General features: G+C 50.2%; 1 protein-coding gene across 1 annotated transcript; it reads right to left on the bottom strand.

Annotated features, from left to right (window-relative positions):
- Positions 1-8,933: 8,933 nt before the first annotated feature.
- On the bottom strand, positions 8,934-34,599 carry LOC134433869 (olfactory receptor 14J1-like; the record flags this gene model as incomplete). The annotated part of the gene is made up of 2 exons (XM_063182569.1): positions 8,934-8,945; positions 34,138-34,599. Coding segments are annotated over 2 exons (474 nt in total), but the record flags the coding sequence as incomplete, so codon positions are not given.
- Between the last annotated feature and the right edge of the window lie 37,115 nt (positions 34,600-71,714).

The following is a 71,714-nucleotide window of genomic DNA, read 5'->3' on the forward strand; positions in this document are numbered from 1 at the left end:
AGATTTGCTGATGCTGGACTCAGTCCCCTCATGCAGATCATCAGTGCAGATACTGAAATCCACGCTGGCTGTCTCTGATCCCTCAGCCATCCTGTGGGTGCCCTGTGATGGCACTCAGGGTGATCTGCTCCATAACCTTGCCGGGCACCCAGGTCAGGCTGACAGGCCTGGAGTTCCCCAGATCCCCCTTCCAGCCCTTCTTGGGGATGGGCTCACACTGGCACCTCCAGTCCTCTGGGACCTCCCTGCTGAGCCAGCACTGATGGTAAATGATGGAGAGCAGCTTGGGGAGCTCATCCATCAGCTCCCCCACCCACTTGGGATGGATCCCATCTGTTCCCAGAGACACCTGTGAGCATCTGAGTGGCTCAGCCAGTCCCCAGCTGCTTCCTCCTGGATTACAGGGGGCTGTTCTGCTCCCTGTGCCCATCCACATGCTCAGGAGAACTCTTGTTCTGAGGACAACCTGTCTGATTTTTCAAAATTAAGACAAGGAAGCGGTTAGGTACCTCAGCCTTTCCCTCATATTTGGAAACCGTATCTCCCCCAATAATGAATGGATATTGGCCTTGTACCTCCTTTTGCTATTAATGTACTTATAGAAACATTTTTATTATCCTTCACAGATATGGCCTGGTTAAGCCTTAAGCTTTCACCTCTCTAACTTTCTTTCTGCATGACCTAACAACATCCTTACACATTTCCTGAGTTACCTGCCTCTCTGTCCAAAGGTGATGCACGTTCTGTTTTGTCCCAAGTTCCTACAAACGGCCCATCACATACAGAATGTCACCTGTTGGGTAAAGCACGCCTCAGAGGAGGAAAATACAAGAGTCTATGAATTAAAAGAGGGAAAGCAAGCTAGGAAAGTAAAAGAAGAAGGAGAGGCTGGGAAGGCTGACAAAAACTGGGACCTCCTTGACCACTTACTTCCTCCTACCCTTGCAGTACCTCAAATCCTTCCTCCAATTCCTCTTGCTGTGGACACAGTTCCTTCTCCTCTCCCAGCTGTCATTCCTTTACCACCTCCTAACCCAGTTATACCTCCAACACCTTCCCCTCTACCCTCTCCTTACTCTCTTTACCCTTCACTACTGTTCCCTTACCTCAACCATCTCATGCACCCCTAATTCACCAGCAGGTTCCTGCTCTGCCTCCCCCAGCACAAATGAGAAGCCAAACAACATCTCAGAATCTCATGCCCAAGAGTGAAGTTAACCAGTCAGCCTCCACAGCTGATGTTGTAACACCCGGTCCAAAGTGGGTAAAGTGGAAAAATTGTTCCCCCTCAGAGAAGTTCCCATGTGCAGGGTGGCCAGTGAGATTGGCCAGTAGGAATAGCAAATCAAATTAATCCAGTTTTAGCCCCCAATATTTATACATGGGGAGAATTGAACTCCATCTTTAACATCCTATTTTCCCCAGAAGAGACTCGAATAATAAGAACTGCAGGAATGAAAATTTGGGAGCAAGAAAACCAACCCAGGCCCCCAGGTGACAAAAAAAAATGCCTTTAGTGGAGCCTGACTGGGACCCTAATCAAGAAGAGGGGAGAAGGAACATGAGAGATCACAGGTCCCTGATGACCAGAGGGATAAAGAATCAGTCCCTAGAGGGAGTAATACCAGGTTAGCATTTGACGGCACCCAGGAACAAGATGAGACCCCAGCACCATGGCTTAATAGGCTAAAGCAAAACTTCCAGATTTACTCTGATGTTGACCCAGACAGCCCAGAAGGCCAATCTTGGGTTCCCTGCAGTCGGGGATGACCCCAAGAATCCTTTTTTCTCAGCCTGATGTTTCCAAGAAGGAGTCTGAATTCTTCGGCTCTGGTTTCCAAGGTTCTTTATTGTTTCTTATCTATAACATTTTTTCTCTGGCCTGCCGAGATGTTTTTAGCAGGTCAGACAGAGGCACACTCCCCATCCCAGGGCTGGTGTCTACATTTTATACTATGAACTACGTGTACTTTATTTATCATTATTTCCCAATACCTATCACCTATGTTAGACAGTCTACTTCTACTCTAAACCAATCCTAAAATGCCACCATCACCAAGAACATGGAGACTAAGAAGAAGAAGGAAGAAGAATAGGACAACACCCAAGTCCCTCCATCTTGCCTCCTAGACCTCTATATAAAAATCCCCAAAATACCGTTTTATACCCTCTGACAGATTCATTATCATTCTACTTAAATTTTGTGACTTGTAATTCTTCATACAAGGGTGGTAATTTGCTCCATGGGTTAAGATCAAAATCCCAGGCATCTTTGGCTTCCTGCCAGGGCTCCCCAGCCCGCTGCCAGGGATCCCCAGCCCCCTGCCAGGGGCACATGTCCTCCAGGGCACCCAGAGGTGTGTCCTGGGTTCCGACAGGCCAAGTCCTTCTCAAGGTACAATTTGTCACTACATCAAGATATCAGATGAAAGTTAGAAAGAATAGAGGACTGGCAGGAAAAAAATATTAATGAACTGCTGTGAGAAGCCATAAGAGTATATATAGGAAGAGAAGAAGAAAAGACAAAAAATAAAAATTAAAATTATGGCAGCCATAGCCAGAGAAAGTGTGGGAGCCAGTAGAAATACACGCCAGTAGAACCACTTAGAAGAGACAAAGGTTTTATTGGACCAAAAGGGGCGAGGGCTCTACTCAGTGACAAATATTGTTATTACTGTGGAGAGAAAGGACACCTAAAGAGAAATTGTAAGAAACTCCAATTAGATGAAACCATAGCCTGGGAGCAAGAAACTCTAGAGAAAAACTTAAGAAGAGATGAGAGGTATGCGGAATAAGTTCTATGCCCTGGAGAATTTAATGAATCATCTAGAAGAGCCCTTTGTAAATTCCGAGATTGGTCCCCAGAATGATGAATTTGAATTTTTAGTTGATACCAGAGCAGACAAGTCATGTGTGACTAAAATACCAACAGGAATCACAGTCGGTATGAAGGTCTGCAAAGTACAATGGGCCAAAGGAGAACCATTTGAGGCCCAGATTATAGAAGATGTAGAAATTAGATGAAATTCAAGAGTGTCGAGCTAAGTTCATTTACATCCCCAAGTTAGGTTGTAATTTATTAGGACATGATTTACAAATCAAATTGAGAACTGGAGTAATGCCAAAAGAAGGAAAAATGGTAGTACAAATAATGGTCTTAACAAAGGGAGACATAGATGAAATCAACCCAAATGTGTGAGCAGAGGAGGGAAAATTGGTTGTTTGAATAGTTCACCAGTAGAAGTAGAGCTCCAGAAAGAAATCTCCGCCATTTGGGTAAGGCAGTATCCAATTTCCCCAGAGGGAAAGCAAGGACCAGCCCCAGTAATTGACCAGCTATTAAAGGAAGGATTTTAGCACCATGCATGTCTCCACATAATACTCCCATACTAGCGTTGAGAAAAGCTGATGGAAGGTATCAATTACTACAAGATTCAAGAGAAGTTAATAAAAGAACGGTTGCGAGGCACCCGGTAGTACAAAACCCGTATACATCGTTTGAAGCCAAGTACCTGAGGAGCATGCATGGGTCTCTGTCATGGATTTAAAGGATGTCTTCTGGGCATGTCCCCTGGCTGAAGAGTGCCAGAACTGATTTGCCTTTGAATGGGAGAACATTTAAAAGAAAAGAAAACAGCAACGAAGGTGGACACATCTTCCCTAGGGGTTTAAAGAACCCCCAACCTTTTTGGCAAGCTTTAGAAGAAGTCCTAGAACACTTTAAACCTGAGAATGGGGTGCCTATTTTACAATATATTGATGATTTACTTGTATCTGGGTGAGAACAAGACAAAGTTAGAAGTTCTAACATACTAGCATCTAAATTTCTTAGGGGGAAAAAAGGCCTAAAAGTATCACAAAAGAAACTGCAATTTGTGGAACAAGAAGTAACATATCCAGGACATATAATGGGCCAAGGGTATAAAAGGTCAAGCCCCAAGAGAATTTTGGGAATTCCGTCCATCCCTGCCCCAAAGACCAAAAGAGACGTTAGAAAATTACTAGGTTTATTTGGGTATTGCAGATTATGGCTTGATCAGTATACTAAAAAGTGTTAAATTTCCATATGACAAATTGATAGACTCAGGGCCTGCAACCTGGACCTCAAATGACGAGGAACAGCTTCGGAATCTGAAAACTAAATTGTCCCCTGCCCCTGTACTGAGCCTACCAGACCTTATAAAGAACTTTGACCTATTGGTAAACGTGGAAGAGGGGACAGCTTGCGGAGTCCTTACACGGGATTGGGGAGGATTCAGGAAGCGGTCGCATCTCTCTCCAAGTTACCAGATCCAGTAGCCAGAGGGTGGCCAGCCTGTGTGCAAGTGATAGCGGCAACAGCCACCCCAACAGAAGACACACAGAAACTAACCTGAAAGGGGAAGATCCAGGTTCATACCCCACACAATGTGAAAGATGTTTTAAGTCACAAGGCCCCTCAGTGGCTAACCGACGCCCAAATACTAAACCATGAAGTCATCCTAATAAGTACCACGGGCCTCGAATTAGTCACTTCAAAATGTTTAAATCCAGCCCAGTTCCTCATGGGAGAGCTGTAAACAGACCTGGATCGTGATTGTTTAGAAATTATTGAAATGCAGACTAAAGTGAGAGAAGATTTAGAAGATGACTCCTTCCCATATGTGAGAATTTTATTTACAGGTGGATCATCACAAATGGTAGCCAGTAAACAGGTCTCAGGGTCTTCAATCATAAATGGGCAGAACATGCAAGTTCAGGAAATGGGAAAGCTACCCTCAAATTGATCTGCCCAGTGCTGTGAAATCTATGCCCTGAAGAGACAGCTAGATTTACTAGAAAAAGATAAAGGAACAATCTATACTGACTCCCAGTACGCATTCGGAATTGTCCATACATTTGGAAAAATATGGGAAGAATGGGGGTACATAAATTCTAAAGGCAAAAATTTAATACATTAAGAGATAAGAAAATTAGTACTAGAGTTCCTAAGGAAACCAATAGAGATAGCCAAAGGTCACATAGAAGGTCATCAAAAAGGAGACACCCTTGAAATAAAGGGAAATCATTTAGCTGATCAAGTAGCAAAAGAAGTAGCCTTGGACCAAGGTAGACCAATTAAAATTCTTAAGATAGAGGGAACACCTAGTAGAGAAAGAAAAGAGGAAAGACCCATCTTTGACGAGAACGAATTAAGAGAGTTAGAAAAGATGAGAGGACAGCAAAAAGAAAATGGAGAATGGTGGACCCCTGATGGATGGCAAATTTTAAATAAAGCTCTAGCCCGAAAGGTGATGACAGAGTTATATGAGTTGACCCATTGGGGAATATAAGGCTTATGTGACCACTTTCCAAGGGATCAAATGTGCATGGGAGTACCTAACATAGCAAAGGCAGTTACCAAGGGATGTTTAACTTGCCAAAAAATCAATCAGAAATTAATGAGAAGAGTACTGTCTGATCTGGGGGAAGAGAGTTGGCCTTGCGGCCGTTCCAAAGCGTGCAGGTAGACATCACAGAAATGTCCCCTGTCCAGGGACACAGACACTTATTAGTGACCGTGGATCACCTCACCCATTGGGTAGAGGCGTTCCTGACCAAAACAGAGACAGCCCAAGCAGCCACAAAAGCAATCCTAGAAAACATCATTCCCCAATATGGGTTGATAAATAATATTGGTTCTGATCAATCTCCACATTTTGCTGCCAAAGTCTTACAACAAGTTGTTGAAGCCCTGGGAATGAAATGGAGGTTGCGCAACCCATTGGCATCCCCGGAGCTCCAGAGGAGCAGAAAGAATTAATAAAACCATCAAAAACACGTTAACTAAATTAGTTACAGAAATCCAGATGAATTGGCTTAAATGTCTACCCTTAGCACTGTTACAAATAAGAACAAGGCCTCAAACAGGTATAAGAGTCTCACCTTATGAAATGATGTTTGGACTCCCCTTCTTGAGAACCCCGTATAGCACGGGAATTTATCCAGAAGGAGAGACAGCCACCCAAAAATAGGTAAAGGCCATAGGAAGGAGATTCAAAGATCTTAGGAAAAAGGTCCTTCAAACCTCTCCCTTAGACACTAAGGGACATAACATCAATCCAGGAGACTGGGTGTTAGTTAAATCATGGAACTCTGCACCTTTAACCTCTAAGTTTGAAGGCCATTTTCAGGTCCTACTCACCACCAATACAGCCATACAACCCAAGAGAAGGGGTGGACACATATAACCCAGACTAAAGGACCTGCACCACCTCCCACTGAAGAGTCAAATCCAACCACATCCCCTACTAAGCTTTCTAATGAATGGATTGTGACTAATCACTCAGACAATCTAAAGCTAACCCTCCAGAGGAGACCTAAAGACTTGGAGACTGTCTATAGTCAAAAACTTGTTAAGAACTGTTTAAATAATCAAAACTTGTTAAGAACTGTTAAAAATTGCAGTTAATGTTATTTATATTTTACTTTTGAGTTTGAAAAGCAGATACTTTCCTGTTGCATTTATTATTAGTTAGTGTTTATTAATGAATGTACAGTTTTTAGTTTGTGTTGGAGCCTTTGCTTGTTTTGGTGTCTATTGTGATTTTGTAGGATTAGGCGTAAGAGTAAATACCTCGTTATTTGTTTGGAGTATTTTTTCTATAATTTTGGATACCGATAATTCTTAAAGTCATCTGATCATTGAGTTCAAGGGTTTTAGGTCATGTTTTTGTGTGAAGAAGTTTAAATACCCCAGTTAACTCCAATCTTAGTGTACAAACCAATCTCCTATAAAACATCCCTCAGGGCAAAAATAAATTAGTAAAGAAAAGTCAAATGTGTTGACACTGAGAGAATAAAAACTCTGTACTAAAACCAACGAGCTCTTCTGTAGGAGAAAAGCATAACCAGGAGGCAAGGCTGGGTGAGTCTACAGTCCGCCTAAAAACAGCCACTCCAATCACTGGGTGCAGCTCAGTAGTTGTAGAGTTTAGGGAATGCCTCATACCAGATTCCTGGGAATGCTCTTACTGATCTAACTTGTTTAACAACATGCTGGGAAGTCAGAAGAGCCCATGTGCTAAATGTTACTACCCCCTTTACAGAGGGGAAGAAACCGGATCTTTAATACGAGTACATACAAATTTAAATCTAAACTGTGTCAACCTCTCTCTGTTAACAACCTGCCAAGGGTACGGGAACACTTATTTGATTTCACAAAATATAGAATGACTGCAATGACTGCTTGGGAAGCATCCTATAGGAGATGCTTGGCTTTGCTTTGAACGTAAGTCCAGTCAAAAAGGCACAGCAGACTTAATAAAAGAGAAAGAAGTAACAACATCAGTAAATGAGAAAGAAGACCTAGAAACATCTCGTGGGAAAAACTTGTTCATAGATTTAGTGGAAAAGATCAGGAAAGAGTTACATTTAACTTATTGCTGGATCTGTGGAAATACATAAATGGCCGAAGTCTGGCCTTGGGAAGGGATCAGCTTAAGACCAATAGAAATCTTAAAATGGACACAAACAAGACAAAAGGTACCAGCTATTGGACAAAGAGGAAAAGAATGGTGGGAATTGAAGTCTAAAATAATTGGAGAAGAGTAGTGTATATCTACGAATGGGAAAATGTATAAAATGTATAAATTTATAAAACCCCAGTAGGAGAAATATCCTGTAAGAGATATTTAGAAATAAAACATCCAGTAGCTGGGTAGGTCCCTAGAGAACCCAATAAATACTGGAAGTATTATTTAATATTTATATATTGGATAAATAAATATTATTTATTAAATAATAAACAATACCATTTTAATTTATTAATTTAAATGTTTATTAAATAATGAATAATATTATTAATTTATTAAAATATTATACATTAAACAATAAGAAGTAATATTAATTTATTAAAATACTATTTTAATATATAATAATAATAAAATAATATTATTATATATTAATGTTATATATAATATTAATATTATATATATTATAATACATATTATATTATATTATATTATATTATATTATATTATATTATATTATATTATATTATATTATATTATATTATATTATATTATATTATATTATATTATATATATAATAATATATAATATATATACTAATATATATATTATAATTGTATAATATATTATGTATTATATATAAAATAATATTAATTATATATAAGATATATAATTATATATTATATAATATATAATGTATATTAATTAATATTATTAATATTAATTATATATTTATTATATATAAGTTTTATATAATAATATTATTAATTAATCAATATAGAATCTATTATATATAATATAATATATTATAATATAATATAATATAAGTTATATATTAATATCTAATAATAATAATAATAATAATAATAATAATAATAATAATAATAATAATAATAATAATAATAATAATAATAATAATATTTTAAAATAATAAATTTAACACTGAAAATCCATTGGGAAGAAAGAAACAGGGTGTATCTACCGAGAAGGATCTAAACTCCATGAGTGTACTGGAAAAGGAATAAATAAAGGAATAAATAAAGGAATAAATAAAGGAATAAATAAATAAAGAAAGGAAGGAATAAGAGGAATGGACCCATTCTGGGGAGTGAGAGAAATATCCAAGTACTGGGAATTTCCAATGACTATCAGTGATGCTTCCTGGAAAGCTCCAGAAAACCTGGTTTGGATATGTGGGAATGTGGCTTACACTGAATTACCCGGGGAGTGGAGCAGCACTTGCACTATCGGAATTATTAAACCGTCATTTTTCTTACTCCCAAAAGAGTCTGGATTGAACCTAGGGGTCCCAGTATGTGATGATTTGAACAAATCTAGCTGACCAAAAAGAAACTTAATTGAAATTGGAGGAACACAGACATGGAAAAACACAGTATGGACCCCCCAGGAAATAATTTGCACTCATGGACCGGCGACCCAGGCTCAAGATGGGTCCTGGGGACACCGGACCCCAATTTATACGGAGTTAAATCGGATTCTGAGATTACAGGCAGCACTCGAGATGGTATCGAACCGAGCCTCTCTAGCTTTAGACCACATAAATGACCAACTATCCCAGACTAGAGCTGTGGTGTATCAAATCAGACTAGCAGTAGTTTATTTATTAGCTGATGATGGAAGCATATGTGGAAAATTTAACTCCCCCAGTGCTGCTTAGAAATGGATGACTGCAGTGAAGTCATTAGAAATATCTCAAAGGAAATCTGGAAGTTAGCTTATGTTGGAACACCAGAGTGGACCCCTACATTCGATACCAGCTGGTGGGACAATTTCTGGTCATTAAAAGGAAACTGGTGGGAAAAAAAAACCTTTTTCATCTTATGTGAAATTGCTGGTTTGATCCTCCTACCTTGCATGCTCCCCTGTATAATCCGAGTTGTAACATCTGCTGTACAAGCAAGTGTAATGATACCAAAAGAGCTTAATAAAAAAGAAGTAAAAGTAATCATGATAATGAATGATCAAGAACATGAAGATGCCAAGCAAATTTACAACCAATATTAAAAATTATACTTTCAAGAAGAAGTAATTGCTAAATGATGCAGGCTTGAGCCCAATCGAACAATTAAAGGGGGAAATTGTAGAGAATCAATTGTTAAAGGAGTTGATATAAAGTTCATTGTTAAAGGAGTTAATATTAAGTTCCAATGTTATTTATAGAATGTTTGTTGAATGTTTAACAGTTATGTCAAGTTCCAATGCTAGTTAAAGGACTTATAATTATGTAAATCCCCTCACTGTCAGGTTTTACCCCCACTGCTCCTGTCAGCGTTCAGAAGCGCATAATCACGAGAATGATTCAATGCAGGTGCTTTTATTGAAGAGCTCTGGGTGTCAAGGGTACAACCCAAATCTGTCTCCGACATGTATTCGGGACAAACATGTTTTTATAGTCAATCCTTATATAACTTTAATGTTAATTATTAAACCTATATTGTTTTATTGTATACATAGATTTCAGCCAAGCATGGGCTCATCGTGACCCCTCCCCTCAAACATCTAACATAGTTTCTCAGAATTCTTCTTATGATTATAAAATAATTGTATATAATTACTAAACAATCATCACATCTAACAATTATATCTTTTATCATATACTGCTTACACAGGTGTAAATTCACATGATCTGGCAAACACAAAGCCTAACATTTCCAGAGTCTATTTTTAACATTTTTCTACGGCCCCACTATGTCTAGCTTCTTTCTAATTCCCCAAATTTCATGATTTTAGAATCTTTTACTATCATTCCCACTCCCATCTAAGTTGTTTAACCGCCCAACACCATAAAGAAGAGGACTGTGTCAGATAATAACCAAATATGAAAATCCCATAAAACATAACAGAAAAGAATGACCTAATGAAAACACCTAGAACAACAAGCCACGATGCAAATGAAGAATTAAAATAACGCTTCTAACCAGAGAAAACATAACACAACATCAGGACCGTGGCCAGAGCTTTTTGCCTTCGTCACCCTAACCAGAACAGGCCAAGAGCAGCACAGGGACCATGGACCTGAAACCAACAGTGCCTACCCCGAGACTCTTGAAAGGAGAGAAAACCCAGCCAAGCCAGGCCTTGCTCAGCACTGCAGTTCCCTGCTCAGAGCCTTGGGCTCCCTGCAATCCTGTCCTCAAGGATCTGCTCTCACCAGGCCCTGGGCAGCCTTGGGCACTCCCTGCCCTCACTGGGGCCCAGCCATGCTCCAAGGCACTTGGAGTTTTGCTGCTGACTCCTTGAGCAGCTTCTCCACCCTTCTCTGCATGCCTGAGGCTCCTGGAGCCAGCCCCAAATCCAGCGTGGGGCTGATTAAAATACAGAAAGCCCTCAGGAGCTCTTTGTCTCCCTTCCATTGTCTTTGGGTCTCCAGGGCTTGTGCAGTGATTGGAGTCAGTTTGGAGTTCTTTTCAGGAGGAAGATTCCAATGTGCACCTCATGATTTTTCTTTTCAGTCAACGGAATATTTTTTTTTGTTTTCATTTCAGAGAAGAAGGGACAGAAGCATTTCCCAGGTGATCTTGATGCTGAATGTCTCCTTAGGAGGTCTGGGCAGGGAGAAGAATGAGCCCCTTGCAGGGGCTGTCCCTGTTTGGACAAGCTGCTCCTCACCCCCAACCTATGTCTGACATGGCCCACCGGGGACTGACATCTCAAAACACATAAAAAAATGAAAGTATTTTTCCTTATAAAAAAAATTTAATTAATAAATAAAGTTATAAACATAATATTCTAATTTATATTTTTATTATTTTTATTACATTAGTTTTATATTTTCCTTTAAAAATCTATACATTTTTTAGTAATAAAAAAAAATTGTCCCTCATTCTAAGAATTCCTTTCATTAATTAATTAATTTAATTAAGAAAAACACAATTCCTTCCATTAATTAATTATTATTTCTTGGCGACTTATTTCTTCCTCTTTATGGTAATTAGTTATATTTGTCGTCTTTTTATCATCTTTTTTATCATCTTTTTAATCATCTTTTTCTCACACAGGGTCAAGGGGCAGCACTTTGGGGTCCCTGGAGACATTTCTGGGGCACATTCGGGGCAGTTTTGGGTCTGGAGAGGGAATTCAGAGAGAATTTGAGGGTCTGGAGGACACTTGGGGGAGCCGGGTGGGCACTTGGTGGGGCACTCAGGGATCCCGAGGGACAGTTCGGGGTCCGGGGCAGCACTTGGGGATCCAGGGGGGCCCTTGGAGGTCAGGGAGGGGAATTTGGGGCCCTTCGGGGTCCGGGCGGGCCCTTGGGGAACCGCTGACGGGACTCTCTGGGGCGCGGGGGGTGATGGGAGTTGTATGCGCAGGTATCATAAGATTTAATAGGGCCGCGGAGCATCACGGGAGTTTGAGGCGCAACTGCAATGGCCCTCGGTGGGGCGCCGGGCATGACGGGAGATGAAGTCCCGGATGGAATAGCGCCGGACGTGCGCAGCGAAGCTTGATGGGAGTTGAAGTCCCGGAAGTGGCTCGATCACGATGTTTGGGGGTCCGGGACGGCTGTTAGGGGACACTTTTGCGTCCGAGCCTCGACTTGAAACCCTCAGGGAAACTTACGGGGAGCTCTAACCGGACTCTTTAGGGCGCGGGGCACGGCAGAAGTTTTAGGCGCGGGACTGTGTTCTGAGGGGATCTGGGGCCGCGGGGGATGAGAGGAGATAAATTTTTACAAGTGGCTGTACGGGGCATGAAATAAACAGGGCCAGGAGACTTCTTCTCCTGTGTAATGCCTTTATTAAAAAGTGATCAGCTCAGGATTGGGCGGCTCGACGGGTCTGCAGCGTCCGTCATCTCCCAGGGCGACTCAGAGGAGGAGGATATGCGCAGCTCTGTCCACCAGGGGCAGAGCTGGGGATCAGATCCTCTTGGGAGCCTTTTGGGTCTCCTGATCCCCTAAGATGGTGTCGTCAGATGTTGTCCCTCCCACTCAGTCGGCCTGGTCTCAGCTCCGGGGTCACCTCCCATGGTCAGGGCGAGAGGGTCCGAAGGTGTTCCGCGTCTCTGCAGGCTCAGCACTCGGTTCCTCACGTCCAGACATCACTCTAGTCTCTCAGCTCTTAGGTGGCTCGTTGTTTTTGGGGTTTCTCCATGAGTTTGGAGATGGGGTCCCACAAAGCATTCTGGTCTTGCGAGTCACTTTGCATAACCCCCCCCACCTTCTCAGGTGTCTTCCCTATTCTGAGAAAGGCAAAACTTAGCTTCGGGCAAGGTCCCCACCCAGGAGAAGGGCCATTACCTCGCCCCAGCCAGGGCTTTTACTAATACAAAAACAACCATTAACGACAACGACCCGTGATTACAATAACAAAACACACAGAACTTGGGCAGGGCCAGTGGTCTGGCTGCCTTTTTGAAACTTTTTCTCATAAAAAAATATTAACCGAGTTTTTGTTCATAACAGTCCCCCCTCTTTTTCTTTGATCGAGCTTAAACTCTAAGCTCGCATCAACTCTTAATTTTTGTTTTGAATCTAATATAAATCTCTTGTGCACTTTGGTAATCACGGTTACTTAACCTTGTTACTTTCCTTGGTTTCTTCAGGTTTGTCTTCACGGCAAACACTATTTTACTGAAACAGATAAATAAGCATAGTAAAAATAGCAATCCTCCAAGTGCACACACAGCGAGAAAAACTACCTTTCCCCACACATCCTTTTTGAAAATCTCCAGGTTCTCCCACCCACTGGGATCAAGTGTAGGAGTTTGATCTTCATTATTTACACATACTAACCTTTTTATTTCGTTTGAAATGTTCCTAATAATTGAATTCTTTATTTTTAATACTGCCTGGAGCCGAATAACTTTGTTTAACATAGATATTGGGATCCGAATTTGGCTTTTACAATTTTGGATTTTCTCAATTTCTATTTCACTGTGCCTGTTCTGTTTAATTTCTCCCAAATTATATATAGGAACTCCCAAACTTGATCCAGTTTCTTTGGGTAATAAGAAAATTGGTTTTATCACTCCAGCGGTGCAGCTGCCAGACGAGATCAAATCTAGGGGTTTAAGGCTCCCCTGAAATGTGTTCCTAAAGGGGTTTATCTCTTTTCCAGTACACTCATATAAATACTTGTAACAAACAATTTTTCTTACTATTTTCACCATTTCTTTGCTTTTTACTAGATCTGCTGAGCTTGTTTCAGCAGCATCCCATTTAAAGCACAACCAGGCTTCCCCTATAGGGCACTCTCCTAGGAGTGGCTGCCTAAAAGTGGCAGTATTGTATATTATCCAATACACTCTCTTATTTTTTTGATAAAAGACCAATTGGGAGAGGTTAACACAATCAGGGTTAGAACTGATGTGGACTCTCGACAAGGAGCTCACTTCCTCCTCATAGAGGGGTTGGTAGCATTCATTGCACGGCTCAGCTGGGCACCCCAGAGCACCACCAGCAACCAGAGCCATCAGCACTACCCTTCCCAAGAGTCCGGTATGGGTCATCTCACACAGCCTGCCCACCCGGCCTTGCCTCTTGGGGAACTTTACTGAGGAAAAGCTTCCAAGCTCTTTAGAGTCCCTTCTACCCGTTTCTCTGGTTAAACCTCTCTTGGTCTGTTCCCTACCAATTTTGGTTTCCCCTCCCAGGGGAGTGTTCTGTAGAGGATTAACCTGGAGTCTTTAGAAATAAATTGGGGAACTTAACTAGAATTACTTATTTACAGTCTTAAACTTTTTACCAACATAATTTACACAGAACAGTCTTAAAACATTTTAAGCAATATTAGAACTCTTAACAATTTTTTTTTTCCCACACAGTTTAGTCTTTTTGACTCTTCCTTCTGAGAGTCAACTTTAAATCCTTTGGTCCTTTTACCACAGTGTACTCAGGTGATTTAGCTTGTGAAGCAGATGAATCTCGTCCAGCGCCGGGGGGTGAGAGTGGTGTAGACTCTGGTCCAATGCCAGAGGGAAAAACTTGGACTCTGGCCCAATGCCAGCGGAAGAATGGGGTGCAGTCCGGTCCAATGCCAGAATGCCAGAGGGAAAAAAAACTGGTGTTGAATCCTGGTCCAATGCCAGGGGGGTGAGAGTGATGTGAGTCCAACCTTTTTCTTTTGGTCTGCACAGTCGAATTAGTAATGAAGAGTACCTGAAACGGGCTTTCAAACACAGGCATTAGTGGTCTGCAATTTAATGATTTTATCAAAACTCAGTTTCTCTGTTTAATGTTATTGGTTAATTTCTCTTTTTCCATAGCTTGCATGTTTCTCTCATCAACTTCTACATACTCTGTATTTTGCAAGGAGTTGTATTTCTCAGCTAACTTAACTCCCAAAGTATTTTTATTCCCCTATTTTTCTGTGTATTTAATTCACTGGTTTTTCTGTTCTATTTTTCAAGATCTTATCTATTTATCTCTTGCTTCTGTTTCTCACTTTCACTTACAGCTTAAATACTTCTTTCAACCCCTTACACTTGAATTTTTTTCTCTTTTTTTTTTTCTTACGCCATTCTTCTACACAATACACTTCCCTCTAAGGAGATGTGGTAAAACTTATAATGCACAATCTACATTACCTCTATTCTAATTTGTCTATATTTATTCTCACACATTCCTTCACACCCTCAAGACACAAACTGGATCATTATTGCTAGAAAATCACTGTGGCTCCCCTCACCTTGGGGTTGGCCCACAGGTCTCAGCATCTCTGGGCCTCCTGGAAGGGCCCTGGCTCTGGTTGCCTCTGGTGCACATTCACCTGTGAGGCTGTCTGCGTGTCACTCACGCTCTCACAGCTACGGCTCCCTCACACACCTGAGGAGCACTAGTCTCGTTTGCAGGTCACACACACTCTTTGGCCACAGCCCCCACCCGCCTGGGGGACACAAGCCTGGTTTGCAGGTCACACACACACTTCCACTGCCCCCTTCCCACGTGCCCGGGAAGTTGAGGCTGACTTTGCTTGTGACTCACTCTCACGCACACAACAAGACAACAATAAGGTACCTTTTACTTTCACATCACTTATTACAAGTTAAGTATTACTGGCCAGTTTTTGGTGCTATTGGATATCCTTTCTACCTAGCTGTTTTTTTCTAACTTCAGATGTTTTTCACTATACTATACTATACTATACTATACTATACTATACTATACTATACTATACTATACTATACTATACTTCTTAGTACTTTGTTGAGACAGGACTTATCTGCTCCTGTATCTACTCAAAAATTCTAATTTTCTTCATTTAAGGGTCCCACTTCAAAGTTTACCAAGGGCTCTTCTAGATGTTACATCGGGTCCCCTATAGTGTAAAGCACCTGACCCTCTAATCGTCACCTTTAAGGATCTTCCCTAAATTATCTTGTTCCCTGGCTATTGCCTCATCAAGACTGAGTTTTCTACAAAACCTCCTGACGTGTCCTGCCTTTCCACAGTAAGAGCAATGTCGCTCTCTCAAAGGGCTTTGAGGTGTCTCCATCCCTCTTGCACCTGACAGTACTGACCTATCCTTGCCTCCTCCTGGTGGTGGACCCGCCCACCCTGCACTTTCTCTAGCTACAGCAACCATGATCTTAGCCTTGGCCTTTGCTTTATCTTCCTCCCTCCTTAAATACACCTTCAGTGCCTCTTTTAATAACTCATTAATGTCCTTCTCTTGCCAATCTTCCATCTTTTCCAGTTTTCTCCGTATATCAGGCCAAGATTTGGTAACAAATTGGACTTTTAGTAGCATTTGACCTTCCAGGGTGTCTGGGTCTAATCTAGAGTACAACTGAAAGTTCCGCCTTAGGCGATTAAGCCAGGCAGCAGGAGCTTCATCTTTCTCCTGTGTACCCTCAAATGCCAATTGGGTATTAGTTCCTTTGGGAACTGACTCTTTGATCCCCCGTATTATCAAAGACCTATATTCCCTCATGGCCTTCCTACCCTCCTCCTGATTAGGGTTCCAGTTGGGCTCCGTTAGTGGCAATTTCTCTTCACCTGATGGCACCTGAGGTCCTGGACTGTTATCTTTCTCCCAAATTTTTATGCCCGCCGCCCTTATCATCTGGACCTCTTCTGGGGAAAATAATATACTCAGGATGGAATTCATTTCCCCCCAAGTGTAGATATTTGGACCTAGAAATTGATCCACTTGTTTGGCTATGCCCACTGGGTCCTCAACTAAATGCCCCAACTCTTTCTTGAATCCTCTCACCTCAGAAGCAGTTAGGGGAGCATTCACAAAGCCAACACCTCCCGCCACTCCTCCCATAGGAACCTCTCTGAGGGGAAAGAGTCTCTCTGCCTTGGAGGTCTTGGATCTGGTGCTACAGTATGGCCCATCTTCAGATGCCAAACTACTTTGAGGGACATCTGGGTTACCCTGAACTTTCTGCCCATCAGCAGGTGTATTTGCTGATAGCTGTCTACTGGGCGAGGAGGCATTTGTGTCCCAGGTAGAAGGAGGTAAAGGGACAGCAATAGGAGGGGGAGAGGGACCTGAGTAGATATTAAGCGGAGCTGGAGAAGGGGTGGAGAATGCAGCAGGTGGAGTAGGCACTTGTGGTGGTGCAGAAGGAACTGGAGGAGATACTGGGTTCATCATAGCAGAAGCTGAAGAGGTAGAAGGAGGAGTTTGAGCAGGTGGTAATGAGATGGCAGCCGGGGGAGAAACCGGACCTGCCATTTGAGGTGCTTGAAGAAGAGGATTATAAGGTGGAGGGGCAGAAGGAGGCAAATAATCCAGGGGGTCCCATCTTTTACTAGTTCTATCATCCCCTCCTTCATTCCCCTCTTTCTTCCTCTGTACCTTACAAATTCGCACCCCTTCATCCCCAACAGCACTCTTTAACCAGCAAGCCACATACAATAATTGCTCAGGATCAGTATCCCCTCGAGCTGTCAGATAATTATTTAATTGTTGGCACATCCACTTATCCTTTGTCCCACACCAAGGCCATCCTCCTTGCACCTCTAATTCTGGCCAGACTTCCATACAATAATGGATCATTTTCACTTTATCTAATCCCTCCGTGGCCTCTATAGAATCCCATTTTACTAACAGTTCTCCTAAGGGACTATTGGGATGTATATAACTCAGTCTCTTGCCGGTCTTTTTACTACTACAACATCCCATTTTTCAAGTCTCAATAAAAAATATCCCGAAGGTGCCTCTACTGACCGGGAATTTCAAAAAAACCTTCCTTGAGGAGCTCCAGCCTCCTCCACTGAACTTCAAATTTACTGCCTGATGCTCAGGACTTTATACTGAAACAACTGCCCAATCTCTTGATTGCCCAACTTCCCAGCGTCAGGTCTTACATCTATCGGGACTTAAACACACGAAGCCACGGCCAAGAATCCGGGTCGTGCCTGACACCCTCAGTCAGGAGAAACAACTGCCTGATTTTTAGTTTGCCTAACCTGCCAATTTTTAGGCTTCACTGTATCAGGACTTAAAAGCAAACCGCAGCCTCCTTCGCTGGGGTTTGTGCCTGACTCCTTTGTCAGGACTTACTTTGCCTGCAGGGCTTGTGAACCACCCGAATCCTTCTCGGGACTGACAAATCTTACTCGAATCCTTCTCGAGACTTACAAAAGTGCCTGACCTCCCTTTGTCAGGACTTTGGGGTGCGTGCCACTCATACACAGTAATTCACTCCGCACGCCCGGAGTGGGGGGCCCTTTATTCCCCCTTGGGAGACGACTCACTCACACTAATTCCACTCGCGTCCCCCTGTTCCTGGCCGCTTTTCTCGCGAAAAGACGGAACCGCAGTACTGAGGGGTCCACTCTCGCTTCGAAGGTCCGGCTGCCGGCCCTCGTCTCACTCACACACACGTACGCACGTCTCCCGCTCCCGCCACCGAGTTTCTCACCAGTCCGGTGCTCCGGTGCTCCTCTGCGTCGCTGTCCTGAGCCGGTCCCTCTGGTCCTGGTAGCCAGCTGTCCTCTGAAGATCCAAGATGGCCAGTCCTGAGTCCTCTTGCGGCGTGGCTATTCCGGACGAGAGCCCCCAGCTGAAATAAACAGGGCCAGGAGACTTCTTCTCCTGTGTAATGCCTTTATTAAAAGTGATCAGCTCAGGATTGGGCGGCTCGACGGGTCTGCAGCGTCCGTCGTCTCCCAGGGCGACTCAGAGGAGGAGGATATGCGCAGCTCTGTCCACCAGGGGCAGAGCTGGGGATCAGATCCTCTTGGGAGCCTTTTGGGTCTCCTGATCCCATAAGATGGTGTCGTCAGATGTTGCCCCTCCCACTCAGTCGGCCTGGTCTCAGCTCCGGGGTCACCTCCCATGGTCAGGGCGAGAGGGTCCGAAGGTGTTCCGCGTCTCTGCAGGCTCAGCACTCGGTTCCTCACGTCCAGACATCACTCTAGTCTCTCAGCTCTTAGGTGGCTCGTTGTTTTTGGGGTTTCTCCATGAGTTTGGAGATGGGGTCCCACAAAGCATTCTGGTCTTGCGAGTCACTTTGCATAACCCCCCCCACCTTCTCAGGTGTCTTCCCTATTCTGAGAAAGGCAAAACTTAGCTTCGGGCAAGGTCCCCACCCAGGAGAAGGGCCATTACCTCGCCCCAGCCAGGGCTTTTACTAATACAAAAACAACCATTAACGACAACGACCCGTGATTACAATAACAAAACACACAGAACTTGGGCAGGGCCAGTGGTCTGGCTGCCTTTTTGAAACTTTTTCTCATAAAAAAATATTAACCGAGTTTTTGTTGATAACAGGGCATCTTGGGGTCAGGAGGACTCAGAGGGTCCCGGGCGCTTTCGGAGGCTCCCGAATGGGCGGTAAGGGGGCACTGAGGGATCGTGGAGGGTCTGGGGAACACTGATGGGACAGATGGGGGCGATCCTGGGGTACTGTGGAGCGCGGGGCACGACGGGCGTTGTAGTCCCGGCTCCAATGGGGCTTAATGGGGCCGCGGAGTGTGATGGGAGTTGTATGCAAGGAGAAAATATGGTGCCTTTTTAGGCACGGCCCCTAGGCCCGGATTCCTAGTGATGATTGGCTGGGAACGGTGATAGGTGGGAGCCTCAGCAAATGGGATGTGGTGGAGGCGGGAACAGCCAAATCTAACTCCTACAGTCCATCCAGGGACAGTCCAGTCCATTCCAGTACAGACCAATATAACCCCACTAAAGCCCATTTCATTCCAAGTAGAACCCAGTTCAACCCCAGTGGCCCTCCAGTCCCTCCCAGTGCAGCCCTGTCTGTCCCAATACACCTGAGTTCATTCCCAGTTGTTCCCAGTTCTTCCCAACCTGATCCATATGATGCCCCAGTGTCCCCAGTTTTGTCCGCAATGCCACCAGTGCCCTCAGGTTGTCCCAGTCCTCCCCAGTGTCACTCCCAGTATGTCCCAGTGTCTCCCACAGCATTCCCAGTGTTCCCCAGTATGTCCCAGTCCTCCCCAGTGATTCCAAGCACAGTTTAATTTCTCACGGTGGCCATGGCAGCCAAACCCAGCAGTGGGGTCAGTGCAGTGCCCATGGCCACAGCCCCTTGCAGGGCCCAGTGCAGCTTGGGCTGATGATCCACCCTCACAGCTGGCCCAGGGCAGCTCTGCAGTGCCTTTGGCGGCACCTGGGGCTGGCACACACCTGAGCAGTGTGTCTGTTTGCAGTGGGGAAACTCAGGAGATTCAGATTGCTTCAAAAAACCCAAAAAAAGTGAAAACCCCTCTCAGGCTGGGTGCAGCCAGCTCTGCAAGCACAGCAGGGCCCAGGACAGTGAGGACAGACAGGATGGGGCTGGGCAATGTGGAGCAAGGCTGTCCACACTGGTCAGAGCTCCAGGCACAGCTTCTGTGAGCAGGCCAAAGCTGCTGGGTCAATATCAATCACAGAATGCTGCAATCACCTCTGCTCTAAAGAGAAATTTAATCAAAGACACCCTTTAAAACAGGAATGTATATTTTCTTACTGTACTTCGAAATCTTTCTCCATGACTGGACTAGGAAAACTTTAATGACCCTCTCAGGGCTTTGCTGTTGTTTACATCAGACTCAGTCTTTGAGAGTCAATAGCACAAAGTTAAATTTAAATTCCAAATTTTCTTGAAGTTTTAATATGTCCCACAGAGGGACACCACTGGGAAAGTGTCCCCAGGTTCCAGTTAGCGCAGGACACTGGAGGCAGTGATGACAGCTGGGGACAAAGAAGGCAAAGGTGTCTCTGGTGCTGAGCAAAGCTGGATGTGTTTCAGGAATGCACAGGGCCCAGGCCTGAGCCCCAGCCCCTGGCCAGGCAGATCCTGTCCCTCCCTCCTTGCTCAGGGCTCTTCCCGGGATGGGCACTGCCATGTGGGGATGTGCAATGGCAGGGGCAGGAGCGTGGGGCGGCCCCTGCCAGGCTGCTGAGCAGGGACAAGGAGGCAATGAGGCCCCAGCCCTTTAAGGGTCACTTGTCTCCTGCTCCTGCCTCAGGCCCAGGCCCAGCAGCCATGGCCAAAGTGCTGCCCAAGTTGGCTCTGTCAGGGCTGTCTTGCAGCTGCTGCCCATCCCTGTGCCCTGTGCAGCCCAGGCTGTCCCACGGTGTCCCTGCCCTGCGCCTCTGTCCCTGCAGGCTGTCGGCATCCCCCGGCTGCCCCACCTGGCTGGGCCATTCCTTTGCACCCAGCTCTGCCTCCTGCCCGCCTCTGCCTGCCCACACAAAGCCTGGGGCTGATACCAAAAGGGTGAATTCAGTTTTTACTGTGCCTGGGAACTTTCAGCACAGGAACAAGGCATGCAGGGGATGCTTTCCCGACAGGAATGGTTGGAAGAGAAGAAGAAAACATCTGGCTCAAGGGTGCAGGAATAGAGAAAACAAGGACTGAATCTGGGAACTTGGGGTGGGTTTTATGGAAATGGCTAAATTGTAATTCACATTTAGTGACTGTATATAAGCAACACGCTGGTAGAATTACATGTCCATGTGAGGTTGGGAGTTATCCCTCACTAGAGCTCTGGCCTGAATAAATGACACCCTCTGAAACAGGAAATTCATGTACAGGGACAAAGCAGCTCTGTGCTCAGTGGAGACTGAGGACAGCAGAGGAGCCCTGGGAGGGACTGAAGGAAGTTTCAGAGATGGTGGATCCTTTTGGCGCAATAGAGAACAGCCAGAGAAAGAAAGAATTAATGCAAGGGGCAGATAGGGAGAGCCAGACCCAAACGGGACCCAAACAGAAAGGAATTTCCCTGCCAGGGCAGGGCTGTAGTGCAGCATGTCCCCCAGCAGGAGCCTTTGTGTGGGCAGGCAGAGGCAGGCAGTTGTGTCCCTCTGTGGGAGCCATTAAAACTTCGAGAAAATTTGGAGACTAAATTTAACTTTTGAGTTCTTGAGAAGTTTTTTGAAGACACTCTCAAGGACTGAGTCTGATGTAAACAACAGCAAAGCCCTGAGAGTGTCATTAAAGTTCTCCTAGTCCAGTTATGGAGAAAGATTTCAAAGAGCAGTAATAAAATATACATTCCTTTTTTAAAGGGTATATTTTATTACATTTCTCTTTGGATCAGAGGTGATTGCAGCATTCTGTGATTGATATTGACCCAGGGTCTCTCCTCAGCAGCTCTGGCCTGCTCACAGAAGCTGTGCCTGGAGCTCTGACCCAGCGTGGACAACCTTGCTCCACATTGCCCAGCCCCATCCTGTCTGTCCTCACTGTCCTGGGCCCTGCTGTGCTTGCAGAGCTGGCTGCACCCAGCCTGAGAGGGGTTTTCACTTTTTTGGGGTTTTTTGCAGCAATCTCAAACTGCTGAGTTTCCCCACTGCAAACAGACACACTGCTCAGGTGTGTGCCAGCCCCAGGTGCCACCAAAGGCACTGCAGAGCTGCCCTGGGCCAGCTGTGAGGGTGGATCATCAGCCCAAGCTGCACTGGGCCCTGCAAGGGGCTGTGGCCATGGGCACTGCACTGACCCCACTGCTGGGTTTGGCTGCCATGGCCACCGTGAGAAATTAAACTGTGCTTGGAATCACTGAGGAGGACTGGGACAAACTGGGAAAACTCGGAACGCTGTGGGAGACACTGGGACATACTGGGAGTGAGACTCGGGAGAACTGGGACATACTGGGAGCACTGGGAATGCTGTGGAAGACACTGGGGCCGTTGCGGGGAGGACTGGGGACACTGGGGCATCCTGTGGATGACACTGGAGGGAACTTGGAGGGACTGGGTATAAACTCAGGTGTATTGGGAGGGACTGGGCTGTACTGGGAGGGATGTGAGGGGCACTGGGGTTGAACTGGGTTGTACTTGGGCTGTAGATGACGTGGGCTGTACTGGGGATGAACTGGACTGTACTGGGAGGGACTGGAGATGTTGAATGGACTGTTCCCGCCTCTGCCGCATCCTATTTGCCAAGACTCCCGCCTATCACCGCCCGAAGCCAATCAGCGGCAGATTTCGGAGACTCGGGGACGGTACCTACTGTAGCCACAACTCCCGTCATGCCCCGCGGCCGGATTGAGTCCCATTGGAGCCGGGACTACAACCCCAGTCATGCCCCGCGCTCTAACCCTGGGATCCGCCACCCCTTTGTCCCTTAAGCGTCCCCCAGACCCTCCAGGATCCCTCACTGCCCCCTCAGTGCCCATTCGGGACCCCCCAAAAGCGTCCCCGGACCCCCTGAGTGCTCCCAACCCCACAGATGCCCGGTACAGCCACTTCTGGGAATTCATCTCCTCTCATGCCCCGCGGCCCCAAAGCCCCTCAGAACAGTCAGGCGCCTAAAACTCCTGCCGTGGGCCGCACCCTAAAGAGCCCGATTAGAGCTCCCCGAGCTCCCCTCAAGTTCTCTCAAACCGTTTACATTCCCCCGAGGACCTCAAGTCGCGGCTCGGATGCAGAAGAGTCCGCCAAGAGCCTTCCCGAACCTCCAAACAAAGCGTTGGAGCCACTTCCGGGACTACGGCTCGCATCATGCTCTGCGGCACTTGCCCAGTGCTGTCTTAGCCGGGACTTCATCTCCCGTCATGCCCCGCACCTCAACCGACGTCTATTGCAGCTGCGCCTCCAACTTCCATGATGCCCCGCGGCCCTGTTAAACTGCATTAGACCTGCGCCTACAACTCCCATCACCGCTCGCGCCCCAGAGAGCTCCGTCAGAGTCCTCCAAGGGCCCGCCCGGATCCCGAAGGGCCCCAAATTCCCCTCCCTGGCCTCCAAGCGCCCCCCTGGACCCCCAAGTGCTGCCCCGCGCCCCGAACTGGAAGCCCTGAGTGCCCCACCAAGTGCCCACCCGGCTCCCCCGTGTCCTCCAGACCCTCAAGTTCTCTCTGAATTCCCTCTCCAGACCCAAAACTGCCCAAAATGTGCCGCAGAAATGTCTCCACGGACCGCAAAGTGGCCCCTTTTATCCTGTCTTTGAAAATGATAAAAAAGATAACAAAAGGATTTAACATAGGACTGATTAGCCTAAAGAAGTAGAAATCAATAGCCACACTGGTCAATGAATTAATGTTGGGAATTGTGTTACTTAGAACTAATGACCAATAAATTTTTTGCTTGCTAAAAAGGTATGGATTTTTAAATACAAATATTAAAATTTTTTAATACAAATATAGAATATTACTATCATAAATAATAAAAATAATTATAATTTTCCTAATTCCGTAAATTTTATTTTTAAGGGGAAATGCCTAATTATTTTTATGTTTAGGGATGTCAGTCTGTAAGAGACGGTCCAAAGATCCCTCATCTGCCTCACAGCCGTCGTCAAGGATGGAGATTGAAGCCCTCCCCAAGGACTGAGACTGAGACCCCTAAAATTCTAACCCAGGGGTGCTGGCCTGACTGGAGTGGGATGTCTGCCATGGGAAGCGGGATGTTTCCCATAGGAACCAGTCCTGAAACAACGGGCCCCACTCACTGCTGGCACCGGTTTGTGCTGTTCAGAACTGGACTGTCTGTGCCTGTTCCCAATGGATTTATTCTCCACTGTTCCCTCCATGTGCCATCCTGCTCCCCTCCCGGCGGTAGATTATAAAAGAGCCTTGAGTTAACCAAAGACTTTGAGACTCTCCCCGACGTGACCAGACGGATCTATTGGCCAGAACACGAGTATTTAATCTCTTCGTTGGCAGCTATTCTCCCCCCCCTTTTCTCTGTCCCTCTGTCCTTTATCTCCTTTCTAATCCTTCTGTTGCATCTGCTGCAGGCGCTCAATAAAAGGTGCATTTGTTTTGGTTAATACTGAAAGTCCCCTGCTGTGTGTCTTTGCACCCTGAGATCAGTGAAACAAACCATTGTGACCCCCCTTGTACCAGGGGATGGTGACATGGCCTGATGGGGTTGCTGCCCACAGCGTGTGAACGTGATCTTCTTGGTGGCGACTGCACTGGCTCATCTGCTCTTGCTTTCTGGTCTCCCTGTCCCAGAATTACCTTTGCCACCAGCTTTTCTTATATTGTGGTTCTCTGTAGTTCCTTCAATAGTCAGCACTTCCTAAGTTCACTCTTGGAATAGGGGATCATCACCTCCCCATCATATCGAGTGCATTTGAGTGCACTTGAATGCATTTTGCCTGCATTCCAAATATGGTCCCTGTTTTTGATTTACTAGGAGATCTCTGTTTGTATTTTCTACCTCTGTTGAGGCTGGGATTGAAGGTACTTGAGATGATATTTCGCGTTTAGATTCAGGTGGTTTTTGTTTCTTATCAGTGACACAGCCTCACCACCATGAGTTCTGCAGCCTTTCATCTAAGGCACAAAATGCCTCACTGTCTCTTGTTACAAGACCTGGATGGTACCAAGGAGACCATGGTGATACTGGGGATCCAAGGGGACTGTGGTGACACCATGGACACTCATGGAACCATGGGCATTGTGACACAGCAGGGCTGCATGGAACTCAGGAGTCAATTGGGACTCTACCAAACCTCATGGAACCAAGGGCCCATTGTGACACTGGAGAACTTCAGGGAACCAAGAGTCTCTTGTGACACAGGGGGTACTCATGAAACCATGGAGACCATTTTGGAACTTCAAGGCCTGATGGAACCAAAGGGTTGTTCTGGCACTTCTGAGCCTTGGAAGCAAAGGGACCACAGTGACACAGTGGGGCTCTGTGGAACCAAGGGTCCGTGGTGACATTGTAGGGTGTCACTGAACCAACTGTCCGTGGTGACACTGCAGGGCCTGATGGAATCATGGACACCATTGTGACAGTGCAGGGCGTCATGGAAGCAAGGGGCCATTGTCACACTCTGGGGCCTCTTGGGATCCAAGGGCAGTTGTGAGACCATGGAAATTATGGCAACTGTGGCACCATGAAACCAAGGAGACCATTGTGACCCTACATGGAACTAAGGATTCATGGAACAGTGCAGGACACATGGAACCAAGGGGCCGTTGTGAAGCTGTAGAACCAAAAGAGCCCATTGTGACACTGTGGGCCCCCATGGATCCAAAGGTCCATTTTGACATTGCAGGGCCCCATGGAATCCTGGAGACCACTGTGAAACTTTGGGGCCTTGTTGAATGAAGTGGCCTGTCGACAGAAGGAGACCAGGACATCAATTAGCTCATCACAGGCCCAATTTTACTGATCAGTACAGCAGGTTAAATACAGTTCATAATGAGCTTCATACATATTGCAAAAGTTGAGCTCAGGATTGGTTAGTTACATATCAGCAACTACGCCTACTTCTGCATTCTTATGGTTATACTTTTGATACTTTCTACATATTCTCAGGAAGAATCTCTCTTCCCTATCCTCATGTTGCGGCAAGGGCATTCTGTCCTTGCCTGTCATTGGTCACCGACTGCTGACTTCTCCTTTCAGCCTGCTGACTGCTGACTTCCCTCTTTCAGCTTGACCAGCGGCATTATGTCAGTATGGCCTTTCTCAGCTAACCAACTATTAATAATATTCTCCACAGTGGCCCTGCAGGGCCAGATGGAACCGATGAGACCCCATAGAACCAAGGGTCCGTTGTGACCCTGTGGTACCAAGGTGTCGTGGGTTGACCCAGGCCAAATGCCAGGCATCCATGTGGGCTGCTCACTCACTCCCCTCTGCAGCTGGATAAAGACAATTTAATAAATGGTTCGTGGGTTGAGATAAGGACTGGGTGAGATCACTCATCAAATACTGTCCTGGGAGAAACAGGCTTAGCTTAGAGATGTGAAATTCATTTATTACTAACAAAGTCAGAGCAGGAAAAGGGGAAATAAAATAAGCTCCTCACCTCCCTCCTTCCAGCTCTACCTCCTACCCCAGCAGTGCAGGGAGACAGGGAATGGGGGTTATGGTCAGTTCATCACCCATGGCTTCTGGCCCTGCTCAGGGAGAGGAGTGGTTCCCCTGCTGCACCGTGGGTCCCTCCCAAGGGAGACAGTTCTGCAGGAGCTTCTCCCATGTGAGTCCATTTCAGGGGCAGCAGCCCTCTGCAAACTGCTGCAGTGTGAGTCCATGCCAGGGACAACAGTCCTTCCCAAACTGCTGCAGCATGGGTCACTCTTCCAGGGGGTGCATTCCTCCAGGGACAGGCTGCTCCAGCCTGGGAGCAGGGCCCCTCTCTCCATGGCTCTCCTGCAGGGTGCCTGGGTCTCCAGGGCCTGGAGCACCTCCTGCCCCTCCTTCTGCACTGACCTGGATGCCTGCAGAGTTGTTCTTCTCACATGTTCTCCCTCTGCTCTCCTCTGAGTGGAGTTAAAACTGCGCCACAATCTCTATTTTGATTTCCTTTTCAATCTGTTATCACAGAGGCATTGCCACCATTTGTAACTGGCCCAGCCTTTGCCAGCAGCAGGTCCATCTTTGAAGCCAACAGGAATTGGCTGTGCCAGACACGGTGGAAGCTTCCATCAGCTTCTCACAGGAGACGTCCCTGTGCCCCCCTGTGAAATACAAAGCCCTGTTTCATGTCAGGTACATACTGGCAACGTGTGTATTTGTGATTTTAATATGTGTGGAAACCAAACATGGGACAGTTATAAAGACAAATTCTAATAATTACTGAGGAACGTAAAGCATGGAAGAAGGCCTTTGAACCTATCCTTTTTTCTTAATTAACCTTTATAAGTGTTAAGTTGATTTAGGAGCATTTGAATTAAAGCATTAAGGATGTTGCTTTTTGACAGGAACTTTCTGCTTGTAGCTAAGCCTGAAAGAGTTTTGCAATAATAACCTTTTGAAGTATAATTTTAGAATATTGCTTGTAGTAAGGATCTTTGAAAATATACCTTTAGAATAAATAAAAGGAAACACGCTTATCTCACACCTTAACAAAACAGTGAAAAGCAGCCTGAGAAAGGAAGATGAACCTCAACTCAACTCAAGGATTAATAGCCAAGGGAAACTGGACATCACTGCTATGAGATTTATAGTCTCTGCAATTAAAAGGTGGACCCACATCTGGATTCTGGACCACACCATCTGGGAGATTTCTTCCTTCTTTCAGAAACTGAACCACCAGGATCTTGAGATACTCCTTTCTGGGATACATCCTGAGAATAACTAAATCACAATAGGTATAGAATTGTGACATAAAAATTGGGAATAGAAACTGCTGAGAAAGCTGATGAGTACCCCTACAAATACCTGTATGCCTCAACTATCGGTGTGCAGTTGGAGGGAAAACTTCCCCCACTGTACCCAGCGCTGTATTGCTCGTACTTTACCATATTAATTAATGACTTGATTGCTGCTTGAATATTGGCCTAGTCAAGCTTCTTATTTATAATACCCCTGTGGGGGGAGCTGGGAGAGAAGAAGGGGACGCTGGCCTGTCCCTCAGGGGAGGCGCGGCTCATTTGCTGACAGCCGGGGCCTCCCAGCTGAAAACTTTCAAACTCAGTGTTTTTCTGGGACACAACATTTTTCACAGGCTGATTCATGTTTGGTCAGGGGCTTCTCGCTGGGATTTGGGGTGCCTGACTCCCCTCATGGGCGCCAGTGGCGTGGGGGATGTGGCTCCCAGAGGTGCTGCCTCTGTCCAGAAGCCCGGAGGGGATGGGGGTGATGTTGAGGAACAGAAAACAGGAACATTGGAATTTGAATTGTGGGGTGAGGGGTGGAGGGGGTGGAGAGCGAGCATCGCTCACTTTTTCTGGGGAAAGAAGACCCGCAGATCCGGGATGGAGATCCCAGGGAAAGCTTCTCCTTCCCAGCTGCCGGTGTGCACTGGTGGTTATAGGGGGAGAGGGAAAAAGCGTTCGGTCACTCCTGCTGCCAAGGCACTGGCAGCATGGTGGGGATGGGCTGTGAGAACAAAGACCCCACCCTGCAGGCCAGGTCTGGGCTGTTTGGCCTGCCCACCACCAGGTTTGTGGGCTTTGATTCCCCTACTCAGGCCTGGGGCTCTGTTCTGTGGGCCTGGTCTGGGGTCCTTGGTCTGCCCACTCGGACTGGGGCCAGGGACCCTGTCCCACCCAGTGGTGCAGGAAAAATAAAAAAAAAAGAATGGTGGCTAGAGCTACCAGCTCAGAGTACTGGAAAGCCACAAGTCAGGCTCAGCCCAAGTGATTCAATTAAGGACAGTGGCCAGAGCATTCCAGAAATTTTCTCAATATTGTTTGATAATTATCAATGGAATTTTTAAAATAGTTATTAGTGACTTTTCTTTAGCAGTTCTTTGTTTCAGGATTCTGCAAGTCTGTTTCAGGACCAAAAGGGATCATTCAGGGATGTCAAAGATCAACATCTCCAATGACTGGGATTGTACTGGGATGCTACGGGGATCATACTGGGAGCAGCTAGGCCCATGCTGGGGCAGACTGTGATCACACTGAGGAAGACTGGGATCATACTGGGATCACACTGGGGTGGAGTAGGAGCCTGCAGGGGGCAATTGAGACCATATTGGGGGACAGATGGGATATACTGTGAGTGACTGGGATCATTCTGAGGGTGACCAGGAGCAGTTCTGAGCAACTGGGATCATGCAAGGAGCAACTGGGAGGAACTGGGACTGAGCGGGTACATGATGGGCATGATTGGAAGCCACTGGGCTTATACTGGGATGAACTGGGGTCATGCTGGAGGTGACTGGGATCATACTGGCAGTGAGTGCCACTACACTGAGGCTGACTGGGAGTGGTTGTGAGCAAATGGGATCATGCTGGAAGGGACTGGGAGTGACTGGGAATGTGCTGGAAGGAACTGGGCTACACTGGGACATACTGGGAGTGTCTGCAATGAAAGTGAGGGTGAAAGAGAGCAACTCGAGCCATGTGGGGCACAACTGGTTCATACTGGCAGGGACTGGGAACACACTGGGATCATCTCTGGATCATACTGGTAGGGACTGGACTAATACTGGGAGTGTCTGAGAGTGACTGGGAACACACCATGCACATCATCCCCCATACTGGGGGCGACTGGGAACAGCTGGGAGCAAATGGCATCATACTGGGACTGACTGGATTGATCTAGCTGGAGGCAACTGGGACCATACTGGGAGTGATTGGAAGTTATTGGGATTATACTGGGACCATACTGGGAGTGCTGGCATGTGACAAGGATCAAACTGGAGCTTACTGGGCTCCTATTGGTATTGAATGGAAGCAGATGGGATCACACTTTGGGCCACTGGGAGCAACTGAGAGAAACTGGGATCATGCTGCAAGCAAACTGGAGGAACTGGCAATGACTGGATGCAGGCTGGAGGCACCTGGGATATGCTGGGCATGACTGAGAACATACTGGGATAACAAGCACCTTACTGGGATCACTGTGAGGGTCTGGGAAGAACCACGGACATGCTGAGGGAAACTGGGATGTACTGGGAGTGTTTGTAATCATACTGGGAATGACTGGGAACAAGAGGGACCATGCTGGGGAGAGCTGGGACCATGGTAGGGGCAACTGGGAGTGAGTGGGAGTGACTGGGTCTACACTGGGGGCAATAGGGCATGACTGGGATCATGCTGGCCGGGACTGGGATCACATGGGGAGTGACTGGGACTATAGAAGGGACAACAGGGTTCAACTGGGATCACACTGGGAGGAACAGGGAGCAACTGGAACAATGCTGGGGGCAACTGGGATCAAACTGGATCATACTTGGAGCAACTGGGACTGCACTGAGGGTGACTAGGAGTGGCTGTGAGCAACTGGGATCAGGCTGGAAGCAACTGAGGACAATTGGGACTAACTGGGAACCTGCTGGGAGTAACTGGAATACGCTGGGAGTGATTGAAACCACAGTGGGGGTAAATGGGAGCAACTGAAACCCCACTGGATGGTCATGGGAGCAGCTGTGCCCATGCTGGGGTCATACTGGAACTGGTTGACATCATACTGGGATTGACAGGAATAGTACTGGGAGTATCTGAAAGTGACTGGGATCCTACTGGAACCAGACTGGGAGTGACTGGAAAGGTGCTGGCTGTGACTGGAACTATACTGGAAGTGACTGGGAGCAACAGGGCCCACACTGGGAGTGACAGGGAGTCACTCTGAGCATGACTGGAATCATATTGGGAGGATCTACGAGTGACTGGGATCATACGAGGGGTGGTTGTAACCATACTGGGAGTGACTGGGTGCAACTGGGATCATCCTGGGAGCCACTGGGGTTACAGGAGATGAGAATGGATCCTGACTGGGGGTTACTGGGAGCTACTGGGCCCATGCTGGCAGGAAAATGTGGACACATTGGGAGCAACTGGAATCAACTGGAGGATACTGCAACCATGTTAAGGGGACTAAGGACACAACTGGGGTAACTGGGACCACACTTTGGGCAACTGCCAGAAACTGGGATCATGCTAGAGGCAAGTGGGAGTAAGTGGGAAAGACTGGGATCATTTTCAGGAAACCAGAACCTCACTGGGGCAACTGGGATATGCTGGGAGTGTCTGTGACCATACTGAGGGCACTGGAACCACAATGCAAACAGCTGGGACCATGCTGGGGGCAACTGGGAGTGAGTGGGACCATGCTGAGAGGGACTGGGACTATTCGAGGGACAACTGGGATCATACTGGGAGGAACTGGGAACAACTGGGAATGACAGGATGCATGCTGGTGACAACTGGGATTTCCTGGCAGTGACTGGGATAAAACTGGGGGCAGCTGAACCACACTGAGGTAACTGGGAGTGCCTGGCAATGAGTACGAGTATGTTCAGGGCAACTGGGATATGCTGGGAATGCCTGAGACCATGCAGGTGGTGACTGGGACAACACTGGGAGCCACTGGGAATGTGCTGGGGGAACTGGGACCATGCAGGGGGCAACTGGGGGCAAGTGTGAGTGACTGGGGCCCTGCTGGGAGAGACTGACATCATACTTGGAGGTACTGGGACTATACTATGGGCAACTGGTAGAACTGGGAACACACTGGATGAAAGTGGGAGCAACTGGGACCAGGTTGGGGACAAATTGCATAACGGGGAATGACTGTGAGTGCCTGGGCTCATACTGGGAAGAGGAGGGATCCTGCCAGGAGTGAGGGGAAGTGACCAGGATCATCCTCGGACTGACAAGGAAACTGGAAGGACACGGGGGGGGGCAACTGGGCTCATGCTGGGAGCAGGGCTCCTGGACAGGATAGATGCAGGGGCCAAACCCAGCAAGGTGAGGTTTAACAAGTCCAAGTGCTGAGTCCTGCACTTTGGCCACAACAACCCCTGCAGCAATACAGGCTGGGGACAGAGTGGCTGGACAGCAGCCAGGCAGAAAGGGACCTGCAGGGACTGATGGACAGCAGGCTGGACAGGAGCCAGCAGTGTGCCCAGGTGGCCAAGAAGGCCAATGGCTCCTGGCCTGGATCAGGAATGGTGTGGCCAGCAGGAGCAGGGCAGGGATTGTTCCCCTGTGCTCAGCACTGCTTGGGCAGCACCTCAAGTGCTGTTTGCAGTTCTGGTGCCCCCAATTTAGGAAGGACATGGAGGGGCTGGAGCATGTCCAGAGAAGGGACACAATGCTGGGAGGGGTCTGGAGTACAGCTGAGGGAGCTGGGGTTGTCTTTCCTGGAGAAGAGGAGGTTCAGAAGACACAAGGCAGTGGCAGGGGAAAGATTGGATTGATGATCTCCGAGGTCTTTTCCAACATTGCTGATTCTGGGATCCTCTGGAAACACCCTTGGAGAAGTTGCAGCATGAGCCCAGGGACTCCTTTTCAGGAGCTCCAGCAGCCCAGGTGCCTCAGCTTTTCCTGGCAGCCCCAAAGCCCATCCTGTCAGTCCTGCAGAGCCTCTGCAGCTCCTCCTCATTGCCCAGAACAGGGAGCCCCAGAGCCAGACAGAGCAGCCCAGATGTGCCCCCTGGCCTGGGGTGCCTCTGGCAAGGAAGCAGCACCAGGAACTGCAGGAGCCTGCAGACAATTCCTGCAGCACTTGTAGGATGATCCTGCTCCCCAAGGGATGTTCCCATGGTGCCAAGTCAGGAACTGCAATGGGGAGTGGGGCCAGAGAGGAAAGGGCAAACAGGGATGGGCTCCTTGGAGGGGAAGGAACAGGGATGGGCAATAGGAAGAAATCTGGATCAGGAAAGAGGAAGGAAAGCAAAGGTGAAGGCAGGGAAATGCTCGGGGCAGTTTGGGAGTGGCTGCCAGGCAGCCCTGGCTCTGACCAACAATATCTGCAGTGGCACAGGAAACTCCCAGCTGATGGGAACAAACTTTCTGGCTGACTGCAGAGGGCAGGACAAAGCTGAGTGGTTTCCCTGCTGTCCCCCAGCCCTTGCTGGCCCCAGGGGCTGATGGCATTTGTGCTCCCTCAGGTTCATGTCCCCACAGCAACAGCATGGGGGTGCTCCCCCTGCTCTGTGCAATGCAAACAGGGGCTGCTGAGGCAGTGCTGCTGTGTCTGTGCCTGCAAGGATGGGGCACCTGTGTGAGCTGGGGGAGAGGCCAGGGCTGCAGAGGGGGATGTTGTTGGCAGCTCCATCAGGACGCTCTGGGACGCTGCCCTGGGCTGTGCAGCACACTGGGGATGGATCAGCCCCTGCTCTGCTACTCCTTCCCCTCTGCCCCAGGGACCTTGTAGAGCCCCAGCCATGCTGTTTGCCCCCAGCCTGCCCATGGCCAGCCTGGGGCTGCTCACGGGGCTTTTCTGTGCTGACCATTGGCCTGGGTGTGTTCTTGAGAGAGCCTGGGCAAGGAGTCTGGAGCCCCCAGGGCCTGGCCTGAGGCGTCAGCGCTGCCCCAGCAGTGCCCATGGCCTGTCCCTGCTGCAGCCCCAGCACTGCCACCCCCAGGGCTGTGCCCGGCCCTGAGAGCACTCAGGCCCTGCAGCAACACCAGGGCCACCAGGGCAGCGGGGCAGGGCCACGGCAGCAGCACTGGCAACAGCAAGAGCTGCTGCTGCTGGGCACAGCTGCTGTGCCAGCACTGATCTGCCCCCAGCTCTGCACACAGACATTGCTGCTGCACCTCCAGCGAAGGCAACAAGAGGGGGAACTCTGGTTAAAACTTTGCTTGGAGATCCTTTACTTCCTTTAGAGCCACTGAGAGCACAGCTCCTCATTGACACAGTCTGGGGCCACAGCAAAGGTGGAGAGAAATGAAATGAGAAATGGCAAAACCAGTAGCACTTCATTTGGACAATACTAAAAAAAATAAAAAGAATGAGAATAATAAACCAACCACCATACGCAAGAAGAACAATGAAAGATTACATTGATTTCAAGTGATTTGCAGAAATTGGCAAGCAGTTTAATGTTTCTGATATAGTCCAGTCACCAATCTCCACACTGCAGCCTTGAGCTCCTGGTTTCTCAGGCTGTAGATGAGGGGATTCAGGGCTGGAGGCACCACCGAATACAGAACTGACAGGGCCAGATCAAGGGATGGGGAGGAGATGGAGGGGGGCTTCAGGTAGGCAAAAACGCCAGTGCTAAGAAACAGGGAGACAACAGCCAGGTGAGGGAGGCAGGTGGAAAAGGCTTTGTACCGTCCCTGCTCAGAGGGGATCCTCAGCACAGCCCTGAAGATCTGCACATAGGAGAAAACAATGAACACAAAGCAGCTTGAGGCTACACAGGCACTTAGAGCAAGAAGCCCAAGTTCCCTGAGGTAGGATTTGGAGGAGGAGAGCTTGAGGATCTGTGGGATTTCACAGAAGAACTGGTCCAGGGCATTGCCATGGCACAGAGGCAGGGAAAATGTATTGGCTGTGTGCAGCAGTGAGTAGAGAAAGGCACTGGTCCAGGCAGCTGCTGCCATGTGGGCACAAGCTCTGCTGCCCAGGAGGGTCCCGTAGTGCAGGGGTTTGCAGATGGACACGTAGCGGTCATAGCACATGATGGTCAGGAGGGAAAGCTCTGCTGAGATAAAGAACATAAAGAAGAAGAGCTGAGCAGCACATCCTGAGTAGATGTTCCTGGTGTCCCAGAGGGAATTGTGCATGGCTTTGGGGACAGTGGTGCAGATGGAGCCCAGGTCAGTGAGGGCCAGGTTGAGCAGGAAGAAGAACATGGGCGTGTGCAGGTGGTGGCCGCAGGCTACGGTGCTGATGATGAGGCCGTTGCCCAGGAGGGCAGCCAGGGAGATGCCCAGCAAGAGGCAGAAGTGCAGGAGCTGCAGCTGCCGTGTGTCTGCCAATGCCAGCAGGAGGAAGTGCCTGATGGAGCTGCTGTTGGACATTTGATTTCTCTGGCTATTGGGAGCTGTTCATGGAGAAAAGTTAGTGACCGGTTGGGAGAAACTTCTTCCAGCCAAATCAAAGCCTTTTTCCACAGACCCTTCTCCTGTAACACTCTGACACCCTTTTCAATTTCCAGAAGATTTTTCTTCAGCTCCAAGTTTGGAGCCCTGGCTGGTGCTGCCTGAGTGGGACTTCAGGTTTAGGGTAGGTACACACAGAGGTTTTTATAGTTCAGCCTTGCTGTGCAGACATAGGAGGGGCACAGGGACCTGTCCTTTTGTTCTTCTTTGAATCTCTGTTAACACAGACAGCCCTGTCAGCATCTGCCCTCTCACTGCCAGTGAACAGGAATGGTAAAGTCTCTTAAAATGTACTAGTGTTATTTACAGCTTTTCTTCATCTCCCCTGCTGATTATTTTTGGATGTCAGAAACTCTTTGCATTTCTGCTGCCCTCAGGGAGAACAGTGAGTTCTCTGAGGCAAGGTGGTGAGTGGAGAAGAAGGGGAGGATGTCTGTCACCCTGTCCTGTTTCAGGATTCTCTAAGCTTTCACCTTTCCCAGACAGAGGATGATCACCCTCCCATGTTTCCCTTAAAAACCATCCTGACATTGCTGACAGCAGATGGATCCCCACAGTCCACCAAATGTCCATCCCCTTCTCAAGGTCTCAGCCCCACATTTGTACCCAGGACAGGGCTCATTTCACCAACCCAAAAGTATTTTCTCATCATAGACCTTCTGTGTCTCACTGTGGGGCTTTTAGATAACACAGAGATGCTACAGACAGGTTTGTATCCTGGAGGGAAGCTCAAAGCTTGGACTGAAATCTCAGGGAGATTCCAGGTGTCCCTATGATGGCATTGGATGAAGGGAGATGCAGCTCCTTCCCTGGCTGCACTGACAGCATTGCCCAGAGCCGGGCACTGGGGACAGCGTCACCCTGAGCCAGCTGTGCCCCCTCCAGAGCCCCCAGTGCCGGGCAGCTGCTCCCAGCCCTGTGCTCTGCAGAGGGAACTGGGCCCGGGGCTGCAGAGCTGCCCCACGGCTCTGCTGCAGCTCTGCCTGCACAGGAGGGGCTGCATGCCTTGGAGCCCCGGCCCTGAGGGCAGAGGCTTGGCTGGGGCACAGGAGGGAGGGGGCTTGTTCAGAGGGAGGGGCTGCACTGCAGGGGATCCTGTGGACATCTCTAAACTCTCCCTGCCACAGCATTGCTGGGTTTTGTTTTCTCTCATTGCCCGATCTTCTCTCTGCTTCCTGCAGATTTCCCTCCAGCAGGTGTTTCCCAGTGCCTGATCTCTCCCTGCCAGCACTCACAGACCCCAAATCTCTGTGCACTCTCCTTGGCCCTACAGAACCCTGCTTGTTTTCAGGGCACTGCCTGGGGCCAGGTTCTGTTTGCAGATGGGACAAAGGACAGCTCAGACTGAGCCTGATGGGTTCAGCAAATGGGATGCTGGTGCTGTTCATGGGCAGAGTGGCTGAAAGTACATTAGGGATCTCCTGTGAATCTACAGAACACAAAAATAACAGTTCCAATGTCTCAGGAACTTTTAAAATTTTTTAATTAATAATTCATAATCAATCTTGAATATTAATCCCCCCACTCCCTGCCATTCTCCAATATTAGGAATCTGAAGTCTTTGGAAATGTCCTAATTTTTAATGAAATCCTTGTATTGGAAATATTTTATGACTGACCAGCATTCCTCAGCATGTCAAAGCTTCATGAGCATTTCACCTCCCCTGCACCAGAAATATTCAGAGTTTTACTCACAGAGTCTGTAGGTTTTGGGATGTTCCAGCTTTAGGAGATCACTCCAGGAGCTGCAGCTTCATTGTCCTGCAGCCAGAGGTTCCTGCGGCAAATGCTGGCAGTGATTCTGCCCCAGGCACTTCTCAGCATTTCCCAGCCCTGACGGATTGAAGCTCTCTGTGCCTCTGTGCTGTGCCCAGGGTGGCTACCGGCAGTGCCCCAGCCCTGCTGGGCTGGGAGAGGAGCTGCTCCTCAGGAGAAATGTCTTTTTGAAGGTCTTCTTGGTTTGCCAGGAGCTGCTTCTGTGCCAGGAGCCCAGCCCAACTCAGCAGCACAGAGCACAAGGACTTTAATGACCCTCTTGGGGCTTTGGTGTTGTTTACATCAAACTCAGTCCCTGAGAGAGTGTTCAAAAAACTTCTCAAGAACTCAAACTTAAATTGAAAGTCTGAAGTTTCTTGAAGTTGTTATGGTTCCCACTGAGGGACATGACTGAGAAAGTGTCCCTGGTTAGTTCCAGTTAGAGCAGAACACTGGAGGCAGTGATGACAGCTGGGGACAAAGAAGGCAAAGGTGTCTCTGGTGCTGAGCAAAGCTGGATGTGTTTGAGGAATGCCAAGGGCAAAGGCCTGAGCCCCAGTCCCTGGCCAGGCAGATCCTGTCCCTCCCTCCTTGCTCAGGGCTCTTGCCGGGATGGGCACTGGCATGTGGGCATGTGCAATGGCAAGGGCAGGACCATGGGGCGGCCCCTGCCAGGCTGCTGAGCAGGGACAAGGAGGCAATGAGGCCCCAGCCCTGCAAGGGTCACTTGTCCCCTCGTGGCCTCAGGCCCAGGCCCAGCAGCCATGGCCAAAGTGCTGCCCAAGTTGGCTCTGGCAGGGCTGTCTTGCAGCTGCTGCCCATCCCTGTGCCCTGTGCAGCCCAGGCTGTCCCACGGTGTCCCTGCCCTGCGCCTCTGTCCCTGCAGGCTGTCGGCATTCCCCGGCTGCCCCACCTGGCTGGGTCCTTCCTTAGCTGACAGCTCTGCCTCCTGCCTGCCCCTGCCTGCCCACACAAAGCCTAGGGATGACCCAGACTCCTTCTGGGGGCCATTTTGCACCACAGTCCTGCTCTGAGAGGGAAATTCCTTTCTCTTTGGGTCCTGTCTGGCCCTCCCTATCTCTCCTTTGCATTAATTCTTTCTTTCTCTGTCTGTTCTCTACTATGTAAAAAAGATCCACCACCTCTGAAACCACCATTCAGTCCCTTCCAGGGCTCACCTCTGCTGTCCTCAGTCCCCACCCAACTGAGCACAGAGCTCCTCTGTCCCTGTAAAGTGCTCATGTGCTTGAGGCCTCCAAACCCCACCTTGGGAGATATCTGGGCCCTGTCCAAGGTATTGGCAAATGAAAACATTCTGCTCATAGTCTAAGAAAATCACCTCAGGACAACACCAGTCAGACCTGTGTGTCCTGGCTACTTTTGCCTTGGAGCAATCCTTGGATAAATAGAATTTTTCAGGCCGAATTTCAGTTTTGCCCATGGGCACTTTGATGTGAACAACGATTCTCTTCCATTGGAAAGAAAGCTGAGGCCCAGTGTTTCAGGGGCAGATGAGCAGCAGCCACCAAGGGCCAAGGTGAGCCAGACCTTGCTGGAATTGCAGCTTGTGCCTGAGAGAAATCCTTGGATACACATAATTTGGGAGGTAGAATACCAGTTTTGGCCACTGGTCCCTTGATGAAAAGGCCATTTCTTTTCCATCTGAAGGAAAGCAGAGAGCCCCAGGGTTTGATGGTAGATGAGAAGCAGCCGCTGGGAGGCCAAGCCAGCCAAACTCATCTCTCCTGGCAGCTTTTGATTGGGACCTATCCTTGGATATATGAAATTTAGGGGCCAAATCTCAAATTTGGCCCTGGCCCCTGGACAAGGAGACTGTTCTATTTCCATCACAAGGAAGGCAGAGAGCCCCAGTGTTTCCGGAGTAGATGACAGGTGGCCATCCGAGCCCACAGTGCCAGAGAGAGCTGGCAGGTTTTGTCTGGGAGAAACCCTTCATATCGTGAATATTTTAGGAGGAGTAGCAATTTTGGCCGTTGAGGAATAAGAAGATTCTTTTCCATAGGAAGGAAAGCACAGAACCCCAGTGCTTCAGGGGCTGATGAACTGCAGGCACCAGAGATCAAGGCCAGCCAGACCTTTCTGTAATGGCAGCTTTTGTGTAGGAGCAATCATTTGATATAGGACTTTTGAAGGTGGAATCCCAATTTCGACCACGGGCACCTGGAGAAGAAGGATGGTTCTTTTCCCTTAGGATGGAAAGGGCAGAGCCCCAGTGTTTCAGGGCAGAATTCAGGCAACAACCAGAAGCCAAGGCCAGCACGACCTGTCTGTACTGGGAGATCTTGTCTGGAAGAAAAAACCCTTGAATGTAGGAATTTTGGAGGACAAGTACCAGTTTTGGCCATGGGTGCCTGTGCAGGAGGGACAGTTCTTTTCCATAGGAAGGAAAGCACACAGCCTCACTGTTTGAAGGCAGGTGAGAGCCAGCCCTCAGGAAGACAAGGTCAGCCAGACGTGTTGGTAATGGAAGCTTTTATGTGGGAGAAATCCCTGGATATTGGGAAATTTGGAGGGGGAATCCCATTTTGGCCATAGATGCTTGAATGAGAAAGGCAGCTCTTTTCCAATTGAAGGAAAGCCCAGACCCCAGGGTTTCAGGGGTACATAAGAAGAGACCCTCAACATGCCAAGGGCAGTTGGACCAGTCAGGCCAAGCCAAGCAGGCCTGTTCCCTGTTCCCTGGGATCCATGGGGCCCTGCAGGGTCACAGTGGTGGTGTCATATTGGATCCTTGGTTTCATCAGGCCCAGATGTCTCACACTGGCCTCTTGTTTCCATGGGGCTTCAGTGTCACATGGTCCCTTGCTTCCATGAGGCCTGGTGGTGTCACAGGGGTCTCCTTGGTGCTGCAGTGTCACAATGGATGTTTGGTTCCATGGGGACTCACAGTGTCAGAAGGGTCTCCTTGGCTCCATGAGGCCCTGCAGAGCCCCTTGATCCAACAAGGCCTCCAAGTGTCATCATGGCCTCCAGGATTCCACAAGGCCCCGCAATGTCACAATGGACCTTTGGTTCCATGGGGTCCTGTACTGTTCTTGGATCCTTAGTTCCATGGGGCCCTGCAGTGTCACAATGGTCTCCATGATCCCATAAGGCCTTGCAGTGTCACAACAGGCCATTGGTTTCATGGAGCCTCACAGTGTCACAGTGTTCCCTTGGCTCCACAAGGCTCTGAAGTGCCACAAAGGCCCTTTGTTTTCTCAAGGCCACCAATTTTAATAATGGCCTCCAGGTTCTATGAGGCCCTGCTGTGTCACAATGTCTCATGGTTCCATGAGGCCACACAGTTTAACAAGGGACCCTTGGCGTACATCAGGCCCAAGGACCCTTGGTGTACATCCTGTGTCACAATGGACTTCTGGTTCCATGAGCTCTCACGCTGCCAGGCAGTCTCCTCGGTTCTGCAGTGTGTGCTGGTTTGACCAGGAAGAAGTGGGAATTCTGGGATGTTGTGGTCAAACCAATGGGTGCTCAGATTTTGATACTGGCACCTGATGTGACCAGTGGGGTTTGGACACACCCCTGAGATCACGCAGGGGTTAAAAACCAGAGCTTCGGCCCTGGGAGTTCTCTCTTGGGACTTTGAGGCAAAGAGGTCGGATCTCCCTCCCCCGTCCCGCTGCTGCTGCTGGGTGGGAGAGGGGCAGCCATGCGGTAGGCTTGGGCCTGGACAGAGGTGCGGGGTGAGGAGGCTCTTGAGGATGGAAGGGTGGAGGAGCCCCAAGAGACATCGAGCCACCCCATCCCCCTCCCCCAAGAGAGAGAGAGGGAGAGCCGGCGACAGAATGTGATAGCAGCTGGCCGAGGAGGAGAAGGGGGGAGTGCGGCAAGAAAGTGCCCGGCCAGAGCAGGGGCCAGAGCAGCGTGGGAGTGCCGGAGCTCTAGGACAGGCAGAGACTGAAATTTTTAACCCTTTTCTTACATGATTGGGACCTTGCAAAAATGCTGATCCTCCTCGGAGCTGAATAAGAAGAGAGATAAGAGTTGAGATAACGAGGACTAGGCCCGAGGAAAGTGGAGAAGATTGGCTGAGTGGGGGAAGAGATGGAGTGGCCTTTTGGCTGGACTTTCCTTATGTGGCCATAGACTGAACCATTTTTTATTCCTGTGACACAGAGACTGCATTTAGGGGGAGGCAGTGCCTCAGAACCAGGAGGGTTCATTGTGGGCACGCCTCGGCCCCAGGGAGTGAAAAAATGGGGGGGACAGATGTCCCGAAGGAGAGACTGTGCATCTTTTGGAGTGAGACAAGGCATCCTTAAAAGACAACCCTAAAAGAAGCTCTGGTCCATGCACAGTGGTGAGAGCACTGGGCATGGAAGGAAAAATGTCATAATGGCAAAGGACTTTCCGGGCAGTGCTGAGTGACATGGAAGCACACGAGGTTTCAGCATGTTTCCAGGGGAAGTCTATGGTGCAAGAAGGACTCCTCTCCTCTTCATGGACTGAAGTTTTAGTATTCTAAAGGATGCTGGACTGAGATTTGATGATTTGGGGGAATATATTACATCGAGAAATTTGGTGGGGAGGAGGAGGAAAGTGCTTTTTGTAAGGTTTTCAATTTTCCCCTTATAGTTTTTCCCTTCTTTTCTTGTAGTTTAGTTAATAAAGTTTTCTTTATTTCCAAGCTGGAGCCTGCTTTGCTTATTCCTGGTCACATCTCAGAGCAGACACCAGGGAGAGGGTATTCTCATGGGGGCACTGGCTCTGTGCCAGGCTTAAACCATGACACAGTGTCACCAAGGTCCCTTTGTTCCATGAGGTTTCGCGGTAGAACATGGTCACCTTGGTTCCGTGAGGTTCTGTAGTGTCAAAATGGAGCCATGGTTCCATCAGGCCTTGCTGTGTCACAATGGCCCCTTGGTTCCAAGAGGTTTCTCAGGGTCACAATGGTCTCCTTGAATCTGCAGTATCACAATGGAGCATTGGTTCAATGTGGCCCCAATGTGCCAAAATGGATTTTGGTTCCATGGGGTTCTGTTGTGTCACCATGGACCCTTTGTTCCATGAGTTTGCACAGTGTCACAGCTGAGTCCTTGGTTCTGTGAGGAACCACTGTCACCAAATCTCTGAAATATCAGAATAAGGCTCCTGAACATTAATTTGCTATTTCAGAGGGTATCATTTATTCAGGAGAGAGATCCAACATGGAATATCGCCCAACCTTACATGAACGTGTAATTCTACCAGTGTGTTGCACATATGCAGTTGCAAAATGTGAATTACAATTTACCCATTTCCGTAAAACCCACCCCAAGTTCCCAGATTCACTTTTTGTTTTCTCTATCCCTGCACCCTTGAGCCAGATGTTTTCTTCTTCTCTTCCAACCATCCTTGCAGGGACAGCAGCCCCTGCATGTCTTGTTCCTGTGCTGAAAGATCACGGGCAGGGTAAACATGGAAAAAACACTTTTGGTATCAGGCCAAGGCTCTGTGTGGGCAGGCAGGGGCAGGCAGGAGGCAAAGCTGTCAGCACAGGAAGGGGCCAGCCAGGTGGGGCAGTCGGGGAATGCCGACAGCCTGCAGGGACAGAGGCGCAGGGCAGGGACACCGTGGGACAGCCTGGGCTGCACAGGGCACAGGGATGGGCAGCAGCTGCAAGACAGCCCTGCCAGAGCCAACTTGGGCAGCACTTTGGCCATGGCTGCTGGGCCTGGGCCTGAGGCCACGAGGGGACAAGTGACCCTTGCAGGCCTGGGGCCTCATGGCCTCCTTGTCCCTGCTCAGCAGCCTGGCAGGGGCCGCCCCATGGTCCTGCCCCTGCCATTGCACATGCCCACATGCCAGTGCCCATCCCGGCAAGAGCCCTGAGCAAGGAGGGAGGGACAGGATCTGCCTGGCCAGGGACTGGGGCTCAGGCCTTTGCCCTTGGCATTCCTCAAACACATCCAGCTTTGCTCAGCACCAGAGACACCTTTGCCTTGTTTGTCCCCAGCTGTCATCACTGCCTCCAGTGTTCTGCTGACCCTGGAACCTGGGGACACTTTCCCAGTGGCATCCCCTCTGTGTGACCTATTAAAACTTCAAGAATATTTGGAGTTTAAATTTAACTCTGGGCTATTGAGAAGTTATTTCAAGACACTCTCAAGGACTGAGTCTGATGTAAACAACAGGAAAGCCCTGAGAGGGTCATTAAAGTTTTCCTAGTCCAGTTATGCAGAAAGATTTCAAAGAGCAGTAATAAAATACACATTCCTATTTTAAAGGGTGTCTTTTATTAAATTTCTCTTTAGAGCAGAGGTGATTGCAGCATTCTGTGCTTGATATTGACCCAGGGTCTCTCCTCAGCAGCTCTGGCCTGCTCACAGAAGCTGTGCCTGGAGCTCTGACCCAGTGTGGACAATCTTGCTCCACACTGCCCAGCCCCATCCTGTCTGTCCTCACTGCCCTGGGCCCTGCTGTGCTTGCAGAGCTGGCTGCACCCAGCCTGAGAGGGGTTTTCCCTTTTTGTACTTTTTGCAGCAATCTCACACTGCTGAGTTTCCCCACTGCAAACAGACACACTGCTCAAGTGTGTGCCAGCCCCAGGTGCCACCAAAGGCACTGCAGAGCTGCCCTGGGCCAGCTGTGAGGGTGGATCATCAGCCCAAGCTGCACTGGGCCCCTGCAAGGGGCTGTGGCCATGGGCACTGCACTGACCCCACTGCTGGGTTTGGTTGCTGCGGCCACTGTGAGAAATGAAACTGTCCTTGGAAACACTGGGGAGGACTGGGACATACTGGGGAACACTGGGAACGCTGTGGGAGACACTGGGGCATACTGGGAGTGACACTGGGGGATACTGGGACATACAGGGGACACTGGGGCCAATCTGAGAAGACTGGGGACACTGGGTGTGAGAGTCCATCAGAATTTTCCCTCATCTGCCCTCACGATCGTCCTTGGGAGACCACTGAAGAGAAGACACAACCCCCCCCCCCCCCCCCCCCCGTCTATATCTGGCTCTGGAGGAGAAATTCACACGCCACGAGCCCTGAGACCTGAAAGCTCAGTTTTGAGCTATTGTTTTCACAGGAGTGTTTGCTGTATGCTAAGAAGAGGGCACCATGCCCTGTTTGCAACAATAGCAGCTTTGGAAGCTGTCCCACCCCTCAGCCTGGCTGGACTTCTCCTGAGTTCCAGGTGGTCTCCCACCAAAGACCCTCACCTGTTTTACAACCACCATGACAGACAGACGGAGATGTGAGAAGCTTTTCCATCAAGGACTGAGACATGAAACTCCTAAAAGGCCCCTCTGCTCCTTCCAAGGACTGGGACTGAAACCCCCAGCCCAGGGAGGTGTGTGGGGGAGGCAAGCTGACCAAAGCGAGATGTTTGCCTGCAGGTTGTGATCACTGGACCGAGAATACAATGGCTCTCGCTTACTGCTAAGAACATAGACTACCTGTTACATCTATCAAGCTCATTTACTGCTAAGAACATAGACTACCTGTTACATCTGTTCCCTATTGTATCTGTTTCCCCGCCCCTCACAATTTTCAGTAATAAAAACCTCTGAGTTAGCTAGAGCCTTTCAGATCTCCCCAGCGTAGCAGGCGGACCCTCGGCTGGACTGCACCAAAGGACTTCGTCTCTGAGTTGGTAGCTATATCCCCTCTCTCTCTCCCTCTCTCTCTCTCTCGTTCTCTCTCTTTTTCTCTCTCTTAATCCCTCTATCACATTTTTGCTGTAGTTATTTCAATAAAACTGCATTTGTTTTGATTATCACTGCAAACCCCCTTGTACCATGTTGGTGTTTTGCACTCTGAGATCATTCCTATGAACCATCAGGTCATCTGTCCATTAGGATGGACCCTGACCTTAAATTGGCGTCACGGACAGTTTTCCAGTAGACAGAGGGATTTGCAGGCAAATCCCATGCTAAATTGAGTGCTCTGTCTCCGGAATTGGCACAAAAGATCTCTCAGTGCAAAACAGGGGAAACTGTTACTGTCACTACTGTTGCTGACTCTGATACCGGCCCTGATGCCGACACTGATACTTCTCCTGATCCTGATATTGATGCTGTTACTGATATTGATACCGTTGTTGTTGTATTTGAGTTGAATCTGAACCTGTTACTGTTGTATTTGAGCTGAATTTGAAACTGTTACTGTTTTTACTGTTGTATTTTTGTGTGCCTGGACTGTCTAAAACGGAAGGGACAGACCTGAAGAAATTAAGCTGTGCCTTTTAGACAGATATTGTCCCTTCACCTACACAGGGGAGTGAGGGGTGGCCCAGCAAAGGCTGCATGGCTTTCCCCCTGTTCTAGGTTTCTGGTCCCCTCACAAAGAAAACACTTGTGTGTGTGTGTTCATGTGAGTGCGTATCTGTACTGTCTGGGAAGGAAGAGACAAATTTGAAGCAACCTCACAGGGCCTCCCAGACTGATTCTGTCTCTTCAACTACCCAGGGAAGCAAGGGGACAGTGGAAAGGCTGTGTGATTTGTGTAACTTAAGTTAACTCCCTGGTGTAGCTTTGGTCCCCTCACAAAATGACTAAGAACTTCAGTGCAAAAGGTAAAGCTGAATTTTATGCTCTGCTTGCTAAATACAATGCCACACCTTCTCCGGGGGGAGAAGAATGGGCAAGCTGCAATTGGTTTAACTTAGAAAATGTTATTGATAGAATATCTTTTTTGCAACATGAAACAAAATTCAAACTGGGCACAAATAAAACCATCCTCTGCTCAGTCTTGGGTGCCTGTCTCACAGCAGCCATAGAAACTTGCTTTAAGTGAAAAAGTGAGGACAATGCTATCCTAGGCTCCCTCCAAAACCTAGTTGAAGTTTTGCAAAAACAATTGGATGAAGAAAGAAATGTAAATAAGTTGTTGTGGGCTGCCCTGAGAGAGGAACATGTTAAAAATTCACAGAACTCTGATTCCTCAAAAGAAACAGAAGATAAAGAAACTCCTCACATTAATCACAATTTCTCTCAAAAAGAATTAGCCCTGATGAAAAATTGCGGGAAGCACTGCTGTAATAACATAAAACCTCTAATTAAAACAGAATGCAACTATATCAATAATGAAGATTGTAACCCGCACAAAACCACTAAAGAAATCCCGTACACTACTACTGAATTAACGAAACTTGCAAAGCAGTACAGGCTTCTCCCTCAAAAATCTGAAACAGAACAGATTTGTCAAATGTCTCTCATTGGGGGAGATCAGATTCTTTTGTCAGATCAAAAAGCCAGTGGGTGTTGGGGACACGGGGTGCTTCTAACCACAGCAGACAGACGCATCCCATGGTCCCTAACTCAGCACACAGCTCATTGGGCAGGGGGGCTTAACCCCTTGGAAAGGAGAGACCCTTTGGTTGGTACCCTTGACCAACTCCTGGAAAACATTCACAAATCCGGCTGCCTGCAATTGATTCATGAAAAGAAATTAATTCCTGGTTTTGAATCTCCAATCCAATCACCTGTAAAGCCTGAAATTATGACCTCTTTAACTCAAAGGCTTCCAGGAACACTTAAACCTACAGCAATTCTCCTTCAGAAAACCATAGTAGCTCTGTCTCCTATAGAAAGACCAGATAAACTTCTTAGTAACCAGAATGACCCTTTTATTCCCCTTTACGACTTGCTGAGAAAAAGAATAAAATGGGATTGAACTTCTTCTCAAAAGGAAACATTGCAATTGCTGATTCTTGAAGTGACAGCTCATCAGGCACTGGACCCTATCAATCCTATAGACCCCTTTCAGGTGGAGTGGGGATTTCCCTCCTCACAGCTTTCAGTACACATTTGGCAGCAGGGTCCTGAGGGTCTGACAAAGCCTGTTGGTTTTTATTCCTGTGGTTTCAAAGATGCTGAGAATAGGTACACTACCTGGGAAGGGGGAGTGTTTGTGGTTGGCTTGGCTCCCAGGGAGGTGGAGGAGAACTGCGCAATCCAAGAAACTGGGAGCTTGGGTAGCAGACAAAATAAACCTGCCTCTGTGACTAAAGCAACCCCTCCTCTCTCCCCCACTTCTGCTAACAGAGAGGAACAGGACAATGCCCAGGTTGGGGAACTGTTAACTGTTTGGAGTATTTTCCAAAGCGAGGGACAGAATTGCTTTCTTGTCTGTACTAACACCAAGTCCTATGCTATACTTGGTATGTTTATACTTGGGTTGCTCCAGGCTAATGCTTTTAAAAGAGATACAGGAGATAATACTGTTAAAGCAATGCAAGGATGGTTTGGGATTTTCCTAAACCCACAGGAAATTCAATCTGACAACGTTTCTCACTCTACTGTCAAAAGTGTGCAGGATTGGGCAGAAGGTGAAAAGATTGAATGGACTTCTCACACCTCTTACTATAGATGGGGGGTAAATGAGTGTTCCAAAATCACTGCTTTTTGCCTGACAGCTCCAAGCATAATTCCCTCACTACAGGGACCAGATGATTTCAAGAACCCAGCACATTACCCTGGACAACCTGTTTTTGGTGGACCCTCTGCTGCTGTAGGGGAAGTACCACTGCTGTTCAAAACCTCTCTGACAATTCCATTGTTCTAACTTTTTCTGCCTCTTCGTGGCAGTCTGTTGTGTTTACTTTTTCAGAAGAACTCCGAGGGACAAGAAGACCTGATAAACCATGATAACACTAGTGATGGAAATAATGTTTTCCCTTCCCTTTACGGTAACACCAGGTGATGATATTATACATAACATGTAAATTACTTCAACTTGAATCAATTGGCTGTCACAATTAGAGATTTGATCAAATTACAGCAACCACTGCAGTCATTCTTACTGGCTTTTGTGAACGCACCAGTGGTTGCTATCAAACATATTACCAAATTGGGAGAAGGTAAATCTAAATGATCACAAATTGATAATTGATGCACTTTGTGCTACACAAAACAATGTTTCTTTGGCTCTCAGCTGTATCCAGACACAATTGTAGATGCAGACAGTTTTTGCTTCAATTATAAGAGAAGGTGAACAAGGCACTTTTCCCACACAAATTTAGAAAATAATTTGGGACAGTGCCACTGACTTTGAAAGAGAATTCCAATCCTGGTGAAACCTACTGAATTTTTACCTGTGACCCCATTTTAAATACAGCCACAGTTTTCGTGTTAACCATATGCAATACCTTAGTGCATTTAATTTTCCCTGTTAAAGCATTAGAACTGAATTACGACTGAGCCATCTTTCTGAACATAGGGAATAGGCCCGTCAAATTAATAAGAAATGGCAAACTGGTAATTTGGAATCTTGTATTGCCTGAGAACAATAAGAGTTCATCTGTGAAAGCAATCCAATCATAGCTCAAGACATTTGTTAAGACATAGAGCAAAATATCTGTCACTTTGAGATTTGTCCTAATGAGACTTCTGAAACAGTTCTTATATACGTAGACAGTAGATGTGCATGTTTTAGAATTATTTGTGATTTTGTGCTCATATAAAATGTTATATTAGATACTAAAAATCATTCAAAATTTTGTGCTTGTAACTTTACTAGGATTTCAGGATGTGATTTTTTCTTGTGAAGCTCCAGTCACTTCTCACTACCTATGGCAATCTAACTACACACTGATTCACAAACTGATGCCTACTCCTATTGAGCTGAATCTCACTTTGGTAAGACAACTGCTGCTCCCTAAGAACTTGGTTGAAATCCTGGAGAAGATCAAGGAAAGCGGACAGGAGACCCTGGTGACTGTTCACCATACCATGAGACAGATACACCGTGTCATGGAAAGAGTGAAGAAAGATGCTGAGCACAGGTGGTAGGATACTCTTTTTGGGTGGTCTCCTACTGTTATGAGTGTCCTAACAGTGTGTGTCATCCCATTGTTATCCTTTTAATCCTTTTGATTTTAATTCTGTTTGGTTTTATTTTTCTCAGCAATCCTAGTAGTTACGAATTAGAAGATGGTGAAACAGCTGACAAGATGGATGATATCTATAGTTGCTGCACACAATTTGGCTGATGTCCCCTGCACCGTGGAAATCCCCAAGACATTTGACACAAAGCAATTATGAATTAAGCATATGTGTGTTAGAGTAATCCAGATTTTCTTTTATGATTTTGTGAAAATTGCTTTTGATTTTTAGTGAATTGTTTTAGAAAATTATTTGAAGGTTAATGCTTATATGGTGATTTTTTTATTGCTTTGCTTTTGATTATTTGTGATTGTTTTAACCATTTCTTTGAAATTGTTATAAAAAGAATATTGTTTTAATTAATTAATCCTTTGTGAAAATTGTTATGATAATCAATATTAATTATGTTTGTTTATTGTCTCCCTTTTTCCCCTTCTTTTTCCTATCCTTTCTTTTCCTCCTTTTCTCTTTTCTCTCTGACATACTGTCTCTGCTGGAAAAGCAGAGACAGTATGGCAAGACTGATCAGCGACATTCTAGAGCTCTGCTGATGAAGATCCCTTCAAGACAATCGTGAGTCACGGGGTCGTGTGAGAGTCTGTCAGAATTTTCCCTCATCTGCCTCACGATCGTCCTTGAGAGACCACTGAAGAGAAGACCCCCCCTGTCTATATCTGGCTCTGAAGGAGAAAAGTCACATGCCATAGGCCCTGAGACCTGAAACCTCAGTGTTAAGATATTGTTTTCACAAGTGTGTTTGCTGTATGCTAAGAAGATGGCACCGTGCTCCGTTTGCAACAATAGCAGCTTTGGAAGCTGTCCAACCTCTCGGCCTGGCTGGACTTCTCCTGAGTTTTGGGTGGACCCTCACCTGTTTTACAACCACCATGACAGACAGACGGAGATGTGCGAAGCTTCTCCACCAAGGACTGAGACATGAAACTCCTAAAAGGCCCCTCTGCTCCTTCCAAGGACTGGTACTGAAACCCCCAACCCGGGGAGGTGTGTGGGGGAGGCAAGCTGACCGAAACAAGATGTTTGCCTGCAGATTTTGACCACTGGAGCAAGAAAACAATGCCTCTAATTTACTGCTGAGAACATAGACTACCTGTTACATCTGTTCCCTATTGTATCTGTTTCCCTCCCCTCGCAATTTTCAGTAATAAAAACCTCTGAGTTAGCTAGAGCCTTTGAGATCTCCCCAGCGTAGCAGGCGGACCTCGACTGGACTGGACCAAAGGACCCAAAGACTTTGTCTCTGCGTTGGTAGCTATATCCCTGATCTCTCTCTCTCTCTCTCTCTCTCTCTCTCTCTTTCTTTCTCTATCTTTTTCTCTCCCTTAATCCCTCTATTGCATTTTTGCTGTGATTATTTTAATAAAATTGCATTTGTTTTGATTATCACTGCAAACCCCTTTGTACCATGTTGGTTTTTGCACCCTGAGATCATTCCTACAAACCATCAGGGTATCTGTCCACTAGGACGGATCCTGACACTCCCCCAGAGAAGAAGCTGAGGATGGAGACCAGAGAGGACAAATCCCCACAGCAGAACCTCGTGGAAGAGGCTGTTTTGAGTGACTCCACAGTGCAGAATTCCACTGGGGAGGAAAATCCCCAGAAATCCTCTATGAGGATGGGCTCCAAAGCCAGCCCAGGGTGCTCCAAGGAGGAAAGACCCACCCTGTGCCATGAAGGTGGACAGAGCTTCAGCCAGAGCTCAGAGCTGGTTGCCCCAGAGCAGCTTCATGATGGGGAGAAGCCCTACAAGTGCTTGGAGTGTGGGAAGAGCTTCAGGAAGAGATTCAACCTGATCAGCCACCAGAGGATCCACACTGGCGAACAGCCCTACGAGTGCTTGGAATGTGGGATGAGTTTCAGCCACAGGTCCGATGTGGTTGTCCACCACAGGTTCCACACCAGGGAGAGGCCCTACGAGTGTCCCCAGTCTCAGAACAGGTTTCACACCAGCACCCACCTCCTTGTACATAAACGAATTCACACAGAGGAGAGGCCCTTCTGCTGCCCCAACTGCGGGATGGCCTTCAGGCACACCTCCACCCTCGTCACCCACCAGCACATCCACACGGGGGAGAGGTCCTACAAGTGTCCCCAGTGTGGGAAGAGCTTCTCAGACCGGTCATTATTTACCCGACACCAATGGAAGCACTGGTAAGGGAAGTCCTGCAAATGCCCCGACTGCAGGAAGAGATTCATGCACTGCTCCAACTCCATCCTCATCAGAGGACCCACAATGGTCAGAGCCCTGGTGACCCACATTCCCTTTTATACAGTCAGAAGTGGCTGGTGTTCCTTTTATTTTGCCTTTAACTATCTTTGATTTATCTTCCTCCCTTCAAAACACAGAAAGTTGGAGTAAAAGTCAACAAATTCATCAAAGGCATTTAAAGCCTCACATTTTACTTGTGTTTTGGGGAAATATTGGATTCTGGGAGACATCTGGGAGGATATGGCAGGGGGGTTTGGGGTATTTGGTTTAATTGTCTTTATTTCTTGGCACTCCAAAAGACAAGAGGGATTGATCTGTCAGCTCAAAACTGCTCAATGCCACTGAAAACTACTCAATCCCATCCTAGAATTCCTCGATTCCACAGCCCCTCAGGGTGGAATGGCGTTGGAAGAGGATTGGGTGAAGTGGGCTTCAAATCAGGAGGGGTGAGATGGGCATTAGGTGGGGCAGGATGGGTGGGATGGGGTTTGGGAGGTGGGAAATGGGGGAAGTACAGCTTGAGAAGGGGGTCTTGATGTCCAGGAGGAGTGGGATGGGTTGGGGTTGGGATTAGGATTGGGGAGGTGGGCTGGGGTCTGGAATGAGACAGCCAGAGTCTGGGGATGATGAAGGGAGGGCGAACCTGTTACTGAGTGAGTTTTTGAATAATCCACATTCCTGAAGAGATTTTGAGGTATCTCACATTTCTGAGGTGGTTTTGGGGCACTCCCCAGCTCTTGGGGGTTTCCTGAGAGCAGCTCCATGGAGCCCCATTGCCAGGGGTGGTTGCCTTGGGCACGAGCTCAGAGCTGTAGCCAGAGTCCGTTGCCTCAGTGCTGGAAAGCAGAGAAATGATGAACGGCCCCAGACATCTCCAGTGTGTGTTTGGGGCAGGGAGAATTCTGCATAGGTGGGGTGGTCACTGTCCCACCCCAGCCACTGCAGACTGTGGCCCAGCCCCAAGCTGTCTGCCAAGCCCCTGGCACCCCAAAAGTCACCCTCAGGAGTCACCCACCTGAGAGAGGGACCAGAGCAGGTCAGGCTGTGACACGGGTGTGACACTGACACATCCCACGGCCCTGGAGCTCACAGCAGCTGAGATCCAAGACTGACTGTGGATCTCTCTCTCCCTCTCTCTCTTTTCCTGACTTCCTTTTATCGAAATCTGGATAACTTGAAGTTGGACAAGTTAGAGTTTGCTCAGTCAGTGCTTTGTCAAGTGATTTACTGTAATTCAATGCTGTTTCAGATCTCCCAAATACCTCATTCTCTGAAGTTTGCAACTAAAAGTTTGTTCTCCACCCTCCTGAGAAGTTTGCTGTTTTCTCCCCCTGGCCATCTGTCCTGCAGGCTGTGCCCCCTGTGCGTGCTGCTCCTCTTCCCTGGCCGGCTGCACTCGCCCATCTCGCTGTGCCCCAGCATTTCTCACCCAGCGTTTCTGTGCCCTCCCTGGGCTCCCTGCACCCAGCGCTGCTGGCTCCTGGCACACAGAGCCAGGGCAGGAGCCCACCCTGCCAAGGGGCTCTGGAGCAGGGCGGGGGCTGCGATGGCTTCTGAGCTCAGCAGCTTCTCCTGGCATGGTTCCATGGGGATTGAGCACAGCAGCGCTGCTGAGCATTGTCCCTGCTGAGGGTCACACACTGCCGGGACACATTCCCTGCCTGCAGGATTGCTGAGCATTGTCCCTGCTGAGGGTCACACACTGCCGGGGCACATTCCCTGCCTGCAGGCTTCCAAGCGCTGCACTTGTGTCTCCAGCGTTCCTTTCCAACAAAAACAGGGGAATGCAAACTGTGCAGCTCATGGTATTTTAGAGTGTCTAAAACTTGCTAAGTCATTGATCTTAGAGGTGAGATGCATTTGGAATTAATGGCATGGAGAAGTAGTGTAAGATGGGCAAGGGGAGCACAGAAATAAATTGAGGAAAACATTTCACATTATTTCTTTCCATTTTCATTTCACTTCTAGAAAGCTGATTCAGTTTCCCAGGAATCTTCTCTGTAATCCTGTCTGCTCTTTTCAAAAACATTTCCTGGAGAATGAGGTCGAGCTCCTGTCACAAGATGTGCCATCACCTGTGGCTTCTCTTGGCTTTCCACACTGTGCCTGCAGCAGGACTCTTGCAGCAAAGCAGGACAAAGGTTTGGAGAACTTGACAACTTGTCTTTTCTTTTGCTGGTGGATTGGGGAGTTGTGCCATTGGTGAGGTTTTCATTGTTACTGTTCCAGGCTAAGAAAACAGGAGGTGGTACCAGGAATTGTTAGGGAATGCAAGCCTGGCTGTAAACTGGGGGCAGCAGCACTGCAAAACACCTCTGGGCATCTCTGTTTCCTGCTGCTGGGAAGGAGCCATGAAGCGAGTCGAGAAGTTCTGGTTTCTGTTTCTCCTGGTGGATTTTTTAGTTTAATTCCACACTGCAGAGGCAATTTTTGTGATGGCCTCTGTCAGCTTATTCTATTTCATCAGTGCCAGCAACAGGGCTGTGTATGAGCACTGCAAATGTGGCCTGCGAGGCTTTAATTCCCCTCACCTTAGAGCCTGAGGTTGGTGAGCATTCCAGTATCTGTTGATCTTTATGCCTTCGACAAAAATACTGACTTCACTGTCATGAAAGCACCGTGGGTAGCACCAACTGAAAGCAGCACTTGCAGTTTCATGGATAAAATTCAGGTGGCAAGCAGAAGAGGGCCAAGAGCAGCCATGATCCCCAATTCCCAAGGCAAAGGCACCAGCAGCCTCCTGCTGCCACCTCAGGGTGAGTAAAACAGTGCTGTAAACAGCTCTGGAATCCGATCCTTTCTTCCTCTGAGGCCTGGCTCAGGGCAGCACAGGCGGGCCCTGAGCAGTCAGGGCTGTGTGTGGGTGCTGGCTGCTCTGCTCCAGAATTGAGCTGGAAAAAGCCCTTGGGAGCCGAGGCAGGAGCAGGCGGGAAGGGGCCGGTGCTGCTGCTGCTCCTGGCCGGGAGCCCCGGCTGGGCCGGGCCGGCGCCCCCTGCGCTGCGGCTGCTGCTGCTGCCAGAGCCGGGCGGGACTCAGGGACAGGGAATGGACACGGGGGACAGCAAAGGCCTGGCGGCTGCAGGGATGGTGGTGCTGGGGCCAGCGCCAGCACAGAGCTTCAGGCCACAGTTAACCCCGAGGGAAACGCTGGGGAAAGGCTCCATTTCAGCCTTTCTTTACTTGTCGCTGTAATGAAGGGACTGAAATGAAAGGAAAACAAGCAGGGCCCGACTCCTCCTTCTCTGGGAGGCGCCCCGCGTCTGGGGCTGTGAGGGGTTGTGAGGGGCCGTGAGGGGCTGTGAGGAACTGTGAGGAACTGTGAGGGGTTGTGAGGGGCTGTGAGGAACTGTGAGGGGTCATGAGGGGCTGTGAGGTGTCACTCTTGAGTCGAGAATGACACAGGAACAGGCGGGAGGCAGTTTGTAGAGAGAGTGAAATAAGGTTTTATTCAAGAGAACCTTGTGGTTTCTATAGCGTGAGATGATTTATTCTGTTTGATTGGCTGGTTAACAAAAATACATTACACTGTGCTTGAGAAGAACAGAAAGACAAAGTAGAAGAATACCACCTGCAGATTGTTTATACTTAACAAGTTATCACATCCCTACAACACCCTAAAAATTCTCACATGCTGCTGTGAGAAACACTTGCTGTTTCTCTCTCTCTCTTCCAGAGCATCCACAGTGAGGGGCTGTGAGGGGTCTTGGGGAACTGTGAGGGAGCCATGAGCTGTGGGAGGCTGTGAGGGGCCATGAGGGGCCATGGGGAGCTGTGAGGGGCCATGGGGAACTGTGAGGGAGTCATGAGGGGCTGTGAAGGGCCATGAGGGGCTGCAAGGAGCTGAGAGGGTCTCTAAGAGTCTGTGAGGGGCCACGGGGAGCTGTGAGTGAGCCATGAGGGGCTGTGCGGGGCCATGGGGAGCTGTGAGGGAGCCATGAGGGGCTGTGAGGAGCCATGAGGGGCCATGGGGAGCTGTGAGGGGCTGTGGGAGGCCAGGCTCCTCATGGAACCAAGGATCCATTGTGACACTGTGGAACCAAGGAGATCATTGTTGACAGTACAGAACCTCATGGAACCAAGGGGCCATTGTGGCATAGCAAGGCCTTGTGGAACCAAAGGGACCATGGTGACACTATGGAACCTCATGGTACCACAGGTCCATTGTTACACAGCAGCCACAGCAGGGCCCCAGAACCAAGGAGATCATTGTGACACTAACACAAACTCACAGAATCAAGGCGTCCACGTTACACCAATGAACCTCATGGAGCAAAGGGTCCATTGTGACACTGTGGAACCAAGGAGACTGTTGTTGGCAGTACGAAAGCTCATGGAACCAAAAGTCCATTGTGACATTGTGGGGCCTCATTGAACCATGGAGACCATTAGGACACTTCAGGACCACTGGAATCGAGGGGCCATTGTGACACTGCAGGGCCTTGTATAACCAAGGGGTCCTTGTAGCATGGCAGGGCCTCATGGACTCAAGGGGATTAAAGTGACACTGTGGGGCTCCATAAAGGGCTGTGGAGCTCCATAAGGGGCTGTGGGGGCTCCATGAGACCACAGGGCCATTCTGACGGTGGAATCAAGGATACCATTGTTACACTACAGAACAAAGGAGGCCATTGTGAACCAGCAGGGGAATCCACTGGGACTATTGTGACACTTCAAGGGCCATTGTGGAACAGCAGGGCCTCGTGGAAGCGATGAGACCATTGTGACATCCCAGGGCCTCATGGGAGCAGGGGGCCATTGGGACACTGTGGGTCCCCATGGAAACAAGGGGCCAGTGTAACACATCCAGGCCTGCTGGAGCCAAGGGGCCACTGTGATCCCAGGGAACTCAATAGAACCAAGGGGCCGTTTGGAGACACTGTGACCTCATGGAAGCAAGGGGCCATTGTGGCCTTGTACAGTCCCATGGCAAGAAGGAAACCATTTGGACACTGCAAGGCCTCATGGAAAGCAAGGGGCCATTGTGCCACTGCAGAGCCAAGGAGACCATTGTTATATCACTGGGCCTCATGGAAACAAAGATCTGTGGTGATCCTACAGGGCCTCATGGAACCAAGGGGCAATTTTGATGCTGCAGGGCCCCAAGGATCCAGGAACATGGAACAGGTCTGGGTAGCTGGGCCTCCTGGGGGCTGCTTGACTGGTCCCGCTGGCCTTGGCATGTTGAGAGTTGCTTCTTATCATCCCCTGAAACCCTGGAGTTCTGTGCATTCCTTCCTGTGGGAAAGAACTGTCCTTGTCCTCCAGGGGTTCAAGGCTGAAATTGAGATTCCTCCCCCAAATCTGATTATATCCGAGGATTATTCCCATATGAAACCTGACAGGACAGACTGCTCTGGCTGGCCTTGGCCTCTTAGGGGCCACCCCTCATGTGCCTTCAAAACACTGGGGACCCGTTCTTTTCTTCCCATTGAAAAAAACACTTTCAAGTCCAGCCATCCATGGCCAAAATTGAGAATCCGCCTCCAAAATTCTTTCTATGGTTTTCCAATGGTACCTCCCAGACAAAAGCTGCCAGGGCTATCTAGATTCCCTTGGCTGCCCTGGTGGCCCTGGTGTTGCTGTCGGGCCTGAGTGCTCTCAGGGCTGGGCACAGCCCTGGGGGTGCCAGTGCTGGGGCTGCAGCAGGGACAGGCCATGGGCACTGCTGGGGCAGTACTGACGCCTCAGCCCAGGCCCTGGGGGCTCCAGGCTCCTTGCCCAGGCTCTCTCAAGAACCCACCCAGGCCAATGCTCAGCACAGAAAACCCCTGTGAGCAGCCCAGGCTGGCTGTGGGCAGGCTGGGGGCAAACAGCATGGCTGGGGCTCTGCAAGGGCCCTCAGGGAGATGGGAAGGAGCAGCAGAGCAGGGGCTGATCCATCCCCAGTGCGCTGGACAGCCCAGGGCAGCGTCCCAGAGCATCCTGATGGAGCTTCCAACAACATCCCCCCTCTGCAGTCCTGGCCTCTCCCCCAGCTCACACTGGTGCCCCATCCTTGCAGGCACACACAGGGCAGCACTGGCTCAGCAGCCCCTGCTTGCATTGCACACAGCAGGGGGAGCACCCCCATGCTGTTGATGTGGGGACATGAAGCTGAGGGAGCACAAATGCCATCAGCCCCTGGGGCCAGCAAGGGCTGGGGGACAGCAGGGAAACCACTCAGCTTTGTCCTGGCCTCTGCACTGAGCCAGAAAGTTTGTTCCCATCAGCTGGGACTTTCCTGTCCCACTGCAGACGCTGTTGCTCAGAGCCAGGGCTGCTTGGCAGCCACCCCCAAACTCTCCTCAGCATTTCCTTGGCTTCACCTTTGCTTTCTTTCCTCTTCCTGTACAAATGTCTTCCGATTGCCCACCCCTGTTCCCTCCTCTGCAAACAGCCCATTCTTTCTTGCCCTTTCCTCTCTGGCCCCACTCCCCATTGCAGTTCCTGACTTGGCACCATGGGCAGCAGGATCATCCTGCAAGTGCTGCAGGAATTGTCTGCAGGCTCCTGCAGTGCCTGGTGCTGCTCCCTTGCCAGAGGCACCCCAGGCCAGGGGGGCACATCTGGGCTGCTCTGTCTGGCTCTGGGGCTCCCTGTTCTGGGCAGTGAGGAGGAGCTGCAGAGGCACTGCAGGACTGACAGGATGGGCTTTGGGTCTGCCAGGAGAAGCTGAGGGACTTGGGCTGCTGGAGCTTCTGAAGAGGAGGCCCAGGGCTCATCCTGCAACTGCTCCAATGGTGGTTTCAGAGAATCCCAGAATCAGCAAGGCTGGAACAGGCCATGGAGATCATCAAGTCCAACCTGTGCCCTGAAACTGCCTTGTCTCCCCTGAGCCTCCTCTTCTCCAGGATAAACAACCTCAGCTCCCTCAGCCACTCCTCACAGGACTTGTGCTCCAGAGCCATCACCAGCCTTGTTGCCCTTCTCTGGACACGCTCCAGCTCCTCCATGTCCTTCCTAAATTGGGGGCACCAGAACTGCAAACAGCACTCGAGGTGCTGCCCAAGCAGTGCCGATCACAGGGGAACAATCCCTGCCCTGCTCCTGCTGGCCACACCATTCCTGATCCAGGCCAGGAGCCACTGGCCTGCTTGCCCACCTGGGCACACTGCTGGCTCATGCCCAGCCTGCTGTCCATCACTCCCTGCAGGTCCCTTTCTGCCTGGCTGCTGTCCAGCCCCTCTGGCACCTTGTTGAGGGAGGGAAGGGAAGGCAAGGGAAGGGAAGGGAAGGCAAGGGAAGGGAAGGGAAGGGAAGGGAAGGGAAGGGAAGGGAAGGGAAGGGAAGGGAAGGGAAGGGAAGGGAAGGGAAGGGAAGGGAAGGGAAGGGAAGGGAAGGGAAGGGAAGGGAAGGGAAGGGAAGGGAAGGGAAGGGTCCAGATCCAATCCTTCCTGAAATGTGGGGTTTGCTGGCACTGCCAGTGCCTTGATTCAAAAATTTCCCTATTCTGGCACAGCCCAAGTGCAGCAATTTGCTGGCACAGAAATCCAAAACCTGGCAACTTCCTGCTACTGGGTCTGGCACCTCCCACATCTTGTGTTTGCTGCCCCAGTTCCCAGATTTGGAAATTTCCTGGTGCCTGCACAGCCCAAGTCCAGTGATTTACTGGCACAGAAATCTAAAATTTTGGAAATTTTCAGGTTCTGACTCCAGCACCATCCAGATCTAGTGTTTGCTGGACTGCCAGTGCCCAGATTTGGAAATTTCCCGGTGCCTTCACAGCCTAGGTCTAGCAATTTGGTTTTAGCTAGCTTAGGCAGAGAAGTTTCTTTGGACTGTGACTTTTCTTTTTCTTGGAACTGTTTAAACCTGCTCTGGACTGAAAACCCAGACAAGCACCGGCAGCAGCTCACACCTGTCGCCCCCCCGAGCTCTGGGACACTGCATTCCAGCAGCAGAGGGACTCAGGAGAGACCGAGTGAGCCAACTACAACCCAAAAAAAGAACTTTCTGAATTTGCCATCTCTTCAGCACTGTCAGAGGTTTTATTTAATATTATTCATTTTTCGTGCTTGTGAATACTTTACTTGTTAAATAAACTGGTTTTTTCCCACTTTTCTCAAGTCTTTTCCTGAACTAGTAGGAGGAGGGGCCGCTTGAACTTGCTTTCTAGACGGACCCCTTTTGGAGATTTCCTCCCAAAATTTGCCCTAAACCAGCACAAACAGTCACAATGAAAATTGCACCAGTGGCATAATTTCCTGATGGAAAATCTTGTGACAGAAGCTCGACCTTGTTCTCAATGAGAGGTTCTTGGGAAGAGCAGACAGGAGAAGATTCCTGGAAAACTGAAACAGCTTTCCAGAAGCAAAATGAAAATGAAAGAAACAATCCAAGATGTTTCTCTTTATTTATTTCTGTGCTTCCCTTTTCCATGTTGCAACCCAGTAATTCCAGATGTACCTCACCTCTAAGATCGCTGAGTTAGGGATTTTTAGACACTCTAAAATACCATGAGCCACACACAGTTTACCTTCCCCTGTTTTTACTGGAAAGCAACACTGGAGATGTAAGTGCAGTGCTGGGCTCAGGTAGGAATCCTGCCCCAAGGGAAGGTGGGCTGGCAGTTTCTGACCCTCAGCAAGGACAATGCACAGCAGCAAGCGAGGGGATCGCTGTGCCAGTGCGCAGGAGTCAGGGCTCTGCATCCGGGCTCAGCGCTGCAAAGTTCCCGTGTTTGGGCAGACAGAGGGGCTGTCCCCGGGGCGCGCGGGGCTCGAACGTGGGGCTCGTGGGGTGAGCGGGGAACGGACACGGGGACGAACGGCCCCGGTGCCTCAGTTGCAGCGGCGGCAGCGGCGTCATCAGCAGCAGCAGCGGCGGCACTAGCAAACACATCGTTTTGAATACTCTTTCTCTCTTTCTTCCTCTTTCTCTTTTTCTTTAATTTTCTCTCCCTTTGCCACTGTCGGGCACCCTTCTCCCGCGGTCCCTTGCCCGACGTCCCTCTCCTCTCCCCGCCTCCCTCTCCCCTGCAGGGCCGGGCCATGCCCCCGGCCCGCCCCCGGCCCCGGGCGGGGCTGTCCCGAGCCCGGCCCCGGCCGTCCCACCGCGGTCTCGCCTCCGCCCGGCTCTGGCCGTGCTGGCGGTGGCGCGGCTGGGCGGGCATCAGTGCCTGGTGCGGGGGCAGCATCGCCGCCCTTCGGCTCCGCCTGGCCCGAGCCCGGCCCCGGACCCGACGCAGGGTCCAGTCCCGACCCCGGCCCGGTTCCGGGCTCCTCCCGGGGCCAGCGGAGCACACACGCGGCGCGGCCGCTCCCGCCGCCTCCGCTGCGGCTTCCCCGGCCCGAGCTCCGCCGCTCGGCAGCGCGGCCGCCGGCCCCGAGCCTCCCGTGCCGCGTTCCGGGAGCGAAGGCCTGGGCATGGCCGGCCCGGGGCGGGTGAGGGGCGCTCGGGGGCCGTTGCTGGCCCGGGCCGAGCGCTGACAGCCGCGTCCCGCCCGCAGGGACGGCGCACGAGGCCTTGCAGGAGCGGTACCGGCTGGGCTCGCTGCTGGGGCGCGGCGGCTTCGGCAGAGTCTTTGCGGCCACGCGGCTCTCGGACGGCGCCCTGGTGAGCGGCAGGGCCGGCGGCGGACGCAGGAGGAGGGGGCGGAGGAGGAGGGGATGCAGGAGGAGGAGGGCGGAGGGGTTGCAGGCGGAGGAGGAGGAGGGCGGAGGATGCGGCTCGCAGTGCGGGCGGCGAGCTCACCCCGCTGCTGCCCTTGGCTTGCAGATGGGCATCAAAAGGGTGCCACGGAACCGCGTCCGGCACTGGGGCGAGCTGGTGAGTGAGCGGGGTCAGCAGCCGGGGCTGCCGGCCAGGGATGAGCCGAGGCCCGGCACGGTGGGAGACGCCAGGACGCCCCGAGGGAGAGCGGGCGTGGGGCCAGCACAGGGCGCAGGGCATCCCGGGCTGGCTGAGGGCTTCCCCAGGCCTGGCACGGCATCGGCCCCACTGACGGCATCGTGCTCCTCCCGCAGCCCGACGGCACCAGCGCACCCCTGGAGATAGTGCTGCTGGCCAAGGTGTCCACTGGCTTCTCCGGTGTGGTCTAGCTGCTGAAGTGGCTCAGGCTCCCCAACTACGTCGTCATGGAGTGGCCAGAGCAGTGTCATGACCTGCAGCGTTTCATTCGGGCACGGCAGTTCCTGCCCGAGGAGGAGGCGCGGGAGCTGTTCCGCCAGGTGCTGGAGGCTGTGCGGCACTGCACCAGCTGCGGGGTCCTGCACCGCGACATCAAACCAGGGAATATCCTGGTTGACCTGGACACCAGCCAGGCAAACTCATGACTTTGGCTGTGGCACCTACCTGTAAGACACAGTTTACACTCACTTTGCAGGTGAGCCCACGCAGGGCTGTGCTCCCGCTGCTGACATCTCATGGCCCAACATCTCCCAGCCCAAGCTGGCTGTGGCAGCGGGGATTCTCCCTTTTGCTGCCAGTCAGGGCACTGAGTCTTCAGCTGAGTTGCTTTAGAGCGGGGCTGGGTGGGCAGCCATCTTCCAGCCCTGCTGGCAGCCTTTGCCAGCCACTCTGCCCAGGACTGGAGCAGCCAGCCCAACCAAAACCCCCGTGGGTGGGGATAGCAGAGAGGTGGGGGCGAGAACCAAAGATGGCCTCTGGATGAACCTTCCAAGCAAAGGTTATCTTTGTATCTGCTCCCTAATGAAATATGCATGGTCATTAGCCCTGTGATAGATGTACCCACTCATTAGTGAAACATGTCTTGACCTTTTTGTATTTAGAAGCCAGACAAGGCCATGAAATCTGACATCTGACCTTGTTTGGGGCTGTATGGTCTAAGTCAGCTCCCTTGGTTCCTCCTTGAGCCCTGGCCAGGCTTTGGGAGGGACCCAAGAGGAGGGTGAAAGCAGATGTTGCCACACTAGCAGTGCTGTCAGTTTGTTCATTCAGCACTGTCAGAGCTGGGCCCTCTCCCAGCGGGGTTGGAGCCTCACCTGGGGCTGGAGGCACCTGCAGGAATTCCCAGTGCCCAGGAGTGGCTCTGCAGCCCTTGGCTGTGACAGCTTCCCCAGCTGCTGTGTGGGTCTGGGGGATGGTAAAGGCTGAGGGTAAATGCTGCTGGATCTTTCTTAATCACTGCAGGCAATCTTTGGTGGGGATGGTTGGGTGCATTGCTGAGCTGCTCCTGTTGTGATTCTTTGCTGCTCTGAGCTGCAGGAAATGACACTGATTCCTTCAGTTGGAGTCTGTGTCTTTGGTGCTGACCCTGCCCACTGGTAAAACAAAACTGGCCCAGTCTGGCCAGATGCCAACAAAATGTCACTTGTTCAGTGTCAATGTGAGGAATCAGTGCCATCAGAAATTCCCAGCTGGGAAGCCCTTCCCTGGAGTTCCCTGGCTCTGGAGTGGGCTGAGGTCGGAGCCCCGTGTGAGCAGTGGGGCAGTCGGGTAAAAGAAGCTGCACCCCTGGATGTCTTCAAATGCATCCAAAAATTGCACATGGAAAAGGAAAAGACCTTGTGGGTTTGGGCAGATGAGGGTGAATTTTATTAACAGCACCAACAGAAGGAAAAACTGTTGTTGAAATACTCCCACACAGAGTGACAAAAGGTTCAAATCTTGAGCTCAGGTTCATTTGTGTAAGTTAAATAATAATAGCAATAATATAATAGTAATAATAATATTAGTAATAATAGTAATAATAATAATAATAATAATAATAATAATAATAATAATAATAATAATAATAATAATAATAATAATAATATAACAATAATTGATTTTAATAGTTATATATTAGACAGTAATTTATATTTTTATCTATGTAATTAAAATTGACCCAGTGAAATATGGCTGACAATTATAATATGTCAGCTCTAGCTGCTCACTGTGACACTGAATACCCCACAGAAAAGGTCTGGCCAAGACCCAAATGGCAGTGGTAAGCTTTGTGAGATTGTATGCAAGGAATAAAGGAGGAAGGGATGAAATTGGCTATTTTTATAGGATTTGCTGATGCTGTGATGTGGAATGCTTTGTCTGTTACTGTGTAAAATGCAGTGATTAAGACTGCTGGGTTTTTCATATCCCAGACAATCCACAAGCTGCAGGACTGGTTGAACAGGTGAAGGGGTTGTTAAAAAAGTAGTTGAAAAAATGAGGAGATGGGAACCTGTCCCAGATTTGCTCCATGCCCTTAACAATGGCCCATGGGGAAATGGAAACCCCCTGCATGGCTGCACCCAATTTACACTAATGAGCTAAATCAATTATTAGAAGAAATAATAAGTGATGCTGTTAAGATATCCAGTACCACATGCTGTGAGCTCCAACAAACACAAATGGGGCTCTGCAGAACCTCAGGGCCTTGGATTATCTGCTTGCTGGCCAGGGAGGAACCTGGGCTATTCCAGGACAGGAATGTGGCAGGAATGTCTATCAGTGCTGGGTTTGAGGTCCAGCAACCAGGAATCACCTCGACAGAAAGATCAGGAGAACAGTGGCAGAAGGAAGAAAATTCTTCCTGGTGGGATTGGCTCCCAAATTAGAGGCTGCTGTGAAATAAATTTGCGGCAGTCACTGTGATCAATGCAGTGTGAGCACTTGGTGTGTTATGATTTAATGTTAGAGTTGTTGTGACACCTTGTGCTGGAAATGGAGTACTGAGACTTGTCTAAAGAGAGATACAGTCTCAAGAAAAAACAGAGGCATTTGATAAACAACAGAGAATAGCAACGAATTAGGCATGTTTTAAAAGGAATGCAAATTATAGCTCTGAGTAATGAACTTGAACAGCACTTAATTGAAGAACAAGAGGCAATGCCTTTATACCTAATACCTAAATCTAAAGTGTGTTATTGAAATTGTTCTGAAGGTTGCACTTCATCTGTAGGTCAAAGCACTGATTGAAGCACTGAGGCCTCACCAGGCCCTGACTGAGGCCTGAACAACGGGCCCTGAGGCAAAGCTGAGCTCCAGATGAACCTTCCATGCAAAGGTTATATTTGTATCTGCTCATTAATGAATTTATCTTAATGAATTTATATTTATATTGCTAATATTATTAGCAATGTGATCTCAGTATGTGTTCATGGGTGAAATGTGGATTTATCTTTCTGTATTTAAAAATCAGACAAGGCCCCATCTGGCTTTGTTTGGGGCTGAAGGATCAAAGTCACCTCCCTTGGTTCCTCCTGGGCTCTGGCCAGGCTTTGGGAGGGACCCAAGAGGAGGATGAAAGCAGATGTTGCCACACTAGCAGTGCTGTCAGTTTGTTCCTTCAGCACTGTCAGAGCTGGGCCCTCTCCCAGTGGGGTTGGACCCTCTCCTGGGGCTGGAGGCACCTGCAGGAATTCCCAGTGCCCAGGAGTGGCTCTGCAGCCCTAGGCTGTGACAGCTTCCCCAGCTTCCTGCTGTGTGGGTCTGGGGGATGGTAAAGGCTGAGGGTAAATGCTGCTGGATCTTTCTTAATCACTGCAGGCAGTCTTTGGTGGGGATGGTTGGGTGCATTGCTGAGCTTCTGCTTTTGTAATTTTTTGCAGACATACATCATATAAATTACACAATTTCTTCAGCTGGAGTCTGTGTCTTTGGTTCTGACTCTGCCCACTGGCAAAACTGACCCTGTGGGGCTCCACAGAACCAAGGGGCCCTTGTGACACTGCTGTGCCTTGTGTAACCAGGGGACCATGGTGACCCTGTGGGGCTCCATAGAACCAAGGGGCCATTGTGACACTGTGAGCCCTCATGGATCCATGGAGACCATTCTGACACTGTGGGGACTTGTGGGGACAGGCTCCATTGTTTTCCTCTCCCTGGCACTGCCCAGTTCAGCCTTTCCCTGCCCCAGCCCCAGCCCAACAGAGCAGCAGAGTCAGGTCTGGCCTGGCAGCAGGAACTGGAGGCCCTGGAGGTCAGGGACAGCCACTCTGTGTCTGGAGTGCTCAGCAGATGCTCAGCTCGGGCAGCTCCTGCAGCTCCAGGGCCAGCCCTGCTGCCCAGCACAGCGCAGAGTTGGCCCCAGGGCTCCTCAGGCAGCTCCTGCTGGCCCAGGGACAGGGCAGCCTCTTGCCAGGGCTCCTCTGCACCCCCACGGGATCCTGCTCTGCTCCTGGCCCATGCCAGCTGCCCCCAGAGCCCTTCCCAGGGGAACACGTCTGCGCTGGCCCGAGCAGCCACTGCTGCAGCCCCTGCCCTGCTCCCCAGAGCCTGAGCTGGGGCTGCTGCTCCGCAGAGCACGGGGCCTGTGCTGCCTGGGGCCCTGGGTGCCTCTGCTGGGCTCTGCTGCTCAGCCTGGCACACAGAGGCAGCTGATGGTGCTCCCTGCACTGACCCTCTCCCAGACAGGCTCTGCGCGGCCATGGAGGGGCTCAGAGGTGCCTGCCTTGTTCCAGGGCTGCCAGAGGGGCTTGGGGCTGCCCTGGATCCTCCTGGGGGAGCTCCCTGAGGGTCAGAGGAGTCAGTGCCCAGACCCCTTTCCCTGTGCCTGCTGTGTCCCTGGGCTGCAGAGCTCTCCTGGCTCACAGCAGACATTCAGTCCCTGATGTCAGGGTGACCCCACCCTGGCCAGGCCTGTGCCCAGTGAGCTCCACTCCCTGCTGGTCCCTGGCACACACACTGTCCCTGCCAATACTAACCAATAAGTCACCCTAAGGCATGGGGACTGGGGGACAGACATTTAGGACAGCATATGGGGCAAGGCTTGGGGTGCTGACCCCCGGCTGCTGGCTAATCACTCGACATCCTGGAGCAAAGCTTCTAGATGGAGAGGATGGGATGCTGAGTGATTGACAGAGAGCCAGGGTGGGGATTTGGGGATTCCCTCAGCAAGGGAAAGGGATTACACAGGTAAAGGGAGGGGGGTACCATCTGGGATGAACCATTTGGGAAAAAGACGGGGATTCAAAAACAAAACTATTGCAAAGTATTACAAAGTATAAAAACACACTACGAGACACCACCCAGATCTGGTGTTTGCTGCCCAAGCGCCCAGATCTGGAACTTTCCCAGGGCTGGCACAGCCCAAGTCCAGCAATTTGCTGGCACAGAAAGCCAGAATCTGGCAATTTCCTGATGCCAATACAGGTGCCCAGACCTGGTGTTAGCTGCCACTGCCAGTGCTCAGATCTGGATATTTCCCTGTTCTGGCAGAGCCAAGTCCAGCAATTTTTTGGCAAAGAAAGCCAAAACCTTGCAAATACCTGGTGCTGGCCCCACCCAGATCTGGTGTTTGCTGGCACTGCCAGTGCTCAGATCCAGCAGTTTCCCAGTGGCAGCACAGCCCAAGTCCAGCAGTTTGCTGGCACAGAAAGACAAAACCTTGCAATTTTCTGGTGATAGCACTGGAAGCACCCAGACCTGCGGTTAGCTGGCACCGCCAGTGTCCAGATCTGGCAATTTCCTGGTGCTGGCACAACCCAAATGCAGCAATTGTCTGGCAAAGAAAGCCAAAACCCGGCACTGCCCAGATCTGGTGTGTTGGGGTTGGTTTAAAAGAAGAGGGAGACCTCGGCTTAAGGCCCTGGGAAAACCCTCTTTAGTTGGGGTCAGCAGGAGCACCCGCCCATGATCCTCTTACTCATATGCAATTGTTACTAGAAAGTTCTGAGTTCTCTTTGCTACCATTTGTTACTTTATACTGCAAAAACTGTAATATTCTTAATCCTTCCTTCCTCTTGGATCCTTCCCTCAGATCCCACCTTAACCCCTCCCCATAAATAAATGTATAAATATTCCTGCTAGACCCTGGACCCAGGCCTTTTTCTGCTTCTCTCTCTGTACTGTGTACGCTGTCCTGTTTGTTGTGTTTGCCTTCAGTGAAGTTCTGTTTCCAGACAACGAGATGAAAGGAGTCGCTGTCTGTAAAGTTGCCAGAGCTGGTTCTCAGGGAAACCACTGGTCAACAGTGCAGACGAGGACCAGAAGGTTTCACTGGTGTTTGCTGGCACTGCCAGTGCCCAGATCTGGAAATTTCCCTATTCTGACACAGCCCAAGTGCAGCAATTTGCTGGCACAGAAATCTAAAACCTTTCACCTTTCTGCTACTGGGCCTGGCACTGCCCACATGTTGTGTTTCCTGCACAGGAACCCAGATTTGGAAATTTCCCGATGCCAGCAGAGCCCAAATCCGGCAGATTTCTGTCACTGGCAACGACACCACCCAGATCAGGTGTTTGCTGGCATTGCCAGCGCCCAGATCTGAAAACTTCCGGGTGCTGGCACAGCCCAAGCCCAGTGATTTGCTGGCACAGAAAGCCAAAGTTTGGAAATCTTCAGGTTCTGGCTCCAGCACCATCCAGCTCTGGTGTTTGCTGGGACCGCCAGTGCCCAGATTTGGAAATTTCCCGATGCCTTCACAGCCAAGGTCCAGCAATTTGATTTTAGGTAGCTTAGGAAGAGAAGTTCCTCGGATTGTGACTTTCCTTTTTCTTGGAACTGTTTAAACCTGCTCTGGACTGAAAACCCAGACAAACACTGGCAGCAGCTCACACCTGTGGCCCCCCGAGCTCTGGGATGCTGCATTCCAGAACCAGAGGGACTTAGAAGAGACCGAGTGAGCCAACTGGAACCCACAAAAAGGACTTTCTGAATTTGCCATCTCTTCAGCACTGTCCAAGGTTTTATTTAATATTATTCATTTTTCATGCTTGTGAATACTTTACTCGTTAAAAAAACTGGGTTTTTTTTCACTTTTCTCAAGGGAAGTCTTTTCCTGAACTAGTAGGGGGAGGGGCCGCTTGAACTTGCTTTCTAGACAGACCCCTTCAGGAGGTTTCCTCCCCAAATTTGCCCTAAGCCAGCACAAACAGTCACAATGAAAATTTCACCAGTGGCATAATTTCCTGGTGGCAAATCTTGTGACAGAAGCTTGACCTTGTTCTCCATGAGAGATTTTTGGGAAGAGCAGACAGGAGAAGACTCCTGGAAAACTGAAAAAGCTTTCCAGATGTGAAATAAAAGAAACAATCCAAGGTGTTTTCCTCTATTTATTTCTATGCTCCCCTTTTCTATGTTGCATCCCAGTAATTCCAGATGCACCTCACCTCTAGGATCGATGACTTAGTGATTTTTAGACACACTAAAATACCATGAGCCACACACAATTTTCCTTCCCCTGTTTTTACTGGAAAGCAACACTGGAGATGTAAGTGCAGTGCTCGGGTCGGGTAGGAATCCTACCCCAAGGGAAGTGTCCCGACAGTGTTTGACCCTCAGCAAGGACAATGCACAGCAGCGAGCGAGGGGATCGAGGAGTGCAGGAGTCAGGGCTCTGCATCTGGGCTCAGCACTGCAAAGTTCCCGTGTTTGGGCAGACGGAGGGGCTGTCCCCGGGCGCGCGGGGCTCGAACGTGGGGCTCGTGGGGCGAGCGGGGAACGGACACGGGGACGAATGGCCCCGGTGCTTCAGTTGCAGCAGCGGCAGCAGCAGCGGCAGCAGCAGCGGCGAGAGCAGCAAAACAGATAATTTAAAACACGCTTTCCCCTATTTTTCTTTCTCTTTCTCTTTGTCCTATTATTTCTCTTTCTCTCCCTTTCCCGCTGTCGGGCACCATTCTCTCGGGGTCCCTTGCCCGGCGTCCCTCTCCTCTCCCCGCCTCCCTCTCCCCTGCAGGGCCGGGCCATGCCCCCGGCCCGCCCCCGGCCCCGGGCGGGGCTGCCCCGTGCCCGGCCCCGGCCGTCCCGCCGCGGTCTCGCCTCCGCCCGGCTCTGGCCGTGCTGGCGGTGGCGCTGCTGGGCGGGCATCAGTGCCTGGGGCGGGGGCGGCATCGCCGCCCTTCGGCTCCGCCTGGCCCGAGCCCGGCCCCGGACCCGACGCAGGGTCCAGTCCCGGCCCCGGCCCCGGCTTCTCCCGGGGTCCGCGGAGCACACACGCGGCGCGGCCGCTCCCGCCGCTTCCGCTGCGGCTTCCCCGGCCCGAGCTCCGGCGCTCGGCAGCGCGGCCTCCGGCCCCGAGCCGCCGGGACCCGGGGCGGGTGGGGATGCCGGGCCCGGGGCGGGTGAGGGGCGCTCGGGGGCCGTTGCTGGCCCCGGGCCGAGCGCTGACAGCCGCGTCCCGCCCGCAGGGACGGCGCAGGAGGCCCTGCAGGAGCGGTACCGGCTGGGCTCGCTGCTGGGGCGCGGCGGCTTCGGCAGCGTCTTCGCAGCCACGCGGCTCTCGGACGGCGCCCCGGTGAGCGGCGGGGCCGGCGGCGGGCGCAGGCGGAGGGGGCGGAGGAGGAGGGAGGAGGAGGAGAAGGTCGGGGCGCGGCGGGACGGGCGGCGAGCTCAGCCCGCTGCTCTCCCTCGCTCGCAGGTGGCCATCAAACGCGTGCCGAGGGATCGCATCCGGCACTGGGGCGAGCTGGTGAGTGAGCGGAGCCAGCGGCAGCAGCCGGGCCGTGCCGGGCGGCGAGGAGCCGGGGCCCGGCAGGGTGGGAGACGCCGTGAGCCCTGCGGGGAGAGCGGGCGTGGGTTGAGCGGGGCATGCAGAGCATCCCGAGCTGTCTGAGGGCTCCCAGAGCCCCGGCACGGCCTCGGCCCCACTGACGGCGTCGTGCTCCTCCTGCAGCCCGACGGCACCAGCGCACCCCTGGAGATCGTGCTGCTGGCCAAGGTGTCCTGTGGCTGTGGCGGTGTCATTCAGCTCCTGGAGTGGCTTGAGCTCCCCGACAGCTTCCTGCTGGTGCTGGAGCGTCCGGAGCGGTGCCAGGAGCTCTCGGGTTTCCTGGCAGAGCGGGGGTTCCTGCCGGAGGAGGAGGCGCGGGGGCTGTTCCGCCAGGTGCTGGAGGCCGTGCGGCACTGCACCAGCTGCGGGGTCCTGCACCGGGACATCAAGCCCGAGAATGTCCTGCTCGACCTGGCCAGCGGGCAGCTGAAACTGATTGACTTTGGCTGTGGCGCCTTCCTCCAAGACACAGCCTACACCCAATTTGCAGGTGAGCCCTCGCAGGGGGTGCTCCTGGGCATCTCGTGGCCCAGCCTGGGTGCAGCACTGGGGCTTCCCCCTATTGCAGCCGGGATGGGATTGATGCTGGAGCCGAGTTGATCTGGGTGGGGTGTGAGGGCGGCCAGCTCCCAGCCCTGCTGACAGCCTTCAGCACCCACTGTGCCCTGGGCTGGGGCTGGAGCTGGGGCAGCCAGCCCAACACAAACCCCCATGGGGGCAGCAGAGAGGGAGGCCTGACCATGTGCCCCGGATGGTTTGGTGTGCAGGCAAGGAAGGGCTGGACTGCTCCGCTCTCCTTGTTCGCCTTGGCTTATTAACATTTTTGGGGGCCATGCAGGTGGGGAGGAGAGTGGGTTTTCTCCACTACTGGGTGGGTTTTTCGTTTGTGTGTCATGGTTGGGCTTTCCCAGGGATTCTGCTGCCCTCTTTCAGTCCAGTGGCTTCTTTTCCAGCCGCGAGTTTGTGCACAAGTCCCAGGTGCTGGCGAGAGGGCAGCGCTCACCCCGTGTGCCTCTGGGGCAGCTCCCACATGCCCAGGGATGCTGGGGCCGGGCTCTGGGAGCAGCAGCATCCCCCTGCTGAGCTGTGTCTGTGTTCCACAGGAACCCTGTCCTACAGCCCACCAGAGTGGATCCAGCACCAACGCTACCACGGCGAGGCAGCCACGATCTGGTCCCTGGGCCTCCTGCTGTGCCACCTGGTCATGGGGAAGCACCCGTTCAGGAGGGGCCAGGAGATCATCCGGGGGCGAATCTTGTTCCCACAACGGCTCTCTCAAGGTGGATCCTCATCTCTGGGCACGGGGGAAATACCAGTGCTGGGAGACAGCAGTGGGCTCATGGGCATCCCACTCTGGCAGCTGCTGAGGAGGTGGCACATGTCCTGCTCTCCTCCAAACAGAGCATCCATGGGGAAGTTTAGGCCCAGCTCTGGGCACAACCAGCATGACCTGGGCATGGAAACAGGGGGGCAACTTCTCCAACTGACTGGCGATTTCTGGTTTCTCTCCCCAGTGTGCCAAGATGTTATTAAGAGGTGTTTGTCCATGCAACCCTCGGACAGGCCATCCTTAGAAGAACTTTTCTGTCATCCTTGGGTGAAGGGTGTTTCCCTGCCCTAGAAGACTGAAGAAATCCACGTGCACAGTTGGATCCAGGGGCCTAGCAGGTACCAGCTCCATGCATCTCTTGGCAATCAGTGGCAAAGCAAACCAGGCTGGTTTTGTCCTGCCTGTAGCTCCGAGCAGGGGTCAGCAGAAGGGAACATGCAGCGCTTGGGCTGGAGCTGAGCTGGAGACCCGGTGTGACAAGCACTGGTGGCCACCATCCCCTGGTTTTGTTTGTATGGTTCATGGATGGCTGGGGCCCTGGGCAGAGCCCTGAAAGCCTGGTCTGACCCCAGGGAAGGGAAAGGAGCCCCTGGAGAAGCTGTTCCAAGCAGGGCTGCTGCTGGAGACACCAAGGACAACCTCAAGGATAACAATCTCTTCTTGGCCTGGCCAGCTGAAGATGATGGACTTGGATTCTGGCACCTTCTTCAAAGCCAGGCTCCAGGTCCAATTTGCAGGTGAGTCTACAGGCAGGGGCTTGCTCCCAGATCTGGGCATGGCACAGCTGGGCACCAAAGGTTCCCCCTTTGCTGGGGCAGACGCAATGAATTCTTCAGTCAGCTGACCAGCTGCTTTTTGGCTCTGGGCAGCTGCCGAGGGCTGGATGTGCCATGGCTGGCTGCAGGCTGGGCACATGTGCTGCCCTCCTGCTCTGCTGCCAAAGGCAGCAGGGATGGGCAGCTCTGGGCACAGCTCTGGGCACGGCCAGCATGGCCTGGGCACCGCAGGCCTTGGCACAAGGGCACAGGAGCCCTCAGCTGACGGGCACTTTCTGCTTTCCTTGCAGCCGGGCTCTGCGGGTGCTGAGGCTGCTCTGGGCTCTGCCAGGGCTCTGCTGGGCTCAGCCCTGGGCCCAGCTGGGCTGGCTCTGCTCTCAC

This window comes from Melospiza melodia, unplaced genomic scaffold (genome assembly GCF_035770615.1).
Source record: "Melospiza melodia melodia isolate bMelMel2 unplaced genomic scaffold, bMelMel2.pri scaffold_28, whole genome shotgun sequence".
In the NCBI taxonomy this organism is placed as follows: domain Eukaryota; kingdom Metazoa; phylum Chordata; class Aves; order Passeriformes; family Passerellidae; genus Melospiza; species Melospiza melodia.